This window comes from Eublepharis macularius, chromosome 4 (assembly GCF_028583425.1).
Source record: "Eublepharis macularius isolate TG4126 chromosome 4, MPM_Emac_v1.0, whole genome shotgun sequence".
Lineage (NCBI taxonomy): Eukaryota > Metazoa > Chordata > Lepidosauria > Squamata > Eublepharidae > Eublepharis > Eublepharis macularius.
This window is the reverse complement of record NC_072793.1, coordinates 135,274,047-135,346,135: the sequence shown is the minus strand read 5'-3', so window position 1 is coordinate 135,346,135 and position 72,089 is coordinate 135,274,047.

The following is a 72,089-nucleotide window of genomic DNA, read 5'->3' as shown; positions in this document are numbered from 1 at the left end:
CCAACATTTTTATATTTAATTTATCATTTTTTAAAAGCCTGGATTGGCCCTCTGTTTCCAAATGTATCCAGAATTTTATTGAGAAGGCATTATATATGTGCATTAAATAAATAATGTAACAAGCACACAATATTGAATGCTATCACTTCCCCAACCCCCAGTCCTATTGCCTAGGAAATCAAATCCAGCCAGTGAGCTGTCAGCATAGCTATCAGATCAAAAGGCTTCCAAAGGCCTGAAATAATTTAATTAGGATTTGAAGCATGTTCAGGTCAGAGCTTGATGAGAAATTTGCCAATTGCAAATCTGTAATAAAACAACAGATAGGGTTGACTGGATTTCCTCTGTGTTTTTTTGTTTCCACTCCTTGTTCTAGTTTAACCAGAAGAATTTCTAAAATTAATTCCAGTACTGGAACATGCACAGTTTTCTGCAGTTTTCAGTTCCATCGGTTCATCATTGCCATACTTTCCCTGTGTTACTGATATGCAAATTCGCAACCATAAAACACTGCAATAAGAATCTTGATACAGCAATCGTACAACCAGATTCTTTTTGTAGAGTTTAACAAAGATATATGTGCATGTGCATAGAAGTAAAATGCCACAAGATGGCTTTTTTCATGTGTGTGTGTGTGTGTGTGTGCGCGCGTGTGTGTATTAGCAGCATAGAGGAGGAAAAACTGATGCCGCAAACTACACAGCCACAGAACTTTGTATAAAATTTAGAAATAAAAAAAACAAGTATAAAGAATTGCTACTGTATTGTTTCCATTATGGAAACAAGACCGGATAGTTTTCCATTCCAAAACTTGGGGAGAAAGGCAGAGGAAAACGGGCAGGAAAATGGGTTATTGTTTTTAAGAATCAATTAATGCAAATTGGCTGCAAAGACAAACTTGATGCACCACTTGAGAGAGAACAGTTTCAAGTGAATGCCAGTGCACAATATGTTCGTAAAACTAGAAATATGGAGCCATCAAGTACATCACCCATCAGTACAACTTATAAGGATCCTGGATCCTTATCCAGTGCACTAAACGGGATCCATAATCACTGTTCTGAATCAGAAGGAATATTACCTTCCTGAATCAGACAACAGCAAGTGCAAATTTTACCAAATGGCCAGACATTTGATCTTGGGAAGAACCAATGATTAATGGTGCAGAGGCATCTAGGTGAATCCCTTCTTATTCATGGTCTCCAGACAGCCTTGAAAAGGCCCTTAATTAACAATCCCTTTGAAAGATGATAATGATGAATTTTAAAAAATCTCTAAAGTGATGTGTCCTTTATAATGATTTCCACAGAATGATTGATTTGAATATTAAGTACATATTTTACCATCTAGTTTTATTCAGTCATCTATAATCCAGCAGAACCATTTCTCAATTCTCCCAAAGCAGGAGTGGTTCACATCAATAAGAACATGGCAACCTTTGGGCTTATGATTGGAAATGTGCATTTACTTCCATTTGATAATAATTAAGCTCCAAATTGCTCCAAACAAAAGGTCAGGTTTTGATCCCCGCTCCCCCAGTCATCACTGCGTGCTTGTGTAACTCTATTTAGCTCAATTTTATTTATATTTAACTTTCTCTTCTTCCAAGGAGTTTCAGGCAGCATACACAAAAGTGTCTGTAGCCTGGTTTAACACCAGTTTTCTGCAGTCAGCTCTTTATGGCTGGTTAGCCTTTAAATCACAGTTCTGTTGCTATGGGCAGTATCCTCAGTCAAGGGAACCCACATGTCCCTCTAGTGATAGATGAAGATGGGTAGCCATGTTAGTCTGTCTGTAGCACTGGAAAAGACCAAGAATCCAGTAGCACCTATAAGATTTAAAAGATTGGGGTAGGGTATGAGCTCTCGTGGGCTGTGAGCTGTGACTCGTGACTCTTGCTCTTTTCTAATGTTCTTCTTGTGTGAGACTCCATGACCCACAAGATTTAAAGTATATGGCACAAATAATAGGAACATCAAATGTGAAGTATGAGTCAAGGAAAGCTTGAAGTTATAAAATAGGAAATAGACAATTTAACCATTTTAATGCTGGGTATGAGTGAACTAAAATTGACTGGATTAGGACATTTTCAGTCAGAAAATTAAAAAAACGTTTTACTCCGGAAATGACAAACTAAAATAAACACTGTTGCTCTTATAATGAGGCAACATGTAGCACTCAAATATTAAAGCCCCCAGAGGCTGTAATGCAAAGTCTGACTGAATAATATCAATTACACTTCATGGAAAGCCTAGCAACGTAATTATCATTCAAGTTTATGCCCCAACTACAGATGCTGAAAATGAAGAAAATAAAAGCTTTTATACCAGTGTCCAGGAAGAAATTGATCATATACCCAAACAAGATGTGCTAATAATCATAGATGACTGAAACACTGAAGTAGGAAACAAAACAAAATCATGTATTGTCAGAAAAATTTGACTAGGATTATGAAATGAAACAGGAGAGCAATTCATTGATTTCTGAGAAGCCAAAAATGTGTTCATTGAAAACACATGCTTCAGGTAACCAAACATACAACTGTATATGTGGACATCACTGAATAGCCAATGTAGAAATCGAATAGATTACATAATCAGAAGCAGAAAATAGAGAAGCTCTGTTCTCTCTCCTAAACAAGACCAGGAGCTGATTGTGGTACAGACCCACAAATTATTAATATCAAACATTACAATAAAACTGCAGAAAAACACTAAAACAATCATTGTGCCAAAATGTAATCTAAACAACATTCTGAAGAATTCAAAGACTGTTCAAAGAACAGATTTGAATCATTAACTTCAACTGAATATAAACCAGAAGAATTATGGACTGAAACTAGAGATGTTACCAAGGAAGTATATGCAAAGACCATTCCTGTAGCAAAAAGAAAGGAAAACTCTCAATGGATGACTGATGAAAGCAATGAAATTGCTAAAGGCAGATGAGAAGCAAAGTAAAAGGTAACAGAAATAGAATCAGAATACTAAATGTAGCTTTTCAACAACTTCCAGGCAGAGATTCTAATAACCAGTAGAAAGAAATAGAAGAAAACAACAAAAAGTAAAAAGAAGAGATCTCTTCTACAACCTCCAAGAGACCAAAAGGAAATTCAAACTACAGCTAGAGATGCTGAAATTTCAGCACAGAAATATAATCTCTGCTCAGGGCAAAATAGAGAAAAAAATGGAACCTGTACACTAAAGAACTATACAGAAGAGATGAAATGATGGCAGATTCCTTCAAGGAAGAATATTTGATGAAGAACTGGCAATTTTAGAAATTGAAGTGAAAGCTACACACAAAGCAATTGGGATCAACAAATCACTAGAAGTAAATGGGGTATCCATACAACTATTTCAAGCTACAGAAACTGAGTACATCAAAATTTTAACAAAAATATGCCAATAAATATAGAAAACAAAATAATGGCCAACAGACTGCAAATGTTCAATCTACACTCTAATTCTGAAAAAGGAGATGCCAAAGATTACAAGTAGCAGACCATCACATTAATTTCCCATATAAGCAAAGTGATGCTCAAAATTTTACAACAGACTCTTACCTTATATGGAAGAGAATGCAGCATGCCCAGCAGCAGCAATGCTGCTTAAGTCAGGTGCCGATCTTTGCTGCCCTGCCTGGAGGAAGAGACAGACTCCCTTCCCGGGAATACGGGCAATTGGCTGGTGGCATAGCCACGGCCTTAGAGGGTGGCTCCGCTTCCCAGCCAGGAGTTGCTTCGCTGACTTGTTGGAAGCAACAGAATTTCTGTCCTTCCCCAAGTCCTGGGGAAGCTTCGCTGCAGTGGTGTTTCTCCGAGGAGAGCAGAGCAGAGCGTTCATGGTGGAGAGCATCAGAGGGCGACTGGTTCGGCGGCATGGTGCAGAAGCAGAGCGGCTGCCTTAAGGGCCGGCACGCCAGCCATTACAGCAGCAGCAGCCAGGCTGCAGAAGTTGCAAAACTGTCTGAGAGGGCCTTTAAGAGCCTGCCAGCCATTTTGGGTGCCTTGGTCTCTCTGGCTGTTGTGGTGCTAGCATGATGAAGGGACCACCGGCCATTGTCAGGTCTGCGACCCCATGGGAGTGGCAAGGCCGTAGTGCTGGTGGGCGCCAGCTCCCGACGTTGGTGCAATCAGTATGGCTGTTGGCCATTTAATACAGCAGAGTGAAGAGGGGGTTGGGGGGGGTCCTTGGTGGGGCAGCTGGCCTTCAAGCCCTCTTACTTGCAAGTGGGGGCATAGCCCCTCCTTCTTCTTCGGGGGCTTGCCATGGCCAGTGAAATAGGCCAGCTGCAATTGCTGGCCTATTTCACTGGTTGGGGGCTGACAGCCATTTTAGTTACCTCATTAAGGGTTGGTGGCCATTTTGTGGTTCTGATAGCGGCCACCTTATTCACTGTTCCCAGTCAACATCAGGCACCTGCGCGTCTGTGAGGCAGCAGATTCAACCCCGGCTGCTGAGTTGGGACTTTATATCCAAGGGACTGTGCAACAAGAAGGCCTGTTAGTATAGGCACAGATGCCCTTCCTGTGCCGGCCCTTACCTCTATTCAATTTGTTCTAAGGCCAAGCAGAGGGTGGAGGTAAATGATCAGGTGGCAACAGCAGTCAACAGCTGCCCCAACAGCAGTCAACAGGGGGCTGGAAAAGGTCCCAACCCAGTAAGCTGAGCGTAATTGAGTGCTTGTTGTGGCTTTACCCTCTGCGTCAGGACACTGCATATTTGATTTCAGGATTTAAGTTCGGTTTCCAGATGGGAAGAGCTACCAGGTTTGCTGAATAGCTTTGTTTAGGATAGGGACTTTGATTAAGGTAGGGACTTTGCAAAGTCTTGCAAGGGACTTTGAGAGGAACAGATATTTTTGAGCTGCAAATCTAGTCCAGTAAAAAGGAGGTCACTCATGGAATGGAAAACAACCATGGAAATGAATGAAATAGCAAAAGATAAAGATAAATCTTTCACATATTATATTTTTCTTCTTTTTAAAATGTTGCTTAATCTCATAATGGATAATCTGTCTAATATAAATGATCTAGAATAGCAGATGTGTTGCTTTGGAACTAAAAACATCCCTCCCCCCTCCCCATCTAATCCTAGTCTCTGGGAACACAATTATCTTGGGTTGTACCTTGCTAAGGTCTTGTCTTAATACAGTTAAGTGTCTCCCCCCACCCCCTGGTTTGGTCACTAATAGAGCAATGGAGGGTTACAATCCAAATTAACAATCAAATGCTATCTTTTTGCATTTATTTATTTATTTATTTATTTATTTATTCAATTTATATACCGCCCATCCCCAGGGGCTCTGGGCGGTGAACAATTAAAATCGATAAAAACAAAAACTAAAATCAATATACAAATAATAAAACAAATTAACAAGGTGCAGTGGTGGGGAGAACCTTCCCCACCCCAAAGGTGGGAGGCCGACATGGCACCGCCCCCTTCAATCACCAAACGCCTGGTGGAACAGCTCTGTCTTACAGGCCCGGCAGAACGATAATATGTCCCGCTGGGCCCGGGTTTCCATTGACAGAGTGTTCCATTGACAGAGTGTTCCATTGACAGAGCGTTCCTGCATTAGACCTAATGCAGGTTTAGAATGGCATACAATCTGTCAAACTCATGCTGTGAAAGAGTTTATGTGAACTATATTGTTCATGCTAAACTTTTCCATATTAAAAATGAGACCAGATTTATTATCTTATTAACTCCTGCTAGTTTTGAACGCTAAGAATTTGTGGCGTGCTAGTCACAGAATCTGATTCCAACATGACCAGGAATATACAGTTTTAATAATCATTATGGAAATTTACTAGCATTTCATTAGTATTTCAGTGATATGGCTCTTTTCCTAAGTGGCTAAATGTGACTCTAAAAATAAGCAAATAAATAAATAAATAAATGTATTCTACCTAGTACAGAAGTGATAGATGGAGAGTAATACAGTTTAGAGGGGATTCTAGCAATACAGGCAGTATCATTTCTTACAGAAGGCAATTCAGTGTGTGTGTGTGTGTGTGTGTGTGTGTGTGTGTGTGTGAGAGAGAGAGAGAGAGAGAGAGAGAGAGAGAGAGAGAGAGAGAGAGAGAGAGAATATATTTGTGGAGATTTTCGCAGAATCTTACTATCCATTAGTGCCATATGTCATCCTTATCATTAATCATCATCTGTTATGTCATGTTTCTTTTCCATCTGGTTGGGTGTCAGGTGTGATCCTGAATAGCTTCAGTACATTAATTTCCAACTGGTGCCTACTAGTGGCTGGCAAATTAGGTTACTTTGTGACTAATTTATTAGCTGTGTTAATTGTTTGATGGATCATTATTGAGGACCACTCAGCGCATGGCAGATGGCCAATAAAACATTCAATGCCATTTGCTGTCCTTTTGCACACCTTGATGCATCTTAGATGCATCTTTTTTAAAAAAAACAACAACTTCAAACTACACAACCTTGTGCAAATAATTATATTTCAAGTGGCTAAGCTGCATAAAACATAGTCCTGAAATACCATATCAATAAAATTAAACAAGTGATTGAAATTCAGAACTAGTTCGTTGTGGTTTCCAGGCTTGCAGTTGATTTTCAGCAGCAAAATTATAATCAGATCTCAATTGTTTCTCATGGTAAAAGTATATAGTATACTGAAAATATGATGTTACAAACAAGGGAGCTGCCAAGAACTTGTATGTGGGGGTATCATTTCTTCTCCCCCACTATTACCTCTTTCCCTTTCCTGGAAGCACCCATAAACTCCCCCTTCTTCCTGCTTCCTTCCTACTCAAAAGCCAACCTATCTTTATCTATCCCCCCTCTCTTCGGCTTTCCATCCTTCCCTCCTCTAGGCAGCCTCTCCCCAGGAAAACTCTGGCCATGTTAGGCAGTGCCAATTGCCAGGCATGCTAGTGCCAGTTGCCTAGTGGGGAATCTCCAAGAAGCTGGAGGCAGAAATTCTGTTCTGCTGATAGAAAATTTAGTCTGGATCCAACGGTATAGCTTCACCAATTACAACTGCAATGTTAGAATCTCCAAAAAATTAAAAGCCAGATGCAAATTTTAAAAGTTTAAATCTGCAGGTGATTGACTTTTTTTAAAAGAAACCCTCCTTTTTCTCCCTTAACATCCATCCCAGCAAGAAGGACTCATTGAAGCTAGCCACCACCTATCATTATTTTGCCAAGAACAGAAGAAAAAAATGCTTTCTCAATGATGGTCTTTGCTCCCTCTTTACTAATTCAAATGTATTATTTAAGATTTGGCACATTTTTGAAGAAATATAATTAAACTGGAATAGGGCCACTAGATGAGAATATTCTTGATTAAATAGAAGGTGAGCTTATTTGATACTCCATTGCAGATGTAATGTTTGAGTTGTGCAACAGAACAGTCATATACCTCTAACGTGATTTAAATAACCACGTATAGCAATTTGGTAGTACCCCTCTCAGATTGAAGAACATGCCCAGATGGGCTTAATGTGGAGTAACTCTGATTAGGATTGCACTGTAAATTGGCCTACAAGCAATATTCTGCATACTTTAATTTGTCTGGGGGTACATTTGTCTTAAGAAAAATATGTTTGATTTATTTAATTTCAAGAGAAAAGACTGTATTAATTCCTTCAGCATCTTATCAAATTGGAGTGTTGCATCATTTTAAGACCTTGCCAATAAAATCAGATCCTAAACGTCCTAATTAGAGATGGGCACGATCTCCATTACGATAAAAAAAAAAACCCACGATAATGGCAATCTCCCAATCGTGACCTGGTGGATCATTGTCTTCCATGGCAAACGATCCAGCAGTCGGGAGGGGGCTGGACCGGGGCGATCGTGATAGGACTGGGAGGCTAGACATTCAGGCGCCAACAATCTATTCCCCTGGCAACGGAGGCAGAGGAATGCCTGAGCTCTGTTTGAAACTTGATAATATTTCCCCTAGCGAGGAAAAGCAAACAGTTGTGAGTGAAAAGGTGGCTTCCTGAGAAAAATATAAGCAAAGTGATTGGGAGAGGAATGGGTTAAGAGAGAGAGAAAGCTTTGAGTGCAGCTATCAGCAGAAGCTGTTTTGCGCTCCTCCTGAGTTCATTCAGTGAGTTGAAAGAGTTAAGAAGAGATCTCTTCTCAGTGTTAACTCTTTCAAAAAACCCTTGCTTTGAGAGCAGCTATCAAGCTGTTTTGCGCTCCTCTGCTGACTGAGTTCGTTCAGTGCGTTGAAAGAGTTAACTGAAAAGAGATATCTCTCTCCTCCTGGCTTCTCAGCCCAGTGCCTGCTTTTTGCAAGAAGTTGGTATGTGATTTGATGTTTCATTTGTGTTTTTCCTATTTAAAAAACCATAGGATCCACGAGGATCTGTGTGGATCCTGGTTTTACTTTCTTCCTATTTACAATATGCTTTTGGAAGACTGGCTGCTTGCTTTTAAAATTGGGTGGGATGGAGGATTCTATCCCTGCTTTTTTAAAAAAGCTGGCTGAAACTTGTTGATGGGGTGTCTCCCTCTCTCTCTGTTTGGAGAGGCAGGGTCGGGTTAAAAACTTTTCCCCCCTCTTCTCTAAGTGCGTGCGTGTGTGTGAGAAAACATCCCCTCCCTGAGGGGAGGCGGCTCGTCGCCACGTTAAAAACTTTTTTCCCCCTGTTCTAAGTGCGTGCGTGCATGCGTGTGTGAGAGAGAGAGAAAATGTCCCCTCCCTGAGGGGAGACGGTTCGTCGCCGGGTTAAAAACTTTTTTCCCCATCTGCTCTAAGTGTGTGTGTGGGGGGGAGCCCCTCCAATTCCAGATCCCATATCGGAAACGGGACTTGATCGGAGTGAATCGGTGATCTGGGGTCATCACCAGAGCAGATCCACGAACAGCTTGATCGGTATTTTTGGGGGGGGGGGATCGTGCCCATGTCTAGTCCTAATTTTGAAAGATGTGCATCATTACTGTGGCAATGTCTGCTCTACAACAAATCATCTTTAATATATATTCTAAAAGTTTCCTTTTGGATAGTATGAGGATTTGTACTTTAACCTGAAAATAAAACACCAAAACTTTGTAGTATGCATTTTCATCGGTGACAGGGTCATTTCACCAATACTTTTTACTATTGATGTTCTAAAAATTGTCATTTGTCAAAAAGATGATGTGTTACACAGGTGCTTGCAATAACTCAACATAGTTCTCCATCAGTTCCCCTTGTGATGATGAGGGAAAATCTGCCCCAGAGGGATTAATTGGAAGTCCTGTGATACAAAGATATGAATGATGTGAACTTATGAACTGTCTCTCATATTTTTTCTCCCTTCCCAAGAGATTTGTAGCCTTGAACGAAAATAAAAGGTTAACTGGGTATCCTTATTGGCTTAAGGAATACATAAGCCAATAATAGAAATTAAGTCCACATAACAGATTAATGAAGACTATTATCATTTTGTAGCATTTCTAAACAGATATGACATCAGGAACATCACACAAGCAATGAGCTCTTAATGTAAGCAAATTTCAGAGTGGAGAAGTGGAATACAAACTCCTCCACATCAGAAATCCATTATGAGCTGTGCCATTCAGATGACTTAAAATGAACTTTCTCCCTACCAAAATATATCCCTTTCTGCCAGTCTCCCCCTTCACATAATGCAAACTTGTTCTTACAAAGGAATAAAGAAGCAGTGCAGGAAGACATGAGAGAACATGGAAGGCCTTTTCTGGGTTGGATATATATAATTTTCTCCAAAAATTCAGGGCAACAATGCCCTACTCAGAGCAGTTCAGAAAGTGTCTTGTTATTATTATCCTCATAACAATCACCCTGTGAGGTGGGTGGGGCAGAGAGAGCTCCAAGATGCTCTGACTGACCCAAGGTCACCCAGCTGGCTTCAAGCAGAAGAATGGGAATCAAACCCGGTTCCCTGGATTAGAGTCCTTTGCTCTTAACCACTATATCAAACTGGCTCTTGTATGATCCCAGTTTGATGCTTGATGCCAACCCTTTCATAACAGTCCATTTGCTGGGGAAGGGCTGGCTAATGGGAAAATTTCAGAATTTTGCTTTGTAGATGCTCAGAGGCAAGCAATATCTTCCCCAGTCTTCCAGTCTTCCTGCTAGAGCACCATCCTGGGGTGTATGAAATATAACAACTGCAACTGCTAAATTTACAAAAGGGTGCCTTGATTTCTCTTTGAAAAGAAATGAGAGATAAATTCTGCTCTTAAAAGAGAAAAAAGAGAATAAGAGGAACCAATGGCTATATCTTTAAAAAGTGAATTTTGGAAAAAGAAATCCCCCACTTCATAACAACCCTAGAATTCACCTTGTTAATGTGACTTAAAACTAATTCAACTATCAAAACAGCAGTTCCTGTCCCCACACAATGTACAAGGGGGTGGGGAGAGTGAAACCAGTGGGATCTATTTGTTCCCAGCCTGGGCATTTTTCCTTGCACAAGAATAAAGGGACCCCCAAGCCATGTTTCCAGAGAGCTGAATTCCTCCATGGCTGCATGGTTCCAAAGTCTTGGGTCTGTGGACCCAGGGCTGCACCTAACCCTTGGGGAAAGGTGACCCATGTACTTGGTACCCTTAAACTCAATTTCCCTGTGGCAAAAAGCTTGCTCCAGGTGGTGACGTTTTTAATTCAATGCCTTAGCAGACTTCATTTTTAAAAAAACAGGGACACTGTCCCATCCAGGACCATACTAACCCATGGCTGGGTTCCTACGCTTTCAGGTATTTCAGCCCCCCTCCAGCACTTCAGTCTGTCACCCCATTACAGATAACAGCCTAACCTTGGTACAGTAGGTATTAGATCACAGTATATAGCCCTATATCCATTTTGAGGGTCACCTGAAGAATTCTATTTACAATTTTTAAAATATTTTTATTGCACGAGTAGAACTCTTCAGGAAAGCACATTTTGCAGGTATAATTGTACAATACTGTAATATTTTGAAGTGAATAAAATGTTTATTATTTATTTAAAATATATGCTTTATGGATAATTGTTTTAATATAAGAGACAATTTGTTTCACTTGAATAAGGAAGCAGTTAATTATCTTATTAATAGAGGTTATATAAGAGACTCAATTAATTGTAATTTATGTGGGGGTGTGCCTCAGCAAAAAAAATTGACAGGGCCCTAGTCCCTATGGGGCCCCTAGGCTTCAGCCTTGACAGCCTTATGACTAATATGGTCCTGGTCCCATCACACTAATTCCACCCTACCTGGGGTTTTTTTTGGCAAATTTCCCATTTTTATTTGCTTTTCTTTTTACATTTGCATTATTCACATTTAGACACAACAGATAAAATATAGGTGTCAAATGTAATAGCAATATTGCCATCAGGTTGAGGAAAACACATGTATGTCCCATGTATGAAAAAACAATAAAAGGAACATGAAAACTTAGGAAAAATGCCCTGATTTTTTGAAATCCTAATTTTAAATGTTATTTGTTAAGACATATTGTCAGATTTAGAGGTACGGGGTTAAACCTCAAAGTGCTGTTCTACTGCTGTCACAAATGCCAGTGGAATAGCATTTCTGTTGGTGGAGGAAGGATATTTTTGTTTCTGATTCCTCCCACTTCACTCTTATACTGTTTATGAGGGTACCTGGACCTCCAGAATCAAAATTTGGGGGTGCTTGGTGAAATTACTTATATAAATGATCTTTCTCCCTACCAAAATACATCCCCCAGGAGGGGGATGATAGAAAAGTCCCATTTAACAATGTTTTTAAAAAATCAGTAATTTAGATCTAACCCCCTGAATTCCCAGTCATCATCAAAACACAATTTTGCTAAGGCTTAACAAAAGGAAGTATATTGTGTGTCCATTTTAAAAATTCCCCTGAAGAAATAATGTAGATCACTTTCATCACCAAATTATGGCCGATTCCAGACGACTAACCTGAAGGCACTGCATGCCGCCATGTTCCGGATCGCGATGGGGAAAACATGAAATATCGCATTTTCTCGCGCAAGTTTAGCGCGACGTCGCACCAAACTCGCGCAAGAAAACACGATATTTCATGTTTTCCCCATCGCGATCCGGAACATGACGGCATGCAGTGCCTTCAGGTTAGTCGTCTGGAATCAGCCCTTGATGGCTTTGTCCTCCTTAGTACTTTTAGTTGTCAACGTATACTTCCTCCTTTTGGGTTATTAATGTGCTCTAAAAGATAGTAATTATTTAATGTATCACCATAACATTAGTAAATAGGATGTCCTTTAAAGTTGCCCAGGACTGAAACTAGTAGACTATTATGTCCTTAGGTTCAGATGAGTTAATGTAGCAAGATGTTTTCATGAACAAACTATTACAAAAAGAGAAAGAAATACCAAGGGTGTATTTTGCTATGACACTGTGAACTTGTATCCTTTGATCTATCTTTAATATCTGAAAGTGACTTTGCCATTAGAAAAAGCTTTGCTTCCAACTCAGAAGATGCCCCAAGAGTGCAACTAAACTGGACATATTTTAGCCAAGGATATTGATGTAGATTAGATGTAAGAAATTGCCCTTTTTATGCATAATTTAGAAGGGTGGTGGGATTTCATATCTGAAGTCCTATTCACACTAGACTCATGTTTTATTGGGATTTGTTTTATAAAGCGAATAGCTTGAAAGGACAATGCAAATATTCCTATTTTTCTCTACTATATTTAGGAGCTTAATCATAAGAAACAGAACCTAAAACATTTCTGTGATCATCATTCCTTTGGCGTTTCTTTAGCTATTATTCCTAGGCTATTTTAGGAAGGGTTGCAAAACTTTTCCTTTTTAATTTCAGTGTGTTTATGGCCTTCTGGTTAGCATTTCAGAGAGGATGGATTATTTTTTTCTTGCCCAGCCATGCCACACACTTATTGCTACTTCTACTTCCATTTAGTTTGTTTTGTTTGACATCAATGTTAATGAATAGGGGTGTGCAATTCGGGTTTCTGAAACCCGAAAGAAACCTGAAACAAACTTGTTTCGGGTTGTTTCGGGTTATCCGAAACGTTTTGGGAAACCTGAAACGTTTCGGGTTATCCGAAACAAAATAACCCGAAACGTTTCAGGTTGTTTCGGGTTGTTTCGGGTTTTTCAATGGGAAAATGCCTCCGTCTTCCTGGATGCCTGGGGGAGGCATTTTCCCACCGAATCAAGCCAAAATTGGTGGGGTCCTTCCTCTAACTCCTCTCTAACAATCCCCCCAAGTTTCAGACCGATTGGACTTTGGTCCCCCTATCCTCGCATAAACCAGGTCCCCCTATCCTCACATAAGAAAGGGAAGGGTGAGCATATTGTTAGCTTGCTGCTACTCATCTTCTTCTTCATTATTTCCTATGGGGAAAAAATGAAGAGGCAGGCTTCCTTTGCCAGGGGTGGCATTTTGCATGCAAAATGCCCCCTCACCCTCAGGGGCCCTTCTCCCACCCCTCCTCCCACCCCCCACCAAGGCTCAGCCTGCTCCCACTTGGGGGGGGGGGCATTTCATGGCCTCCCCAAGTAGATGCTATTTTCTCTACTACTGACAGCTGGGGGAGGCTTGTCTTGCCAGGGGTGGCATTTTGCATGCAAAATGCCCCCCAACCCTCAGGGGCCCTTCTCCCACCTCTACTCCCACCCCTCACCAAGGCTCAGCCTGCTCCCACTTGGGGGGGCATTTCATGGCCTCCCCAAGTAGGTGCTCTCAGCCCCCAAAGTCCACCCCCTACAGCCCCACACAAACCCAATTTCCCCCCAGCTGCCACACACAGACCCAAATCCCCACATTAGCCCCTCACAGACCCAAATCCACCCCCAGCAGCCCCACACCCATAACCCCAGGAACAGGCTGGCAAAGGCCAGCCCTCTCCCTTTGTTCCCTATGCTGGGAACTTCTAAACTCTCTTTCCCTGGGCAATTCTGCACAGCCCAGGGGTGCCACAATGGTGGGCACACTTCTGAGTGCCAGCTGGACCCTGTGAAAGAGCATCTGAACCACAGACACCCTCCCTCAAATTCCCCCACCACCTACAGAGATGGCTGGCCAGCCAGCCCCATTGTTCCCTATGATGGGAACCAACTGCACAACAAAGAATAAAACATGAACAACACAAAATAAAGTTTTTTAAAAATTATTTTCTCCCTTTCAAAGTACAAGTAGGCAAAGCATTATGACACATTACACCAGCAGTCCCCCACACAGAAAAATAACACAACTCACTTAACATCAGAGAATCACAAAAACACAATTCCTGTCAAAAACACTTTATTTCTTGAACAGATTTAGGTTACAGTTTTCAGAAAGCCAAGAGAGTGAAAGTGCTCCTGACCTCTTGAGACAGGCCACTCCACAAGGTGGGGGCCACAACAGAGAATGTGCATGTATGGGCAGCAGTTTATTTTACCCTTTTGCAGGGTGGTATCTGCAGAAGGCTCTGATCAGAGGAGAAAAGCTGCCATGGCAGCGCATAGCGAGAAAGGCCATCATATATAAGGGGCCAAGGCCATGATGGGCTTTGTAAGTGATAGCCAGAACCATGAATCGAGCATGGTAATTGATGGGTAGCCAATAGGTGACTGTGGAACTGTAATAATATGCATGCTCCACCTAGCTCCTGTTAACAGTCAAGCTTGGTGTTCTGTCCCATTACAGAGGAGTTAGCCGTGTTAGTCTGTAGTAGCAAAATCAAAAAGAGTCCAGTAGCACCTTTAAGACTAACCAATTTTATTTTATTGTAGCATAAGCTTTCGAGAATCAAGTTCTCTTCATCAGGCATCTGATGAAGAGAACTTGATTCTCGAAAGCTTATGCTACAATAAAATAAAATTGGTTAGTCTTAAAGGTGCTACTGGACTCTTTTTGATTTTGTCCCATTACAGAAACTCTGAGTTGACTTTGACAGGAAACCTATATAGAGTGCATTACAGTAGTCTTGTCTCAAAGTTACTATTATGTGAATCAAGGTGGACAGATTGGCCATATCAAGGTGGATTAAAGACTTTGTTAAAGACTCAGATTCCTTTTTAATGTTCAAATGTTATACAGAACATTGCATGATTTTCAGTTCCTTCAGGGAATTGTCCTTTTCCATCTCCTGAGGTGCCAGTGGGAGGAAATGGGAAGGAAAATTGATCTTGTGTTGGCTTTGTGCCAGTGGTCTGACATCACTTCTGGTAAAAACTGGAAGTGATGGCATGGACACTGGAGAATTTACCAAAAACTCTATGGTAAAAATACAGAATTTTTGTAAACTCTAAAGTGTCTCATGATATCACTTCTTGGTTTTACTGGAACAGATATCAGCCCGCTATGCAAAACTGAATTATTCACAAGGGCTTTTTCAATGAGGTAACAGGGCAGTGCTTTAAGAAATGGCTCAGAGAGATGCTTTGGGAAAGGGACAGGGACTGTAAACTATACAACTCGGTACTATCTGTTGATAAGCTCATATTGTGTACTTTACGCATCATTTAATATGTCAAATTACTTATGTTTTGTTTCAGCAGTCTTTCTGTATTTGGAATCATACTTGTTTTCAAATTCTGCAATCCGTATCTTACTATATTGTTATTAAATGTCGCAGCCATTGATCACATTGACTTATACTGGGTAATATGCCTTGACTCTCTGTTAGAAAGGCAAGTTACAGATAAATAACTAAATAAATTCTCCACAATTGTATTAAAATAAGAGGGAGACTGCTCATTGCTCTTCCACATCCCTCATTCATCTGTCCTTGTTGCTAAGTTACAGAGAGAGTTAGCGCTAGAGATGGGCATGAACCAGGGGGAAAATGAACCATGTGCTTCGTGGTTCATCACATTTCACGAACCACGAACCACGAACCACAAACTTTCACAAATCTGCCCTAGTTCATGAGCCAGTTCATTTGGTTTGTGAAAACATCACATTCAGGTCAGCAAACCATCACTTCCAGGTCAGCAGAAGGTCTGCAGGAAGTCCATCACCTGTTGCCTAGGAAACTGATTGATCAGCACCAGGTTGTCTGCAATGACGAATCAAAAAATGAACCAAATGAACCAGCCTATAGTTCATGGTGGTTTGTCAGAAATGGGCTCTGATGAACCGCCAGTTTACGAACCACGAACCTGGTTCGTCATGATCTTTGGTTCACATTTTGGTTTGTGCCCATTTCTAGTTAGTGCCACTCAAAGGACCCTGGTATATATAGGAATAGACTACAGTTTATATGTTAACTCTTTTGGTGTCATTCTGCACTCTGGATGTGCTCAGAGGGACGTCTCCTAGGGAAATATGGTGGATAGGCTAGAAGGTGTTCAGATTAGAGGAGGGACTGTGTTCTGTGCAGATTTGGTGCCATTATCTTTATAAGCAGCTTTCCCAGACCCTTGAATAGATTTTCTATTGAAAACAATGGTCCCAAAACTCCAGAACTGCTACCATCACCACCAAAAAACGTGAATTTGCCTCCTGAACCAGTAATATCATACCCAGTATAAGCAATCATAGTAACCCATTCTCCCCAAGTCCAGATTCAAAATTAGAACGATTTTTGTTGTTGTTGCACACCCTAGTAATGTCCCTTCCTGATAATTTGGAGAGCACTACATCACCACAGGTAGGTAAGTGTTCTGGGATACAAAAATAATTAGATATAAAAATGTTACAAATTATTGATTTTAGCTATTTTCCTTTAAAAATTATGAATTCATTAGTTTGTAATACTTTTTATTGTTTCAAATTGAAAATTATAACTTTTAAAAGGGAACAAAACTGGTGTGAGTTATTCTATAAGAAATACAGGAGGTGTGAATCTACTCAAAAGAAACATTCTGCCTGATATGAAAGTGTGTTTTCGGGCTCTGGGTGTTTAGGACCTGTGAAACACAATGACTATTCCACCACCACCTCAAAAATGTGGGACATTGAATACACTGAAATTTGGCTTGGAGTACAAATACACCCACAATACAAATTGTGTATGTTCTTTTCCAGTCACAGCAAGAGATCTCACGTAAAGAGCAATACAGACATCCGGGCCTTTTTTTTCAGCAGTAATTTCACAAATTCCACAGGTTGCAGAGTCAGGTGCCTAGAGTAGCTTAAAAATGTAAACCTGTCAGGCTCTGGGCCCAGGGCATCAGAACCTGGGTGGGCTCACCCTCCAGGTTGGCTTCTAACACGGATCACACCATTGGCCGGTCTCAGAATAGGGGAGGAGGGGGTTTACAACATCCATGCTCCCCCTCTCCCCTTGGCTGGGTGGCTGTCTTGCTCTCCTTCTCTCTGGCTGTCTCCTAGCTTACCTCCACCAACTTCCCCCCCCCAACCAACTGACTGAGCTTCCCTTTATAGGGGCTTCCCTGGGTCAATGACCACCCCTCCCCCAAGCTCCAACCCATGCCCTCCTCCCTCCCTGCCCCAGCAGCCCCTCTGCTCAGCTGGGCTCCATCTGAGGATCCTGGGATGCCTGCCCTCCTCCCTCCAATCCAATGAGGCTGGCTCTGCAAGACGGAGCTGGCTAGGTTGCAGTAGACACCAATGGAGCCCCACCTCCTGGGCCCCATGGCTCCCACTGGCCCTGCTGAGGTGGCCATGTTTGCTGGTGCTGGGATCGCTGGGCACCTACCCACAGGCAGCCCTGCAGTGGCCCGGCCTCTCAGGGGTTTCCCTGCATTGAACATTCTTTGGTGGGTTCAGCCGCCCATGACTGTCCCTGCCCTGGGGATGTCCCTGCTCCTTGGGGACTTCCCCCAGCCTGCATTTCTGTCGGTCATGGTGGCAGCTTCTGTGGGCCTTTCCCCACTGGCATCCTGGGCACTGATGTCAGTTTGGGCTTGGTGGGCTCCTCTGCTGCCTCTTCCACCATCCCTGCTGCCCCAGCTGGATACACAGGCCTCTCTGCCACCACCACTGCCATCCTCACCACTCCAGTTATTTCTCCTGTCTCAGCTGGGCTGGAATGCTTGCCCAACCTCCCTGGGACAGATCAGTCCAAGGGGAGGGGGCAGCCAACCCTCAGACAACGTCTCACCTTTTATCACTTTTTAAAGCAGTCTTCCTAACCTGTGAAAACATCATTTACTGAGGCAATTTGAATGGGAGTCTGTTAACCAGTTTCACTAACCAATTGTAGTAGAACTGGCTTTAGAGTATATATTACAAAATATTTCCAATCAGATTGTGATGACTGTCCCTTAAACCAAATATAGATGAATTCTATGGGATAAAATGGCTTTGAAAAAAGTCCTTAGCTTTCATCACTGATAGTAAGCAACTCATATGGATATCATCACAAACTGGTCTAATAAAGATTAAATTTGATTCTTAAAAACAAAACCTGAAATAAATTGCGGGTTTTTGTTTTTAATTTGCAACTCAAATGTGAGTTTTTCTTTCAATTAAAGAATACTTTAAATATTACCTAATCAGTTTTAAATATGCCTATGAATATGTGCTTCATTAAAGTTCAAATTTGAATGCCACTGATGTTTCAGGTTGATTAGTTTGACTAACTAAAATTTGAAATGTGAATTTGTTAAAAGTAATTCATTTATATCCAGCGGGAAATGGCCAACCAATCCCAAATTATATACTTATGAAAAAAATAAATTTCAAGTTGCCATAATCAAATGAATATATTTTTAAGAACTTGAATACATATTTCTTTTTTAAAAGGCTAATTGATATTCACATCAGTATGTAAATCCCAGAGGATATTTATGCCTGATTAAAGCACTGTCTTTGAGTGTGCTCTTCTGGGCATGGCATCATAAAGTGAAAGTGCTATCAGCCTTCCTCATATGGTTGCTTTAAGGGCAGGGCAATGAAGAGTTTGGTAGGATGGCACCCATAACCATTCCTGAAATTCTCCCAATACTAAGGACACATGACACTATGAAATATTCTTTTCAAACCAGGCTAAGGAGAATTAATTTTTGCTTCATAGAATGGATATATTACTTTGATATTATGAATGTGTAGGCAGAGTGTGACCAATCAAAATCTACTCCAATCAGGACATGTTCCTGGGAGGTATTCCATCCATGCACTAAACAAACCCAGGCCTACTTTGCTTCAGCAAGAAGGATATATCATACAATTTTCTGCCATATCATTCCAACTTGTTAAAAGCAGGGACCCAAATAATACCACATACAATTCATGCGGCATATAAGATGACAAATGCCTTAGCATTGTAGTAAAAAGAAAGGCTTTTGGTCTAGAATTCACATTACTTTTTGTCTCATGGATGCTGCCACAATATCTCTCTCTGGCAAAAAATATTCACATATGTGGCCTGAATGAAGCAGTCACTGGCTTGGTTCAGAAATAATACACATTTTATCTATGGCCATATATGGAACAAGAAATACCAAATGTGCAAGTTGGTTTCAGAAAAGGAAGAGTTTCTAGAGATCATTATATTCCAAACTTATGATGGTCACTGGACTATACCAGAGAATTTCAGAAGAAAGTCAGTTTGTATTTTATAGATTACAGCAAACCTTTGACTGTGTGGAACATGAAAACCTATGGATGATATTAAAAGAATGGCTGTGCCACTGCATCTGATTGTTTTGATGTGCAACCTGTACTCTGAAGAAGAGGCTACTGTTACGACAGAATGTGGGGAAACAGATTGGTTTCCATTTGGCAAAATGTCAGACAAGGATGAATACTGTCTACTTATCTGTTCAACCTGCATGCAGAACAAATACCATAAGGAAAACTGGATTAGATTTAGATTTAGATGAAGATGGAATGAAAATTGGTGGAAGGAATATTAACAATTTGAAATATGCAGATAACACCACATTACTGACAGAAAACAGTGAAGACTTGAAACATCTACTGATGAAGGTTAAAGAAGAAAGTGCCAAAGCAGGCTTACAACTGACCACTAAGAACACAAAAATAATGACTACTGAGGAATTACACAATCTTCAGATTGACAATGAAGAAATTGTTAAAGGTTTTCTATTCCTTGTCTCAATCATCAACCAAAAGGGAGACTGTAACTAAGATATTAGAAGGTGATTGAGTCTGAGAATGCAGCTGTGAAGGAACTAGAAAAGATCCTTAAGGATAAGGATGTGTTTCTGGGAAGCTGACAGGAAGAAAACGGATTCATTTGAAATGTGGTGTTTAAGAAGAGTTTTAAAGACACTGTGGATGACCAAAAAGACAAAAACATTAGATCTAGATTAAATCAAGCCTGAATTCTCCCTAAAAGCTAAAATGACAAATTGAGACTATCATACTTTGGTCACATCATGAGAATACAAGATTCACTGGAAAAGACAATAATGTAGGAAAAGGGGAAGACTCAAGCTGAGATGGATTGAAGAAAGGAAGCCATAGCCTTCAGTTTGCAATGTCAGGATCTGTTTGTATAATGCCTGAAAGGAAGCAACCTGAGTAACACCATGTTTAATTCTGTAGTTGTTTAGTCTTCTTTTCCCTCTAGGCCCCACCACCTGCGAGGAGCTGATTCCATGGGAGAGGATACTGTCTTATCTTTTCTTTGAGCCGATTCGACCTTGGCTAGTGTTCCCACAGAGAACTCTCCTGCTATGTGAACTCTGGGGGGAGGCTGTGCTCTGAGAGAGAGAAATGTAACAACTTTAGTTCTGTGCCTCATTCCTAACAATGCCTTGTTCAGCCAGGATCTCAAATCCTGGAATATGGACATCTGGGCCTGAATGCTGTCTTTCAAAATAAAACCTTTTGAAATCAAAAGACCTTGTCTTCTTGCAGAAAGGAGTAAGATAGATGCTCGTGTCTGGAATGCCATAGTCTGACATGCAAGACATGAACAAGGATGTCAATTATAAGAGGTTTTGGAGGGCATTCATTCATACAGTTGCCAAAAGTAGGAAGTAACTTGACAGCACAAAACACACACACACTTTATAAAAACAGGAATAGGCTTGCAGATGATCATGAAAACCTTGATTTCCCTTGACAAATGATAGTTGCCATTAATAAACCAACTTCAAACCATGGCATCAGTTCCTTGTTCAATTGATATTAAAGAACTCTAGTGGAATGACCAGTGTCTGGACCATTACACTTGTTGTGACAGAGAGATGCAGGATCCATTAGCTAAAACTAAGAAAGGCCCCAATCTTGAAGGGAGGGGTGATATTTCTCTAGGAATGAAAATATAAATGTCCCAGATTGCTGGTTGAGAGGAGATAAGTTTCCCTTATGGAGACAAATAGAATGGAGATAACCATTTGTTTCAGTCATGCAGGATAAGCATGTGTTCCCCTAAAAAATGATTTCCTGGAAAATAGAGGGCCAATCAGACTCTTGCAAGAGAGGAGCACAGAGCACTCCCAGTCAATTCCAAGCTGCAGACAGCTGCCATTCTCCTTCCACTGTTCTTTTTGGGGTGGAGAGTTTTTTCTCCTCGAACTAAAAAGCCTGGGCTTATTCAGGCGCCCAAATAATTCATATCCTTTGTCCAATTTGCTTGAAACTTGGAGGTTTCAAGCAAGTCAGAAGAAGTTCCCCTGCACTTTTGGTAACATCTGGTTGAAAAACAACAACTCCAGCCCTCCAATGTCCCATAGGGAATAATGGGCATGCAATTACAGTGGGTTGGGGGAAACCTTGTTCAGGGGCCCACTGAATTTAAATCCTTTGTCCAATTTCCTTGAAACTTAGAGGGTTCTTTGCTGGAAAGACCGAAGAAGCCACCTGGCAATTTTGGTGACATTTGGTTGAAAAACAATGACTCCAGCCCCCTCCCACAGAAAAGTCTCCCATAAGGGATAATGGAAATGCAATTACAATGGCTGGGGCGGGGGGTGGGGGCTTGAAACTTGGAGACAATTTGATGGACAGATTTTAAAAAGCTCTACTGCAATATTGATGACATTTGGTTAAAAAAATGCCTCCAGCTCACTTCAATAGTCCCCCATAAGGAATAATGGAAAGGGTAGCAAATGCAGTTTTCAGCAGAAAGATTAAAAAATATTGTCAGTCACTGTAAAAGTAAATGAAATAAATGCAAGAGTTTTTTTTTTAAAAAAATGACAGTGGCCAGCTGGAGCTCTCCTGGCTAGCTGCTGCTTGACAGTCATTTCTAGAACTAGTGTAGAGAACAATTTGCTTGAAACTTGGCGGTTGGGTGTCTTTGGTAGACACATAAAAGAAGTTCTGACAAAGAGAACTGCGATTCTTGAAAGTTTATGCTACAATAAAGTTGGTTAGTCCTTAAGGTGCTACTGAACTCTTTACTATTTTGCTACTACAGACTAACATGGCTAACTCCTATGAATAAAAGAAGCTCTGCTGCAATTTTGGTAACATTTGGTTGAAAAACAGTGACTCCAGTTTCCAACTCTCAAATTTCCCCATAGGAAATAACATCAGACTGACAAGATGGGGAGGGGATCTGCAGTGGAAGCCTTCACTTTCTGAAAGGGAACAAACTACAAGGAAGGATGGCAAATGCAGTGGAAAAGTGAAAAGAACTTGTCAATCACTGTAAGAGCAGGGAAGTTAAATGCAGACAAGCTCTGTTTTTTAAATGCTAGTGGCTGGCTGGAGCTCTCCTGAGGGTTGCTGCTTGACAGCCATTTTAGGAATTAGTAGAGAGAATGTAGCACAGCTGTGGAGAATGGTACCTACGCTAGGGGTTTGTAAAATCAACTCCCTTTGTTCAATCTGCTTGAAACTTGGAGGGGAGTAAATTTAGAAAGGAGACTGTGTTTAAAGCAAATTTGGTGCTTTATAAACAGCTGCCCAAGACCCTTGTACACATTTCCCATTGAAAATAATGGTCCCAGAACTCCAGATCCTGAAAAAAAGCACTCAAATTTGAATCCAAACTAGCAAAGTTCTGCCTGGAAATAAATTTCCTCCTTGAAGCCCACATCCAAAGATATAATTAAAGTTTTCTTGTTGCACACCCTTACAAATTACCTCATATAGCAAGAATGGAGAGGGCAAGTCCTGTTGCACGCACATAGACACCCCTCCACATCTTGGGCAATGACAGTGAGAAGAAAGGGGTGGAGGGAATGACTCTTTTACAATACTAACTATAGGTTAGTGGTTTAACTACACTGGGGTTTCATATATCATCTGAACTGAGCTTCAGTGTGGCTCAAGATCAACACATTGTGAGACTTTACAACAGTTGATGTTTATGAACAAGTATCAAACTTTGCTCATTGCAGTTCTATCCTCAGTAAGAATTTGTCCCCCTTACAGTGCAATCCTAAACAGATTTACTCCAGTCTAAGCTCATTTAAATTGATTGTCTTAGATCAGAGTAACTCTTTTTAGGATTGCACTGTTAATCTCCAACAATGTAATGACCCAACTATCACCAGATTTCCCTATATCTTCTGGAACATATCGAATTTGTGCCACACAACTCTACCACTTGGAGCAGCAAAGTGTCTTGAGCAAGCAAGTAAGTAATTCAGTTCCCTTGCTGAGGCACGGTTATGTAGTGACAATTATAGTGATTATAGGCAATAGAGGAGGACCAGCAGATAAAGAGAGACAACCATTTTTATAATCATTATTTTCATTCCTTGAAGGCAACCTTAAGACAACATTGATTTTTCTTTTTTAGTTAATACTCAAGCAGCATCTTCGTTTCCTGCACAGCAGTATCTGTCATTAATTCTGCTCACCCCTCCCCTCCCAACCAAAGAATGTGATAAATGATATGGAAACCTAATCATGAGTCAGAACAGCAAGCAAATTAATCCTGATATATCAGAACTTCTTTCTACTTTTCAGTTCTTTCAATAACAGCACAGAGAGATTCCTTGGATTTATAATACTCCAATTGTAGTTGCATAGCCTAAGATGAAATGGCCACATGGAAGAAAAGCAAACCCTACTCTGAGTAATCCACTGATAAAGCTGAGCAAGAGAGGGGGAAAGCTGATTTAAAGAAATGGGTCCCCCCTCCTTTTTATTTAATGCCTGCTGTTCTTTTCAGCAAAAGGTAGAAAGCAGTGTTATTTCATGCATTTTCAAAGGTCTGAAGGAGAGTAGCATTAACTCAAAGCTTGGTCTTCTATGAAAATCTTTGCAGACAGCAAGCCACTTAGTATCATAGCACCAGCTATGAGGTCAAAAGAGAATCATCTGATACCAAAATGCATAAATTACTTCTCTGTTGGGCTTAAAGGATTTCTTTCATATAGAAGTGTTATCCCCCCCCCATTTTAATAGGCTATCGTAATACAGCATACGAGAGGTACTAATAACTAATACTTTTCATTTCCTGGGTACTTTAAAGGCTAGTGAGAAGCTAGGATTTTCTGCTGCATAGAAGAGAAAGCCTCCAACTCTTCTGATCTGTTGTTTTACACTCAAATTAGGTATAAAGTATGGAGTAAGCTTCTGCATTTACAGAGAGGGAACGTTATATATTAGCATTTGTTATTATATTTGTAACAGTATACATGGTGTATCCAATGTTTCTTACTGTTCTGTAGTTGGAAGTGTTCTAGGACCATTGACTTCAACAGGTGTAGAAGAGTGTAACTGTTTTTAGGATTGCACTGTTAGTTGACAAAAACTGAGAAAAAGGTAGAAGACAGTAGATGACAACAGCATGAATAAATAAAGGCTGAAGTTAGACACAAAACATTTTTAAAAGTGTGTGTCTCCAAAAAAATGTCAGTGGAATTAATCTCCAACTAAGCAGTGTTCTGTTAATTTGAGGATTGCTGCATGATGATGAAGGTGAAACTGGGAGCTCGTTCCATTTCCTGCTTTGAAATACCATTATTTTAATGGCATTATAAAATCAAAAATTAAAACATTTAGTCCAGCCTTCTAGTGCTTTGATACAATGGGCCTTTCTTTGCACAACACCACACCAGTGCATGCTTCACTTAGCACTGCTTAGCACCCAATGGAGTTTCCAATTTGCTTTCAAGGCAGTCCCATGTATAGTGTGGTACAGTAATCTAGCCTTGAGGTACTAATAGCAGGGATCTAGGTGGCAAGAGCGCATCCTATGGGCTTAATGCATTAACTTCCTTTTCCAGCAATACTGGTGCTCTTAGCTCAGCTCTTAACTGAGTCCAGGAGCATCTGCAGGACCCTATTAAAAGTGGGGGACACAATGTCCTTCAAGATCTCAGCCTTCCCAGCAAGCATTACATTTGTCTTGTCAGCGTTCATGATCAGCTTGTTCACCAAAAGCCATTTAATCACAGCAGTAAGGGATCAGTTGAAGATCTCTACAGTATCACCAGATAATTTGGATAAAGAAATGTAGAGATGGCTGTCATCAACATATTGATGACATCCTAGTCCAAAATCATAAATGATTTCTCCTAAGAGCTTTATTTCAAGATTGAATAGTACAAGGAATAAAACAGGCCCAGAGGAACCCCACAAGATAGGACCCACACTGATGACAACTGGTCTCCAGCTGCAACCCTCTGAGACCTGTTCATTAGGAATTATTTAAACCAATCCAAGGCACAACCCTTAATACCCCTTCTACCATCAAATGTCTCAACAAGATGACATGGTCCACTGTATGAAAGGCTGCTAATAGATCTAGTGAGAGCAAATGTGGGCCCTTGCCCACATTTAAATCATCATTGAATAAAGCTACCAGTGCCCATAGCCAGGGCTGGTGCCAGAGTTTCTGGTGCCTGAGGCTGGGGGGAGGGCAGCTTCAGGACTGCTCCTGCCCCCTCGCACACGTGCGCGCAGAGCACACAGACGCACCTGGACTGCGGGGCGGTGGGCAGGTGGGCGGGAGGGCTGAGAGGCTGCCGGCCCAACCAGGCACAGCGGGTGGCTGGGGAAACACGCATGCATCCTCCCAGCCCTCCTGCTCCATTGCTCCACGCACCGCCCTGGACACCTGCCGCACCTGGCTTGTGGCTGCTGCTCCCAGCCAGGGGCGCGTGTTGGTGGCAGCAGCAGCACAGGAGAGCTGGGAGGCTGCAGTAGCTGCGGGCCAGAAGTGGCAGGTGGCCGGGGCAGCGCGCAGGCAGCTTCACATCCCTCCCGGTCAGCTGCCTGCACACTGCCACTGCCAGCTCTGCGGCACGCGCCCCCACTCCCGGCCCTGACACCCCCTCCAGCGCCTCAGCACTGGAGGTGATCGCCAGGTTTGCCTCAATGGAGGTGCCGGCCCTATCCATAGCACAGTCTGAAACAAGATTGAAAGGGGTCTAGAGCATATGAAACATCCAGGAAGACCTGGAGTTGTTAATTTGACCCTTAAACTAACCTTCATCATGTTCTGCTCCAACCCCCTTCTGCCAACAGTCACATTGCAGAGGTCATGATGCAGAACCTAGAACTTCTAACACTCCTCATTCTCGCTTACAATTGTAGCAAGAACCATTTGATGCAAGGATGAGAATCCATCTTTTCCTACATATTTCTCCACATCTCGGTTCACTTTCTTCATTTCCTTTACTGCATAATGTTGCTTAGCTGCCCTCTTCCAGACTCTTCTTTCTTAAACGTCTGTCTACAACACAACACCTTTGAGGGTGATCACAACTAGGAGGGGTAAGGCGGAAGGGATTTCTATTTTACTGACATTCTCCACTATCTTTTACATTATGAATGAAGAAATGAATGGTTTTGAAAAATTAAAACTCAGGAAATTACTGTACATAAATACATTTGACTGTTTGTGTAGTGCAAATAAATTATGTTGGTCTTTCTTTCCAAAGGGTTTACACCAGTTGCATTGCTATGTCATAGCTTCAGAGAGGGCTCTGATTCTAAATAAGATGTTAGCAAGTTGATCTCTGTGAATTTGCAGTCCAGCTTCCTGTCTTCATTCTGGCAAGTTAGAATATAATCAGTTATAACAACAACAACAACAACATCCAATTTATATACCACCCTTCAGAACAACTTAACATCTGGAGAGCCGGGTTTCCCTGCTTCTCCACTTGAAGCCAGCTGGGTGACCTTGGGCTAGTCTCTGGAGCTCTCTCAGCCCCACCCACCTCACAAGGTGTTTTGTTGTGGGGATAATAACAACATACTTTCTAAACCGCTTTGAGTGGGCATTAAGTTGTCCTGAAGAGCGGTATATAAATTGAATGTTGTTGTTGTTGTTGTTGTTGTTGTTGTTGTTGTTGTTGTTGTTACTCAGTGGTTTGCGAAGTATGTTATTATTGTATTCAGACCCACCCGAAAAATACAACAGATGCTACGATCAGCAAAAGACAGCAGAGATCCCCTCACCTCTGCAGGAGTATACCGTATACCCTGCAGCTGTGGACAAGTTTACATCGGGACCACAAAGCGTAGCATCCAGACAAGAATAAAAGAACATGAAAGACACTGCAGACTTGGACAGCCTGAAAAATCAGCAGTGGCTGAACATAGCCTAACTCAAACAGGGCACAGTATCTTATTCCAGGACACCAAAATACTGGACAACACTTCCAACTACTTTGTCAGACTGCACAGGGAAGCCATTGAAATTCACAAGCATAAGCAAAACTTCAACAGGAAAGAAGAAACCTTAAGAATGAACAGAGCATGGGCTCCAGTTCTGAAAAACACCAGGCCAACAAAACACTCCACACCCGACAATAGCCCTGCAGAGAAGATTAGCACATCAAGCACCAATCCATATGCAAAAGAACCGCCTCAGGATACAGTGAAGCCTCCCGCCATTAGCATTCCACACCCTGGGAAACTCTTACAGAATGACTCAGCTCAACCCCACCCCTCCTGAGTAGATACAAATGACCTACATCTTTTCCACACTGTGACACTGAGAGATCTCTGTCTTTTGGTGCTACACCTCTGAAGATGCCAGCCACAGCTGCTGGCGAAACGTCAGGAACTACAATGCCAAGACCACGGCAATACAGCCCGGAAAACCCCCAACAACCATCGTTCTCCGGCCGTGAAAGCCTTCGACAATACATATGTTATTATTATCCCCACAACAACTGTCCTGTAAGGTGGGTGGGGCTGAGAGAGCTCTGGAAGAGTTGTGAAGTCACTCAAGTGGTTTCAAATGGAGTTGTAGTTTCCTTAAATATAGCCCAGTTTCTTTGTGGGTGTAGTCAAAATTAAATGCATAATTATAAAGGATTCCATAGGCAAAGGATAATCCCAAACAATTCTACTCATTAAAGGGACCCATAGAAATCATCATGATTTCAGCGACTACTAAATTCAACCATTATAATGAGCAAGCCTTAGCTTGATTTATCCCAGTGCTTTTTAATATTCACTGGCTGAATATGTTTGACATAGTAAAGAATGCTATTTAGACATTATCTGCTTGAAAGAATACCTATGTTGCTATCAAGCTCCACTGATCTTGAAAAAATACTACACATCCTTTGTTCTCTCTCTTCAGAAACATGTTCAAGATATGAGATTATGGCAATCAACTGTATCAGCTGACTAACAGGTAACTTAGAACTGGGTGGGCTGGCAAGAACAGGGAAGGCAGGAAACTAGTGTTAGTCTCTGCTTCTACATGTGACCTCACCCATCTTGAAACCATGTCTCATCCACCTTTTACAGATTAGAAGCTGGCAACCCAAGGTTTCTGATGTGTATATCTCATCAAATAATCAACTGGAAAATAAATTTTCTTTAATATCACTATTTCAAAAACTATTTTTAAAAATAATATCATGCAGTAATCTCTGCTTTCAGATCTATCTTTTATTCTGCTATCTTATTACTACTTTTTATAAATGTTTATAAATGTCAGAAGGAGGGAGAAGAGGAGATGAAGAATGAGTCAATCAATAAAATAACTGACAAGGATATTTTCCAGTCAACTGAATTACATAGATCCTGCCACAAAACAGTTAGGTCATAGGTCTTTCTTTACACCAGTTGTATTGCTATGTTACCACTTTGGAGAGGGATCTGATTTCAAGTAATGGTTCCCATTTGATCAAGCTGTCTTGTACTCTAGTGCTGCCTGCACATAGTGACAAACTTTTTTATCACATCCTACAAGATGCCGGCAAACTTGGGGAGAGGGAGTTAATAGACAGAAGAAAATTCTGTACTTTCCCCTCCCTTCAAAGCCGGGCAGTATCTTTTCAGTAATGTATGCACCCTACTATCAGTAATTAGAGAGAGGCACCTCAGAAAGTTTTACCCAGCAATTCAGTGTGGAAAAAAACATGGGAGGAAATGCTTGAAGAGACTTTTTCTTTCTGAGTAGTCCTAGCAATTGCATTCAATATAGTGCTGGTTAAAATGTAAAAGGAAAGGCTATGGGCCATGGAACAACATGTAATGTATAGTACTGACTAGAGATGGGCATGAACTGAAATATGAACCAAAGTTCGTGATGAACCAAGCTTGTTCATGGTTCGCGAACTGGCGGTTTGTCAGAGCCCATTTCTGATGAACCGCCACAAACTTTAGGCTGGTTCGTTTGGTTCATTTGTTTGTTTGTCACTGCAGACAGCCTGGCACCAATCAATCAGTTTCCTCGGCTACAGGGGATGGACTTCCTGCAGACCTTCTGCTGACCCACAAGTGGCCTTCTGCTGCCCTGGAAGTGACATTCTGCTGATCTGGAAGTGACAATTTGCTGACCAAGATGTGACATTTTCACGAATCAAACGAGCTGGTTCACGAACCAGAGCAGGTTCACGAAAGTTCATGGTTCGTGAAATGTGACGAAACAAGAACCACATGGGTTTTTTTTCCGGTTTGTGCCCATCTCTAGTTCTGACCTTAATGTAACTCCACTGATGAAGATGAAAAACTCCCACATCCACTTCACAGAGTAGACAGAGAAACTGAATGGTGTCTCTACCTCCTGGAGTGACAATGGAACAATTCCTGACAATCTTACTTCAGTTGGATTGGGCAGGAGCAGGGAGAGAATAGGTGAAAAAGTGCTTCCTATTAAAACCAGTGGGAGCAAAATAAAAAGAAATAGAAAAAATTAACACCTACGTTAATTAATTTAAGGAAAAGGGAACAAACAAAAACCGTACCATATACTGTGGGGAATAGCTTATCATTCTCTCCAGAGCCTTGCATCCTGAATCAAGTGGCGGGGTGGGGCGGAAGTGCAAATGTGAAATCTTGAAAACAAATGCATGTGGTAAAGAACTATCAATACTTTTGTAAATAGAATAGTCCTTCACAATTTTTACCCCATTGTACTTGCTGTACAAACGTTGTTTATGCAAAAGAAAGGTATAATAGTTCTTGTCTAAAAATAATAAAGTCATCAGTTGATTTTTTCCCTCTCTCTCATCTGCTGCCTCCTTTGAAATCTTCTTTAAGACCATCTCCATATGCTCACTGCTTCAGCTCACCAGGCTGTTTTGCCATGGCAAGGAAGGAATGAGATATTCTGATGGTTATTGAACAATGATTTCCAGCAACTCGGAAGAGACACCTGCCCAGTTGGGCACTGTAGATAGATTTCCACCAGGGTGCCTCAGAGTGATCAGCACAAAGCTCCTTAGCACAGGTGTTTCTGTAATTTTGATTAATAGCAAAAGCACACAGTGCTCGGCAACCATCGGATTCTCTCTCTTGCTTCTAATCTGAGGTAACAATGGGGGGAGGTGGAGCTAGTAATACAGAATCTAGAGAAAGTGTGACTGGCTTATGACAAGGCACTAATATCTTTTAGATGCTGATTTTCTCCAATGCAGGGATATGTGCTTCCCTGTTCTTATTGACCCCTTTCCAAAAATGCTAAAAATACAAACTGACAGGCTTGTTTTATACACCTGTTAGGCTCCCTCCTGCACGACACACCTGGTGACTACCCACAGACTGGCAATATGTCACTGGCACCTAGCAAAGGAGATGATGACAAGCATATGAGTCGGATGATAAATGTGTTTTCCTTACCGAGTCATCCCAGATACCCTTTTGTTTATCCCTTACACCCAGGGGTATTTGGCAAACTATTAGAAAAACCTTTCTCACAGAAGGTAGAATTTAACTTTTGTAATGGGCAGGATTGTGAGAAGCAAACACAACACACTTCTGAATACAATGCTGTTGTTTTTCTGTAAGAAAAAAGAACAGTTACATTTTTAATGTATGTATTTATTTAGATATTTATAACTTGCTTTCTCCACAATGAAGATCCAAAGTGGCTTAAAAAATTCTCCCTTCTTCCAAGTTATGTTCAGAACAACAAGGCTGTGAGGTAGGTTAGGCCGAAAGAGAATAACTGGTCCAAAGTCACTCAGGGAGTTTCCATGGCACAGTTGGGATTTGAACATGGCTTTCCAAGATCCTAGTCTAAACCTCTAACCATTACACTACACTGGCTAATTAAAATTCCAACTGTATTTATGGATAACCACTTTGCCACTCTATAAGTGCACTGTCTTCTGTAATAGTATGCTGCACTTATATATAAAAACTGACATGTTATATTGTTGGGGGTTTGTTCATTTTCTTATAAAAAGCTGAGAATCCCACAGGGATCTTTTTGGAGGAGTGTTTTTGGGTATGTTTCTTGTAGTTTGAAGATTACTAAGTTTCATTTTCATCACTACTAGTGCTGTACAATCTAATATATATTCCCATGTTGTTAAGAACAGCGAGAACCAATCTCTACAACTAAAAGTACACCTGTCTGGGAAGCCACACCCTCTGATCCTAAAGTTCTTCTGCTTCTCTGACCCCCAGAAATATGGAAGGAGTTATGTTTTGTTGAGCTGTAACTCAAATTAAGCTGATAAAAAAGGATTTGTCCAAAATCACTTAGTAAGTTTGATGGCAAACAAGGATTTGAACCAGTTCACTGATCTTATTCCAAATACTCACTACACTACACTCTTTAGATGAGAGTGGGAGTGCAGAATCATATCTGAAGACTTGGATCTGCCATTGTCCTGTATAGTTTGGGCCTAATAGAGGAAAAAATGGAACATATTGCAATGATGTATGTCTCTAGCAGAACCCTGTGAAAGTGTATAGAAGGTAAGTGAAATTCACATAGTTATGTCTGTTCTGTCCCCACTATAAATGATATAATCTGCTCCAGTGCAAAAACAGCAATACTCTTGGAGTATATTAGCTTCTTTACTGGGTTTGGGCCTTGGCAAATGTTGTGTAATAGCCCATTCTGTGTGCTTCCTAGGGGAACTGCACAGTTTCAAAAGGAGTGGAAATTAGATTGCAAAAGAGCTGTGTGTTGAAGTGCAGTCTATCGAGAGTTAACATCCTTACTATTTTACCTCAGAAATCTTAGATTATATAACATTCCAATGCAGTAACTGCTATACATTTTTGTTATATCAGTCCCTGTGAATAGCATTTCAGCCAAAATAACTTTTCTAGAATCCCTGGGATGAAAGTGAAACCAAGAGAAAGATAGTCCATGATGTCCCACGGCTGGAAGCCAGAAAATTGTGTTTTACAGAATGTACGCATGTGTTTCTGAGAAGCAGGATAGTGGTTGGAAAGAAAACCATTCACCCAGGAGCCTGATTAGTCTCCTACCCTTGAATAAAATTGTTATTCTCAGGAACTCATACTTTAGTGGAGAGCCTTTGTTCTGGTTTTAAAGCCACAGATTAATCTCTCTGATTTGGGCCGTAAATAAGCCATTAGCCTGACTGGCTCTGAGAAAAGTCGGTGTTACGAGGATCTTAAAACAAGCTCTAATTTTCCAGTGTTTCCTTTTTGCAGCAATTGATGTGGTACAGTTGGACATATCCTGCATAAAACAATATTAAAAGCAAGCCAATATGAAGTATGTATACTTATATCTCTGTCCTCTTCTATTTTATTTTATTTTATTAAGGCATTTATATCCTGTCTTACCATATGGTTTAAGATGGCTTATAATAGTCTGAAAACATTTCCAGTTAAAATCAAAATAAAATAACAAACCTCAAGTTTCTCCCTCTGTCCCCTCTTAATAGATGCCTGCCATTCACATCCCCTCAAAAGCAAGCCTTACAGCACCTACTGAAGATCTCCAAGGTGAGGGCTCCCCTCACCTCCTCAGGGAACCCATTCTACATAGAAGGAGCTATGATGGAAAAGTCTTGAGCTCTTATTGATGCTAGATGGGCCACCCTAAGTGGTGGGATAGCCCACAAATGGCTGCCTGAGGACCGTAGTTGGTGCACAGGGATACACAGAAGGAGACAGTTCTTCAAATAGGTGGGTAGCCATTTCAGCTCTTTCAAAATGGGTAACATTTCCCAGTAGCTAGCCCCTAACAATAGTCAGGTTGCCATATTCTGGACCAGTTGTAGTTCCTGGGTTGTGTTCAGGGGCAGCCCCACATAGAGTGTATTGTAATAATCCAATCATGAGGCTACAGAAGTTTGGCTCAGAGTGGCCAGATGGGCTGTGCCTCGGTAATGAATAGAGTTGGCCCATCAGATGCAGCTGATAGAAGGTGCTCCTGGCCACCCTGCCAACCTAATTTTCAAAGAGCAAAGCAGGGTCCATGAGCACTCCCAAGCTCTTGAACTGCTCTGAGAAAGCCAACTTTACTCCCTCTAGGACAAGTGGATTCAGATCCTCTAGAACATGAGTCTTTCCAACCAGCATTACCTCTGTCTTGTCTCAATTCAGCTTCAGCTTGTTCTGCCTTAGCCACTTGACCACAGCCTCAAAGCACTAGTTCAGAACCAAGATAGATGCATCTGAAGGCCCGGACAATAAAATACGGAGCTGGGAGTTATCTGCATATTGATCTGGTATTGATCTGGTATTAGAAAGAGACTGATCTATGCAAGTACATGAGGAGGGAAGCAATAAGTGGCTGCCCCCATGGAGAGGGATCAGTGTAGGAATCAGCTTGAGGTTAGGGGCTAGCTCACACAGCATTTTGTAGATCTGGTGTGGCCATTCTCAACAGCATTCCTACAATGTACTGTATGAGGTGCCTCTCCTTGGTCTCAGCTGCCTGTTGGAAATAGTGTAGAATACTCTTCTTCCTGCTTCAATGACAGTACCAATTATTGTCAGATATGGAATACAGATTTTATATCTAATACTGATTGCTAATAAATTATGCTCTATGACATACTTCATTAAATGTGTATACATGGGGCGGGGCCAGCCTCCCCCTAATGAGCACTGGTGGTGGGCCTGAAAAGGAGCCTTGCCTCTCAGGTCCTTCACCCATTTCCTACCCCCTTCAGCCCGGGCCAGCCTGCCCTGATTGGCTGGCCCAGGGATTTGAATTGCAGCAGCATGGGCTGCCCCCCAAAGGCCATAGGGAGCCTTACCACCTCTGAAAACATAGCGGCCACGATGTGCTTTGCCCTCCATTTCCCCGCGACTTGCAACCAGTTTCCCCAGGTAAGTTTGGGGGGCACTGTATGTGGGGAGAGGTTCCCCCCTCCCTTGTCCAGCACCATGGCATCACTCTCCCACAACCACACACCAACAGCAGCTTTTAACAAGAACTATGCTATTAATGTCTGGTTTTGGACCTCCACCCATCTCATGTCATTTTATCCTCTGTTAATTAGTTGAGTACAAACCTACCTCCATGGGACACAATGTTAAGTCCCCACTTCAGATGTTAATTGAAAGTACAACTATAGGAAGCTTAATTCACTTGTGAATCTCGCATTCATGCATTTTATGTGTCTAAGCTTGGGGGTGGGAAATGGGTATATTGAGAATCCACATGAAATGTTTGTTTTCTCTTTTCTCTGTTGCCATCACATTGTAGCTTGTTGCTTTCCCCTGCTTTTTATGAATTGTGGGGTTTGATTTCCCTTGCACTTCATCCAGTGAAGGATAGTATTTTAGTTCCTTCAGTGCTTTCACCACTAAGGCAGTGATGCAGCAACCACCTTTTTCTTCTGTTTCTCTTGAACATTATAGTGACACAGTGGGTCAATGTATGGTGATGCTCACTATATAACAGAGTTCTGCCTTTTCTAGATCTGGCCCCATTTAGCCCCCCCCCCCAGTGAATCAAGAACCCTCTGTCTGTCTGTCTGCCTGTCTGTGTAAATAAAAGAGAGACACAAGTGTGCTGCTGGATCCTACTTCTGTTTGGTAGCTAACTAATCCTTCTTTGATTGGATTGGAGCTGTCTTTTAGCATTTATCATATTAAAGAAAAAAGAACTGTAATATTTTTATTTTTTAATTTTTATTTTACTTCATTTATATCCCACCTTTCTCCCCAATGAGGAACCAAGGCAGTTTACATCATTCTTTTTGCCTCCATTCCGCCCCCCCCCCCCCCCACCTTTGCAACAAACCCTGTGAGCTAGGTTAGGCTGAGAGTTTGTGACTGGCCCAAGGTCACCCAGTAAGACAAGACTCCCACCCACTCAAAAAAATGCTACAGTGGTCTTGACTATTGCAAGTTTTGTTTTGTTTTTTTAAGGCAGGTGCTGCTAGGGAAAACATCATCGACTCACAAAAAGGGAAGTGGCTAGGAAGTGGGACATGGAAGTAGTTGGATGTGGGCAGGTCATTTTAAAGTGCAGCAAACTACACAAAAAATCCACTGTAAGTATGTTCCTTCCAGAAATATTGGTGCAAGGTGGTCTGAAAAAACAGACAGAAAAGCTGGGAGGAAATCAGCAGAACAACAACTGACAAATGATAATGTGTAAGGGTTGAGAAAAACTGATGTAGTTATTAAGCCAAGATTGAGCAAAAATTCCATGTGGAAATGACCTGTGCTATGGTTTATGTATGTCATTTCACAATTTAAAAAAAAAACTTTCTTTCATGACTCATAAGATTGTACTGTGCAATGGGATCATCTACAGCACTTAGAGAAATGATATCTTGGTCCTTTTCCTAAGGCCCAAAGCTGTCCAGACTGTAAGAGGGATGCAATAAAAGGTGAACATGAATTGTGATTTGTCTCTTCTCCTGTGAAGTAAACACACACACTATATAAGGATGGGAGCAATATTACAGATCAGCTAAGTCACAAGAGTTGGCCAGACACTATTCAAACATACCTTCTGTTTCTCAACTATATTTCATTCCCAGCTTTCTGTGAACTGTGTGGGCTGAGGCATTATAGCTTTTCAATATCTCACTAAATATATTTGCAATGCTTAATTGAAGGTTAACCTTTATTTTGTTCAATAAATTCATTCCTCATTTAATAGTTCTGAAAAGGAAAATCATTTGGTCAAGGTCTTATATTTAGCTGGTCTTGTTTGCCTTTAAAGACAGAAAGAACAGGAGGGAACCCTCAGCAAGGCATTGATGTAGAAGCAACTCAACAGGATAAAAAATAATTCTGATGATTTCTCCATGGCACTGCAATTATATCCAGTACACTTGACAATGAAATAAACAAATAGTACAAATGAAGCCATTAATTTCCTCCCTATCTACACAATTCTAATTGGAAGCATTTAATTAGACTTGGCTACAGTTTCTCGGAAAGATTGCAGAACACATATTGAAGCTAACATCCAAGCAGAAGATGTATTTATCATAGTTTTATTAAGTACAACAAATAGATACAATGCTGCTAGGTAGCTAGTGATAAACACTGCCGTCAGGTATAATCTTTTATCTCCAAATTTATTGGAAAACAAAGTTCATTTGTTACCAGCCTGCTGCTGTTTTAATTGTTATAATAAATATTCCAACTTCTTTAATATATTCACCAACTTTTTAATATGTCATTTTTTATAACTAGAAATAAATGTCCCTAAAGCTCCCAGTAGTTTTCCATTTGTTAAAACCAGCATTTTCCAGTACATTAACATCCCTAAGCTTTGCAAATAAAGATAGGGGAGATTAATAGGATTTCGTGAAAAACATATTGTAATTCTGTCATGTTTCAGTCTTATGAACCTTGGAGAACTGGAAGGTTGGGTCCTAGTTCCAGCAGAAGGATATGACTGTTTTTAGCTGAGGGCCCTGGGGCCAAATGCCAGGCCTATCACTTGTGCAGAAGCTGCCATCAGTGGTCCTGCACCAATATTTCCCTGGCATTGTTTTGTTTCAAGTAAAACAGGATCGTAGTTCTTCCGAATCACTGCTTATACACTGTCATTACCCTTTCACCTCTGCACTCTTCACTAGGGGCCAGTTCACAGGACCTCAGAAGAATACTGGAAATTGATTGTTAACACATGGTCAATGACTGGACACATAATAAAATTATTATCTATCTGCTTCACTGCACTAAATTGTTTTTCATTCAACATGAATAATTCACAATGAAGTGCAAAGATATAGTGACGCTGCAAGCCATGTCTCTGTCTGTCTGTCTATCTGTCTGTCTGTCTGTCTATCTGTCTAAAATATTTATTAGCCCCTTTCTACCTTGCAGAAACTCAAGGATGCTTACAATATAAATAAATAACAATAATAACATGAATAAAACAAAGTTTAAAAACATAGTTCATATTCAAGAGATCTTTTCTTTGCTTATATTTTTAAGGTTTAACATTTTCATTTTCATCCTGTGCTCTTTGTTGTCATCCGTCACTTGGTTCCTTCATATGTTCCCTGATCTCTTCTGTGGTCCTTCTAGTTTTTCTGTGATGCTGTGAGAAATGGAATCCTCAGATCTGTATGCACATACACAAATCAAAGTTTCCCCATAATACAAGTGCCCTTTGCAAGAAGTCCTAGGAGCAGAAAGAGAGCAATTCCCCTCCCTGCAGAAGGTTTGCAAAGGTGCACTGCCCTCCTCAGAAGGAAGTCTTCCAGGTAGGCGGAATGTTGCGAGCAGAGCACTTCCTTTCTAAGGCAGCTTGGTGAAATTCACAAGGTCCTTCCCTTCCTGATGCTTTCCCCCCTCCCACTAACAAGTTTGTGTTTTTCAGTTCAGGAAAACAAGCTACTGTTCAGTGCCTGCTTGCTGCTACTGCTGGAGTTGGAACGATGGCCCCAAGTAGTGGCGTAGCATGGGGGGGCAAAGGGCCAGCTGCCGTGGGTGCATAATTTTTAGGGGGCACCGCACTGAGAACCTGCGCTGCATCCGTGGGAGGCTGCCTTGGCTGCCTGTCATGCCAACAGGGTGACCGGCTCACTGGGTACTGAGCTGGCTTGGCTGTCCTGCAGCCAAGGAGCATGTCAAGCTGGGAGCGGAGGCGGAGGCAGCTGTCGTGGAGGGCTGCCAGGTAAGTGGCGGGGAAGCAAGGGGCCTGAATCGTGGGAGCACTCCCAGGGGAGGCCACCTGCAGTGCCCTGGCCACCTGCTGCACCAATGGGGCAGCCAGCTTGCTGAACACTGAGCTGGCCTGGCTATCCTGCAGCCAAGGAGCGCACCAACCTGGCAGCAGCAGCATGAGTGGCTGCCACAGAGGGCTGCCTGGTTAGGGGTAGGGAGGTGAGCAGCTTGAATTGTGGGACAGTTCCCGGGGGTGGCCGCACTCTGCACAATGAAGTGACATCATCGAGCAGTCCCGGGAGCATGCACGTGCAAAACACATGCACATGTGGTGCCAGGAGCACCACCTGCTGGAAGTTGCCCCAGGTCCTGCCAACACACGCTACACTACTGGCTCCAAGAGTAGAATGATGGCTGCTGGAAGTAGATAAACTGCTCTGGAATAATAGCCATCGCAGTGGAATGACGGGCCCATGCATCATCATTCCAGCCCCAGAGCAGTTTAGCTGATCGCAGAGACCATCATTCTACTCTAGGGGCTGTCATTCCAGCCAAAGAGCACAATTCTTTAACTCCATTCCACATTTTCATTGCTACTTGTTGGTACTGTAATATATGTCACTGGAGCCAATGCAAGTCAGGTGGCATTCTTAGTTCCAATTACATCCAATGCCCCTTCAAACCTCTTGCATTGTTGTCAATGTGCATTCTTGTCATTTGTTTTAGCACCTCCCAGATTTAGACTTGCCCCTCATTGTGGGAAGCTGGGAATAAAACCACAAAGAACATGGAAACATGAAACCAACAGGGAGCAGCAGAATGCAAAGGTAAGTTGTGGGGTTATAGAAAAAGTTATAGAAAAAGAAAAAAGTGAACATGAAGCAGGATTGATTTTTGCACTTGTTGCAGTGCTATCCTACTTGGGAACACCCTGTTGTTCCACCCATTGACAGTCACCTTCTACGGGTCCATTGTTGTGTGTGTGTTATTATACTTGAGAAAAAACTCAGTGGATCAATCATTTGGACTAGGAGGGGGAACTAATAGTTGGTGCTGCTTTGGCTAAGCATGAAAACAGCTGCCCTAGAGCCTCATTTACCCACTTCCCTGAAAAGAACAGTGTGAATTCGTGCATGTGCAGTCAAAGCTCATGCAACAGGGGGAAACAAACAGATAACAACAACAACATTTGATTTATATACCGCCCTTCAGGACAACTTAATGCCCACTCACAATGGTTTAAAAATGTGTTATTATTATCCCCACAACAATCACCCAGTGAGGTGATTGGGCCTGAGAGAGCTCTGAGAAAACTTTGACTGACCCAAGGTCAACCAGCTGGCTTCAAGTAAAGGAGTGGGAAATCAAACCAGGCTCTCCAAATTAGAGTCCTGCCACTCTTAATGCCTGTGTGCCAACGGCAAACTGGAGGCCACCCCACCATGCTAACTTTCATAACGGCAGCTGCTCCTGGGTGGCAGCTGCTCCTGTGTGTCCTCCTGGGAGCTGCATGTTGGCCAATTTCTCCTCCCTCCTTTCCTCTCCAGCCTGTTTCGATCCAATCTCCAGACAAAAGCAGACAAGTCTACTGCCTCAACTTCTGCAGCCTGAATCAGGGGATGAGGTTGTGGGCTCACTAGCTTTCCCATGTGACTCATTTAGAATCCTCACTTGCTCTCACAAGCCCCCTGCCCAGGTCCATTTTTGCACTACATGGAAGGGGAAAGCTTGCCTTGGGAGGAAATAAAGCAGCAGGGGGGGAAGGGCCTTGTGAATTTCACCAAGCTGCCATGGAAAAGAAGTGCTCTCCTCGCAACATTCTGCCTACCTGAAAGGTTTCCTTCTGGGGAGGGGCAGAGAACCTTTGTAAACCTTCTTCAGGGAGGGAAATTGCTCTCCTTCTGCTCCTGGGACTTCTTGCAAAGGGCGCTTTTTGCACGGACCTAGGACATTTTGTGCCCCTAAGAATTTTGCGCCTGGAGCAACTGTTCCTGTCACCCTACCCATGCTATGCCACTGTCCATCTGAAAACAACTAGGAAGGTGCCCAGCATTGCTGCTGACTGCAACCAGTTGAATTCAGCCTGTGCTTTGATTTTTTTTCCTCTTTGTTTTGTGTTTCAATTCTCTTTCTGGACTGCTTCTTGGTTACGCTCAGGTATTTGGTTACACCAATTACCAAGTGTCTATTAAGGACTTCAAGGCCTAAGATCGCATCAGAATAATGACAACAGAACCTTAAGCACCCCGTTATGCCTGAACTTCTGAGTACACAGGAGAGAGGCTCCCCCAGTATAGAAACACAATGCTGTGGTCATCCACTGTTTGCACTGGACTTTTGAGTAAGCTGCTTGCAATGCTTGCACCCCCCCCCCCCAATCTTCTTTCTTTCTAAACTGAGCTTCATTCATTCATCTTAAGAGAGTTTTTTGTATAAGAAACAAAATGTGTGAAGTGATGGTGGTTCAGAAATGCCCCTGTGAGCCATGTGATCTAATTTCCCATCCTGTTCCTAACCAAAGTAACATTGGAGACTTCTTCGCTGCTGTTTATACCCACTATCACAACCATGAAGGGAGCTTATCACTCCCTCCTAGCAGTTAGTCCCCTCATTTCCCTGCCACCACCAAACAGTGTTTGATGTTATTGATACAATTTTCATCGAAAAATGCCTTCCACAGGTCTGGGAGGCACTCATATGGAGAGGGTAGGCGCGGCGCACCTTGTGTCAGGCAGAGCCTGCTTAAATAGTCGAAATGTTTCCTGAGGCGGGGGCCCTTTGGGGCTGCTTCAGAAATGGTTCTCAGGGTATTTTAACAAAAGATACGATGGGTTAATGTTAGGAATTTGATGGGTCACTTTAGAGTCCAATTGTGTGATTGTGACACCCTTGGGGACGGGACAAAAGGAAGGGAAGGAGTGCTGGGCGGGTTGATTGGATTTGCCAGGAAGCCATGTTTTTCTTGATGGGATTGGCTCAGAACGTCGATGCTTGATGGGCGTATTGATAAGCGTCCATTATTCTCCCTGTACAGTCAGCACGTTGCTCTTGTCTTTTGCAAGCGATCTGCATATCAAGGCAAGGCATGACCTCGGAATATGAAAGGAGCCTTGTGGCGAGATGGTGGACTTCGGGAAAACCATCGGTAGTAACTTCCTGCTGCCTGGGAGCATGGCTCTCCCCTAGTTCTGCATTTGTGGGCTCGCTAGCATATTGCTCTGGGTAGGATGGTGGACCCAGGTTCATCCTGCGGTGGCTTCTCTGTGGGAACTGACCAGGGGGTGCCTGGCCTGTCTCACAGAGAGTTCTGCTGGCTTGTGTTTTGTTGGTAGCTGCCAGGTCCATGGCCCAAGGAAAGTCCATGCACAGCATGAGGCATGCAACAGGTTTTAGGGCAAGAGAGAGAGAGTCCATAATCCAGGGAGGCAGAGGACAGGTGCTGGTTACAGAGTCCATAACTCAGAAAGGCAGGAGACAGGCACAAATGGCAGAACCCCCATTCAGGAGACAGGCACTGGTAACAGAGTCCATAGTTCAGAAGGGGGTGGCTGGCAACAATAAGGTCCTAATTACAATCTTGGTGAATAGATTAAAATATATCTTCTAGAAGTATTCGATCTGACCAAACTGGCTTCATCCCTGAATGTTGTTTCATATTAAATATTAGGAATATAATCAGTTTTATTGATTTGGCAAAAAGAAAACAAGTTTGATTTTATGTTTGGACACTGAAGGCTGCAATCCTAAGGACACTTTTTGGGGAGAAAGCCCTATCAACTAACATGGGAGTAGACCTCAATAGAATTACTTGGGATTGCTCCAGAAAAAGCATTTGATAGGGTAGAGCACAAGTTTTTGTTAAAATCTTTGGTAGCTTTTGGCCTTGGAAATTACTTATTTGAATGGGCTAGTATAATTTACTCATGATCAACCTGGGTCCACCATCCTACCCAGAGCAATATTTAGTGAAGCTAAATTTGCACTCTTGCTTATCTTTCTCAATTTTTGTTAATAGAGGTATTAAGGCACGATGTCCTCTCTGCTTTGCTTTTTTAATTTTTCCGTTGAACTCTTAGCTGTTGAGATTAGAAAAGCAAAGACAATTAAGGGGTTTGAGATCAGTTTATGTCACTTGAAAATATATTGTTTGGTTTCTAACTGATGTGGTACAGTCCAGTGAAGTATGAAAAGCAATAATTAATCTATCTTCAACTGTGGCAGACTATATGATACATGTTGGGAAAACTGAAACTTTTAAAAATAAATATAAATCAAGCAAAGGTCTCTATTAAAGCTGGATAGTCAGAATGAACTCAAATAAAAGTATATTGCTTACTAAGTATATTAATTGGGCAAGGCAATTCTAAGATGATTGATAATAATTTTAAGATAGCAATGAGAAACTTTACAAGCAAGTTAATTCTATGGAACATATTCCAATTTTCTCTGTTAGGAATAACAACAACAACAACATTCGATTTATATACTGCCCTACAGGACAACTTATCACCAACTCAGAGTGGTTCACAAAGTATGTTATCATTATCCCCACAATAATAACCCTGTGAAGTGGGTGGGACTAAGAGAGCTGTGGGAGAGCTGTGACTGACCCAAAGTCACTCAGCTGGCTTCAAGCAGAGGAGTGGGGAATCAAACCCAGCTCTCCAGATTAGATTCCTGCCGCTCTTAAGCACTACACCAAACTGGCTTTCTTACACCAAACTGGCTTTCAGTATGTTAAATCAGTGTGGTAAAAATGATTATTCTAGAACTGATATACTTCTTAATCTTCTGGTTGTAGTTCCAGAAGCTACCTTGATATCATGGCAAAATATGTTAAATCGCTTTACTTGGCAAAGAAAAAAGCCAAGAGTTAGATAGGCAATTGCTGGAAATATGTCAAAAAAAGAGGTTTTGGAGTCCACAATGCTTGTTTTTACCACAACACAGCAGACATAGGATAACTTGGTGGTTTTTTGTCTATTTCTCTCAAACTGCTATTGAACAGGACTTTGAAATCATTTTTATGGCTAAAAATAAACAGAAAAGAGGAAGGTCTATTATTTTGATAGCTTTCTAATGAACTTTTAAGTTGTTCATATATGTATATGAGAAATTATCATCTAGAATGTGTATATTAGCACCTGTTCTTAGAGATCTAGATAGACTATAAGGTTGTCAATTTAGAACTCTTTCTAAATGGGAGAAAGTAGGATTGGATATTTTCAGTTCTTTACTAGTAATTAATACCATGATATCATTTGAGAGAGTAAGAGAAAATAGTAATGATCAGGTAAGCATTTGAGTACCTTCACCTTAAGAATTTCTTAAATAATACACTGAGAGGATCAGATTTAAGAAAGTACAGAGTGTTTGAACAGTTTCTGCTGAAAGAGGGTAAACATTTACTTATCCAAATATATTATATAATTCTTTTTTTTTTTTTTGAAAAATTTTTATTGGGTTAGAATCCATTATTTCCACATTTACATTCAATTTTCCCCAATTTTTTCATCTCTAACCCCCTCCCTTTCCCCCCCCTTTTTGTTGACTTCCAACAGCTTTCCAACCCTTTGTCCCCTTTCCCTTACTTTTATTAGCTTCCTCTATCTAAAACAAATATATATTCTCCATTATTCTAAGCAGTACATCCTTAACTATTTTTAACATTATATGCCCAAACTGTAAGTCTTTGTTTCCATCTTAGATAAACAATTTATCCCAATTTTTCAATTTCAGATATTTCTATATATCATAAACCATATAGATCATACATTCGTTTATATCAAACAATTTGACTTATTCTCTATATATATTACTCATTCTATCTTTTTATAATAGTTCTATATATCTCTCCTCACGTAGTCAATCAATTTGACCCATCTATATCTTCAGACATTCAGTTTGGTACAAAACTTATCAGAAAAAAAGAAAATATTGTTAGTTAATCGCTCCTTATATTTAGTCCTTATAATTAATTATTTTCTCTATGTTCTGTTTGTTAACCTATATATATCTATATATATGTCAATCTATTAATCTGACTGCTTATTAATTCACATTTATCTCTTCTCCCCCCGGTAAAGTCTCCCCCCTCTACTTCAATACTTCAGTAGTTCTCAAACTGCCACAGTTTTCCTCCCACCTCCCATTTCTTCTCCAGGTATTGTTTCAGCTTCTCCCAGTCTGTGTTGAACTGCCCTGAGTCCAGATCTCTCAGTTTTCTTGTCATCTTGTCCATTTCAGCCATATACAGCAATTTGTAAGTCCAATCTTCAATAGTTGGCACTTCTTGTACTTTCCATTTTTGCGCATACAAAAGTCTAGCTGCTGCTGTCATATAAAATATCAACGTCCTGTGTTGGGCTGGAATTCCCTCCATTCCCAAGTTCAGTAGCAGGAGTTCTGGGTTCTTATTAATTTGAAATTGTAAAATTTCACTCATTTCTCTTATTATTTCCCCCCAGTACTGCCTGGCTACCTCACACGACCACCACATATGATAGAGGGAGCCCTCATGCTTCTTACATTTCCAGCATTTATTAGAAGTATTCAAATTCCCTAGCACAATCTTCTTTGGTGTCATGTACCAACGATAGATCATTTTGTAAATGTTCTCTTTGATATTAATACATGTCGTTGTCTTCATTGTAGTTTTCCACAAGTATTCCCATGCCTCCATTGTTATTTCTTTATTAAAGTTTATAGCCCATTTCACCATTTGTGTTTTAACTATCTCATCCTCGGTATACCACTTCAACAGTACTTGGTATACCTTGGATATTCTTTTCTTATCTTCTTTAAGAAGGGTCTGCTCTAGTTCCGAATTCTCTATTCGTATACCTCCCTTTACAGAGTCCGAATTATATAAGTCTCTGATCTGTCTATACTGGAACCAATCGTAGTTAGGTGATAGTTCCTCTTGTGTCTTTATTCTAAGTTTGGATGCTTCAGTTTTAGTTATTTCTTTATACGTTAAACATTGTTGTTCATTATCAACAGCTCTCGGGTCTATCACCTCATATGGAACCACCCACAAAGGGGTTCCTTCTTGTAGATAAATTCTGTACTTCTTCCAGATTATGTATAGACTTCTCCGAACAAAGTGATGCAGGAACATCGAGTTGACCTTTACTTTGTCATGCCATAAATATGCGTGCCATCCAAATATTTTTTTATATCCCTCTAGGGCTAATAGTTTCTTGTTCTTTAATGTCATCCATTCTTTCAACCAAACTAGGCAGATTGCATCATGATAAAGTCTCAGATTGGGCAGTTGCATTCCGCCTCTTTCCTTTGCATCTTGTAAAACTTTCACTTTCACTCGAGGCTTCTTGCCTGCCCAAACAAAATCTGATATTTTCCTCTGCCATTTTTCAAATTGTTTGGAGTCTCTGATGATTGGTATTGTCTGTAGCAAAAACATTACTCTTGGTAACACATTCATCTTAACTGCTGCAATCCTGCCCAACCATGACAAATTCAATCTATTCCATTTAATCAAGTCTCTCTCTATCTGAGTCCATAGTTTTTCATAATTGTTTTTGAATAGATCTATGTTCTTTGCAGTTAATTCGACTCCCAAATATTTCACTTTACTTGTTACTTCACAATCCGTTGTTTCTATTAACAATTGTTGTTTCTGCTTAGTCATATTTTTGCATAATATCTTTGACTTCTTTTTGTTAATGAAGAAACCTGCCAAGTCTCCAAACTCCTTGATCTTATCTATCACTCTTGGCATGTTCTCCAATGGGTCCTCTACAATTAACATTATGTCATCCGCAAATGCTCTGACCTTGTATGAATAGTCCTTTATTTTTATTCCACGAATTTCATCATCTTGACGTATTTGTATCATCAGAATCTCCAATACTAAAATGAACAACAATGGAGATAACGGGCAACCTTGTCTTGTTCCTTTACTTATCGTCAATTTCTTGGTCAATTCATCATTCACCACGATTGCTGCAGTCTGGTCTCTATAAATTTCCTTAATTGCTCTGATGAATCTTTCTCCCAATTGTAGCTTTTCCATAGTGGCAAACATAAAGTCCCAGTTTAAATTGTCAAACGCTTTTTCAGCGTCTACAAAGAAGAAACCAACCTCTTTGTCACAACGCTTGTCATAATATTCAATAGCATTGATCACTGTCCTTAAGTTGTCTCTTATTTGTCTGTCTGGCAAAAAGCCTGCTTGTTCCTCCTCTATGACTTCCGAGAGCCACCCCTTCAATCTCTCCGCCAATATCTTCGCAAAAATTTTATAGTCATTGTTGAGTAGCGATATAGGTCTATAATTTTTCACATTAGTCAGGTCTTGGCCCTCTTTTGGGATCAATGATATATTCGCTTCACTCCAAGTTTCTGGAATCCTTTGATCCCTTAAAACCCCATTCATCACCTCTTTTAGGAATGGTGCCAGTTCATTAGCCATTGTCTTATAGAATTTAGCCGTAAGTCCATCTGGCCCTGGCGCCTTTCCTAGATTTGCAGATTGTATTGCCTTACTTATTTCCTCGTCAGTTACTTCACTATTCAACTTATTTCTCCAAGCTTCCGAGATTTCTGGAAGTTTGGTTTTCTCCAAATATGACGCTATTGATTCTTTGTTTACTTCTTTTTTATTATACAGCTTAGCGTAAAATTTATAAAAGGCTCTACTAATGGTAGCCTGCTCCAAATACGTTTTGTTATCTTCGCAAATTTTATTTATTATCTTCTTTTCCCTTTTCTTCTTCAATTGCCATGCCAGGTACTTCCCAGGTTTATTAGCACCCTCAAACGCTTTTTGATTCAGTCTTTTGAGATTCCACTCCAATTCTTTATTGCTCATTGCTGTTAGCTGTTCTTGAAGTATTTTAATTTCCTGGTATACCTTCTTTTTCCTTGGTCTCTTTTTTAGCTGTATTTCTTTGGCTTTTATTTTCTCCTCAATCTCTTGTCTTTTCTCCTCTTTCTTCTTTCTTGCTCTACCATTTAAGTCCATTAGTATGCCCCTTACAACCGCCTTGTAAGCATCCCAAACTTTATTGGTTGGTACTTCTTTATTCACGTTGTATTGTATAAAAAACTTTGTCTCTCTTCTCAATATTTCCATATTCTCTCTTTCCTGTAACAAGTCCTCATTTATTCTCCATGCTTTCCTTTTTCTCTTTTTTCCAAATTTCCACATAATTGGGTTGTGATCTGAGCCTACCATAGGCATTATTTCTACCTCCTTAGTCCATAATGCTAAGTCTTTTGAGGCCCAGATCATATCAATTCTTGATAATGTAGAATGCCTTGCAGAATAAAAAGTAAACTGTCTGCTTTTAGGATATTCTCTCCTCCATACATCTTCAAGAGTCTCTTGTTGAATCAACTCAAAAAAAAGCTTTGGTAATAGTCCTCTTTTCTTTTGTGCCGTTGTAGTCTTTTTGTCTAGTTCCAAGTCTGTCACTCCATTGAAGTCTCCAGCAAGAATTATCTGGTCATATGCAAGATCGTCTAAATGCTTCCTTAAATCCTCAAAGAAGCTTTCTTTTGCACCGTTAGGTGCATAAAGTCCGACTACCAACACTCTCTTTAAATTCCAAATACATTCCACTGCTACAAATCTAGCTTCCACATCTCTCATAACAAATTTTGGCTGTAGCTCCTCTTTTATGTACAACACCACTCCTCTTTTTTTCTTGTTGAAGGCCGCTACAAATTCTTTGCCCAGTTTTCCAGATTTTAAATATTTTACATCCTGCTTTCTGATATGGGTCTCTTGCAAACAAACAATGTCACATTTTTGTTTTAGTAGCCAGTGAAAAGTATTTTTCCTCTTATTCGGTGAGTTTAGTCCATTTACATTCCAAGATAATACTTTACACTCCATACTCATGATCTTGTTGGTAAGTCTTTTTCATTGTCCTTAATAAATCGCTCCATCTCTCGCTCAGATCTGATGCGTTTTTTGGCCCCTCCAAACTCAAAGGACACTCCTTCCGGTAACTCCCATCTGTACCTGATTTTCATGTCCTTCAAAATCTGAATTAGCACTTTATATTTTTTCCGGTCCAGTAACACTGATCTGGGCAGTTCCTTCATTATAATAATCGTCTTGCCATCAATCTCCAATGGATCTTGAAACTGTTTTGTCACAATCCTCTCTTTCATATTTCGTGTTGTAAACTGCACAATCACATCTCTTGGTAGTTTCCTCTGGGTTGCTATTCTCGAATTCACACGGTATGCCACATCTAGGATAGCCACAACTTCCTCCTCCTCCTTTCCCAGGTACTCAGCCAACACCTCAGTCATCTGTTCTTGTGCTGACTTTCCTTCCACTTCTGGCAAGCCACGAAAACGTAGCTGCTTCTCCATATGTTTAGTTTCTGCAACTGACATTCTCCCCTTCACCAATCTCATCTCTGTTTGTTGCGTGTCTGCTAAATTCTCCATCGCGTCTTCTACTGTTTTAACTCTCTGCTGCGTTCCTTGTAATTCACTTCGTATTGTTTCCATACCTTTTTTCACTTCTGACAGCTCCGATTTTACTGTCTGTGTAACCTCTTTAACCTCTTTTATCAGCTCCAATTTCGTGTCCTTAAGTTCTTTAATCATATCTAAAAGTTTTTTGTCCAGGTTTTTATCCAGGTTTTCTATTGCCGATTGCCACTCTTTTTTTGACATCGTGGGGCTTGCTTTAGCTCGCTCCCACGAATCCGCTCTCTTCCTTAACTCCGTGGCGTAAAATTTAACGTTTTTCTATTTTAAATGTCCCGGTCTTCTTATAGAAATTAAATTTTAAAGAGTCCAAAATGTCGGGCGTCTTTTCTCTATGGTTTCTCTATGATTTTGTAATCCAAGATGGCCTACTTCCTCTTCCGCTGAAGCCGCGACCCTTCCCCTTTCAAAAATGGCGATTCCCTACTTCCTGCCCTCCAGCAAGGGCCGCTTCTCTCCAGCCACTCTATTGTTATTACGCACTTCCTGTCTCCCGTCTTCCCACAGCAGATCTCGCGATGGTGTCTTTTTCTCACAGCTCCAAAGCCACAGGTATTCAAAACAATAGTCCCATTTCTTTAATAACTTCTTTATGTCAGGTCCAGTGTATATCTAAACTGTACTGACTCCATTTTCTAATGCTTCTAGTGTTTGAGTATTCTCTTCCCAGGTGCACCAGTTCCCAGGCAGCATTCCCACCGGAGGAAACTGTTTTGTCTAACACCGTTCCACCAAGCATTGGCCTTGAAGGAGAGCAGCTTCCCAGGACTGAGAGATGTTGTTTTGAGAACTGTGGGGGGAGGCTGATCCAGATGGGTATTGTTACTCTGTATCTTATGCTTGCTCTTCATTGGTAACAATGATCATGTACCATCCTGATTCTCCTATTCAGGACAGTGGACTATAATGGACCTTTTCTGCAGTAAAGTTTCCTTTTCCAAACAATGGACTTGTGTTTGCTTCTAAAGGGAACCCTGTAGTGAGTGCCTTATTTAGCCACAGTCTGACATTTTGTTACCAATCATGTCTGAGTCGGGCCCAGCGGAATCCAAGGTTGTCCCGGACAGGGATCCTTTGTTTGATCCGTATGCGTCTCCCGACAATCAACCTGTGCAACCCATGCAAGCCCAAGACTCCCAGGAGCTGGGAGCAGCCGGGAACGGAACCGGAGCCTCCACTTCCACCCCGCCTCTCATCGACCTCAGTACTCGGGACGAGACCGAAGCCAACCTCGGGGCAAGGCCGAAAGCGACCGCTCTCCCTTTGATTTCGGTACCCACCCCGTCGGAGTGGGGAGCCAGACCCCGAGAAACCAGAGAGCGTCGGGCAGGTGGACTCCATCCACTAGTTTCGATGGAAGGGCGCCGAAGCCTAGGAACCGTCCCGGAGCTAGACAGCAGCCAACCATGGCGATATTGGAACAGGACGTCCGAGCAGGCGGAGGGGGACACGTCTCGCCGCGGCGCCCTGAGTTGGGATTACTCCGAACTTGTTCCATGGAAAGAGCCAACGGAGGTCCCTGAACAAAGTTGGGAGCAGATACAAGGTCGCACCTATGCGGTGGATACCAGCATCTCGGCCGTGACGGGTATGGCCAAGGGAATCCTAGCTGCGAGATCGAGAGTCGTCCAAGGGGACCCTCCTCCTTGGGGCCCCTTGTCCCCGGTGAGTGCAACGAATGAAGCTTCCATAAGCGAGCAACCGGGGGCAAGTCGAATGCAACAGTTAGAAGCTAAACTGATGGATATGGAAGAAAGTTTGGCTCATGCCATCCATTTAATTTCGGCAATGGGAGCAGGGGAAAGACTGTCCCCTGAAGAGATGGCGATACAGATAGCTACCCTTCAAAGTGTTATCTCCTATCCGATGGAGGATGTCCAGCAGCGGCCGTCACCTACCGGCGAAGGGGACACCCATCCGGGCGAAACGGGAGAGCAACCCAAGGAACTTCCAGCACAGCAGGAAATTCCACCGAGCAAGGGAGACCCGGTTGAGCCACCCGGAGAGACCCCCACCGAACTTCCTAACCAGGCAGGGGATGCGCCGCCAGACGAGACTCCCGTTAAGAGGTCCTTTGTCATCAGCTCGACTGCCAAGTACCCGTTAATTTTAGGCAGCAAATGGCTATGTGATCACAATCCCTACATAGACTGGGCACAAGGATGTATTACCTTCAGTCATACCAACTGCAAAAATCACCGTTGGAATCAAAACTGGGGCGAAGATCCGACTCATAAAGAAAAGGCCCTTCTCACCCAAGAAGAAGTCAACCAAATACCCGAACCGTACTGGCCTTTTCTAAATGCTTTCTCTGAAGAGGAAGCAGATACTCTACCCCCGCACCGACGAACGGACTGTGCGGTAGAAATTTTACCCGGAGCCTCACTGCCCAAAGGACGACTTTATCCCATGAGTCTCCATGAACGCGAAGAGCTCCGGAAATTCATCGACACCAACCTCCAACGAGGGTTCATCCGCCCAGCCGCTAGCCCCCACGCCGCTCCAGTCCTCTTCGTGAAAAAGAAGGATGGGGGACTTCGACTGTGCACAGATTTCCGAGGCTTGAATGCAGTGTCCACCAACAACGCCTATCCTATACCGCTCATCCGAGACCTTCTCAACGTCGTGGCCCAAGGTAAGATCTTTACGAAATTAGATCTAAAAGATGCTTACTTCCACGTTCGTATCAAGGCAGGGGATGAGTGGAAAACCGCTTTCAATACGCCCCTCGGACAATATGAATACTTAGTTATGCCTTTTGGTTTGACGGGAGCCCCGTCCGTATTCATGTCCATGATAAACGAAGTTCTACACGAATTTCTGTACAAAGGGGTGGTAGTGTACCTTGATGATGTGTTAATTTACTCGGACACCGAGGAAGAACATATTCAAACGGTACGAAAAGTTTTAGCTACCCTGATGAAGAATAAGCTGCCCATCAAACTGTCCAAATGTGAATTCCATAAAACCGAACTCACTTACCTCGGGTATTGTATCTCCCAAGAAGGTCTGAAAATGGATCCAGCCAAAATACAGGCGATCCAGGACTGGCAGAAACCCACCACCCGTAAAGAACTGCAATCCTTCCTGGGTTTTGCCAACTTCTATAGAGACTTCATAGCAAATTTCGCCCAAATCACGCTCCCTTTAACAGACTTGCTGAAAACCAAAGATAAAGGGGACCAAGCTAAAAAACCCTCTGCCAAACTGCAATGGACCCCCGATTGCCAAACGGCCTTCGATTGTCTAAAAAAGCAATTTGTAACAGAACCCATCCTCTCCCACCCCAACGAACAATCCCCGTTCATAGTACAGGTTGACGCCAGCGATACGGCGATAGGGGGGGTTTTACTGCAGAAGGGGGAGGATGGTAGGCTGCGGCCGTGTGCTTTCTTGTCTAGAAAATTTTCGGAGGCGGAAAGGAATTGGAATGTGTGGGAGAAGGAGGCCTTTGCAGTAAAAGCGGCCCTTACTAACTGGAGACATTGGCTGGAGGGGGCGCGATACCCTTTCGAGGTCTGGACGGATCATAAAAATCTGGAGGCCCTCCGAAGCCCACGCAGACTGAATGCCAAGCAATTGCGATGGGCGGAATTCTTTTCCAAATTCAACTTCACTCTAAATTATCTCCCGGGCAAAACTAACTTTTTGGCAGACGCCCTATCGCGCATGCCCCAACATAAGAGCAAACGGGAGGAGACTGTCGACACTGTCTTCTCGCCTACGCAACTTGGGGGCGTGGTGACTACTCGCAGCCGTGCCAAGCAGCCCCTCCCGGCCAACCAAGAGTGGAAATCGAAACTTAAAACTGAGGTGGAGAAGGAGGGGGATAAGGCTCCGCGAAGCAAACTGACCCAATCCCCACAAGGGGATTGGTTAGCCGGGAGCAAGTTTTATGTCCCAGACAGCCTCAGACTGGAAGTTTTGCAGCGCTGTCATGACGCTCCCACTGCTGGACATTATGGGTATCTGAAAACTTTGCACCTAATCCAAAGACAATTCTGGTGGCCGGGCAGGCGCAAAGACATTTCCCAATACGTTAGTTCCTGTCCTATTTGCCTCAGCGCCAAAACCAGAAAAGGGAAGCCTCCGGGTCTCCTGCAACCATTGGAAACGCCAAACAGACCCTGGGAAATAATATCTATGGACTTTATCACTGATCTACCTATCTCAAAAGGACATAATTGCATTTTAGTGGTGGTAGATCTGTTCTCCAAACAAGCTCATTTTATCCCCTGTACTGCTATACCCTCCGCTCGAAAACTAGCAGATTTGTTTCTAAAACACATCGTAAAATTACATTCTTTTCCGTCCAAGGTGATTTCGGATCGCGGCGGACAGTTCGTTGCCAACTTCTGGCGGGAGCTTTTGAAAATGTTGAATATTGAACAAGGCATCAGTTCAAGCCACCACCCACAAACCGACGGGCAATCCGAAAAAACAAACCAAATATTAGAACAGTTTCTTCGTTGCTACATTAATTTTCAACAAGATAATTGGGTGGACCTTCTCCCTCTGGCCGAGTTCTCATATAACAACAGTGTACACGCTTCAACGGGGGAGGCCCCCTTCAAAATTGTCTACGGGACTCACTTCAATCCCTTCCCGTTGGATGCCCCCCCTCTCCATTCCTCTAAATTGCCAGATGTATCTTCGTGGTGGGGGGAGGCGGCGCAGCAATGGACTCTTATTAAAAAGCACCTTGACAAAGCCAAACTGGATTACAAAAAATACGCAGACCGCCATCGTGCGGCCGAATGGGAATTACAACCCGGAGATCATGTGTATATTTTCACAAAAAATCTAAAACTTGCTCAGACCAGCCGCAAACTCGCTCTGAAATTCCTAGGACCTTTTCCTGTGCGCAAGATAATAAATAAAGTGACTGTTGCTGTAACTCTGCCCAAGAACCTGCGCCATGTGCATGATACGTTCCATGTCAGTCTTCTAAAGAGAGCTCCCACCGACAACAAATGGCACGTCAAAGCTCCACCCATTCCAACTTTGATTGACGACCAAACACACTATGAGGTACAACAAATCTTGGACTCTAAACTCAAACGAAATCAGCTTTTTTACCTCATTAGATGGAAGGACTTTGATTCTGGTTACGATGAATGGGTGAACTCTGCACATGTTCATGCTCCTAGATTAACCAAGGCTTTTCATACTCGCTACCCATATAAGCCAGGGGGGGATCTGTTTTAAGGGGGGCAGAATGTCAGGTCCAGTGTATATCTAAACTGTACTGACTCCATTTTCTAATGCTTCTAGTGTTTGAGTATTCTCTTCCCAGGTGCACCAGTTCCCAGGCAGCATTCCCACCGGAGGAAACTGTTTTGTCTAACACCGTTCCACCAAGCATTGGCCTTGAAGGAGAGCAGCTTCCCAGGACTGAGAGATGTTGTTTTGAGAACTGTGGGGGGAGGCTGATCCAGATGGGTATTGTTACTCTGTATCTTATGCTTGCTCTTCATTGGTAACAATGATCATGTACCATCCTGATTCTCCTATTCAGGACAGTGGACTATAATGGACCTTTTCTGCAGTAAAGTTTCCTTTTCCAAACAATGGACTTGTGTTTGCTTCTAAAGGGAACCCTGTAGTGAGTGCCTTATTTAGCCACAGTCTGACACTTTAAACTTAGTCTCTTTTTAAATTCAATTCCTGCCGAGTCTTCCCCTCCTTTTCACTAGTCTGTTGCAGTTTAAAAATCTACTTTTTTTCCTCTCTGTTTTTATCAATCTGTCCCGTCTCAGAAGATAATGATCTTTACCTTCTCTTCACTTTTCTCGGGTTGTAATCGCTGTTTCGATTTTAAGTTCTCCTCTCAGCTTCTTCCCCCAATCGAAGCTTGGGTATGTAGGTCTTATGCCAGCCGAATTGGCCCCAAAACTGCCGCAGAGATTATAGCCGACCCGTCGCAAGGTGGGACCTCAAGGATCGGGAGGGGACCCGTTGTGTAGAGCCCCCCCTCGTCCGAGATCTAGCTCACCCTAGGGTCTTGAGCGTTCTTTGCCTGCTCCCCGCCTGAGAGCAGTCGGCCGCGGGCTATTTTCACCCCGCCGGCCGGTTAAAACGGCAGTCCGGTCAGCTCCGCAAGTGGAGCTGCGTTAGACCTCCATGGATCCCAAACAGGAAGTCTATATTATATAATTCTTGAGTTGAATAGCATAAATACGGCCTTTCAAAATACACAGAAAAACAATTTAGGCTTCATGATTTCAGAACAGGCCTGGTATATTTTTCATATTCTTTCATATTCTCATTTTGTTTTTAATATAAAGAAAATTTGCTTAAAATGATCCGTCATTGGTACCTTACTCCTAAAAACTGCTTAAAATATACAGTTTATGTTCAAACTGTTGTTGGTACTATAAACTATTAGATGCCAATTTTTTACATATGTGGTAGTGTTTCCTAGATGGGTCTCCTTGCAAGTAGGAGAATTAACAAATAAAGAGAAATTGCAAGAGGCGATAACAAGCAAGATCCTCCACCAGTTTTTACCATTTTTCCCTCTCCAAGGAAACAGACTAGACGTGTATTTTCCAGAGCAAAGAGTTCTTTTATTTAAGCAATGTAAAAAACAAGCATACAAGAGTCCTAAGAAAAGGAGACTGGGGATAGTTTGTAGGTTCCGAGTGATAGTTATCTTCAGAGTAGTAGAGAGGTCTGCGGAGAAAGGAGGGTTCGAACGACCAGAGCTCTTGGCCAGGAGGGTACGACACTTGGATTCAAGGAAGCATGCACACTTTGGCTGGGGCAGAGCCCAACCAATTATAGGACAAAATGGGCCCTGGGGCTAGAAGGTGACTTCAGCCCAAAAGACAATGACTTTAATGGTTGCCTACTGGGATAATTAACCAAAAGACGCTCCCCTGGTAAAAGTCACAGAAGCACGAATGGTTAAACCACGACCAGAGGAGTAAACGTGCAAACACTGTCAAGTATGAATCCAATATCAAATTTATATCCTAATCAATATTATAAAGTGACTGAGAGCAAGAATAAATCATCTGAAGTGCTAAATGGCAGTGGGACGCGGGGCTGGAAGGGAAGGCCACGGAGACGTGATAGGGCTCGGTGTCCTTCCAACCTGCATCTCATCCCAAGGCATGCTGGTAGTGAGACTAGGAGATATAGCCTCCCTCTGGCACTGGTGTTGTGCAATGCCAGGTCCATCAATAATAAGACCAAAACCTTGCAAGATTTTATTGCAGCGGAGGGAGTGGACCTGGCATGTGTGACTGAGACCTGGATGAGGAAAGGCGAAACAGTCACCTTGAAAGAACTGGCCCTCTCAGGATTCTCGGACCTTCACCAGGCCCGGACAGATGGTCGGGGGGGGGAGTGACAATACTTATTTGAGAGTCTTTCTCCTTTAGGACACTCCCCACTCCTAAGATAACTGGCATTGATTGTTTTGGTCTGGCGTGGGATGCTCAGGAGAGTTTGGCTATCTACTTGCTGTACCAGCCGCCTAGCGCACCAGTAGCTACCCTGTTGAGCTTGTTAGAGGTGGTATCAGGGCTGGTGTTGGAGCACCCAAGGCTGTTGGTCTTGGGTGATTTCAATGTCCATGTCGATGATTCCAACTATTCCCAGGCTGCGGACCTGGTGTCTTCCATGGCAGCACTGGGAATCTCCCAATTTGTTTCAGCACCTACGCATCAAGGGGGCCACATGCTGGATCTGATCTTTGGGGTGGGGATTCAGGTGGACTTGGGTGCTATTAAAGCGGTACCATGGTCGAACCACCATGTCTTGAGGGCTCATCTGGGTATGCAAGCCCCTTCCTGCATAGGCAGCAAGCTAATTTATGCTCACCCACGGAGACTTATGGATCCAATTGGTTTGCAGAATGCTCTGCGAGAGCCAATGCCCCTTGGCAGTTCCTTAGATGAGCTGGTGGGGGATTGGCATGGCCATCTCTCAAAAGCCATCAATGAAATCGCTCCCTGTCACCCTCTCCGTCCCCGTGTCAGACTGGCTGCCTGGTACATGGAGGAGCTACATCAGATGAATCGGGAACTGAGACGGCTAGAGCAAGTGTGGCGGTGGAATTGGGGTGAAGAGGCGAGATCATCTTATAGAGTGTTTATGGCCTATGAGATGGCTGTGAAGATGACGAAGAAGGAGTACTTTGCCACCTCCATAGCATCTGCAAGCTCACACCCGGCAAAATTGTTTCATGTAGTCCACTCCTTGGTCTCCCTTTCGCAGGGGGACTGCCAAATTAGAAATTTGGCTATCAACTGTGAGGCTTTTGGGAGCTTTTTTGCAGACAAAATCTTGTCTCTCCGCTGCGACCTGCCTGCCACGATTGATACAGTAAGGGAATTAGAGACCCCTTGGCCATCTTCCAGTCTGACTTTGGATCATTTCAGCTTGGTCATCCAGGAGGAAGTGGACAGGATCCTGTGGCTGGTCAGGCCCACTACGTGCTCCCTGGACCCCTGCCCATCGTGGCTGGTGAAAGCCAGTGGTGACAAGTTGGGGGCCCAGTTGGAGGATATTATGAATTCATTATTGAGCTCCGGGGTTTTCCCCAGTGTGTTGAAGGAAGCCGTAGTTAGGCCTCTTCTGAAAAAACCATCCTTGGAACCCACTGACCCGTCCAGTTACCACCCAGTATTGAAACTCCTGTTTCTGGGAAAGGTGATTGAGCAGACAGTGGTGGAAAAGGTGCAGGTTTTCCCTGAAGAGACCTCTGTCCTGGACCCGTACCAGTCCGGTTTCTGTCCTGACCATGGGACAGAGACCGTGTTGGTTGCCCTCACAGACGACCTCCATAGGCACCTGGATCATGGTGGGTCAGCACTGCTGATTTTGTTAGACCTTTCAGCAGCGTTTGACACAGTTGACCATGAGTTGTTGGCCCACTGCCTCGCTGACATAGGGATCCAAGGGACAGCCTTGCAGTGGCTTGTTTCTTTTCTCCATGGTCGGGGACAGAGGGTGGTGCTGGGGGAGAGGTTGCCCACACACCAGCCTTTGGTGTGTGGTGTCCCTCAGGGGGCGATACTCTCTCCCCTGTTGTTCAGTCTTTATATGTGCTCCCTCACCCAGCTGGTGTGGAGGTTTGGACTGGGTTGTCATCAATATGCGGATGATACCCAGCTATTTCTGCAGATGGACGATTGACCTGACTCTGCCCCTGATGCCCTATTGAGAGCTTTGGAGGTCATGTCTGGATGGGTGGCACAGAGCAGGCTGAAGTTGAATCCTGTGAAGACGGAGGTCCTGTACTTGGGCCGTGGGCTGTCGGAGGAGGGGATCCATCTCCAGCCTTTGGGGGGGCACCACTTGTGCTTGTACCATCGGTCAGGAGTTGGGGCGTGATCCTGGATTCCTCCTTATCTATTGAGGCCCATATTCCCCGGGCTGCTCTTTTCCATCTTTGGCAGGCCAGGCAGCTAGCCCCCTATCTCTCAGCCCAGGACCTAATGACAGTGATTCATGCAATGGTTATCTCCAGGTTGGATTACTGTAACTCGCTCTATGCAGGGCTGCCCTTGGGTATGATCCGGAGACTACAGCGGGTCCAAAATGCTGCTGCACATGTTTTGACGGGTGTTCCTTATAGGACACATATTACACCAATTCTGCAGCAGTTCCACTGGTTCCCCATGAAATTCTGGATCCAGTTCAAGGTGCTGGTTTTGACCTATAAAGCCCTAAATGTACTGGGACCAGCATACCTAAGAGTCTGCCTCTCCCCATATGTGCCCCAGAGAATGCTCTGATCAGCTGGAAAACATCTGCTGGTGGTCCCTGGCCCCGGGGAGGCTTGGTTGGCCTCAACCAGGGCCAGGGCCTTTTCGGTCCTGGCCCCAACCTGGTGGAACTCTCTGTCTGAGGACACCTGGGCCCGTCAGGATCTTCTATCATTTCAGCGGGCCTGTAAGATGGAGATGTTCCATCAGACATATGGTTGAGGCCAGCATGAGATCCTCACTGAGCCTCCCACCAGCCTCCCAGTAAGTGTGGGGTTCTACAGTGTCCACCAGCTGGCTGCCCAACATATGGGTACAGCACAGGGCTGTGTAGTGCCCATTCGTTAGCTGACCCATGTATGGGTTGCAGTACATTATCTGTCCACTTCCCTCCCCACTGTATGCTGATGGGCAGGAAAATGGAATTGATCCCATCTTGGGACAGTTATTATCTGTTTGTTGATTTTATGATGAACTGTTGTTTTATGAATTGTTTTTAATATTTGTATTATATGTTTATAACTGCTGTACCTTAGAAATGTAAATAATAATAATAATACTAATAATAATCCAAAGACATACCATAGTTCAATCGATAAAAACAATAAATACTACTCTCAAATAAATATAGTACACAGTGGTAACAGCCGCAATAATTTAATCAAAAACCAGTGTAAAAATCACATTAAAGTAATACAGTCCTTTTCTTTTCTGTTGTTTTAGCTACGCTGGGAAGAAGAGCTCCAGGGAAGATATCTGGTTTATAGGAAAGTGCATGTGCATCAAAATTATTTAATTCTGTTTTGCTTTTCTTTTTCAGGTGCAGCTGTAGATATCAGGTGCGCTGTAGATCCGTGCCCGCCTAGCCCTACAAGGGGCCAGCTATTGGAACACACGTTTTGTCGTCAGACTTCCTCAGGGGCAGAACAACAGTTCACCTCAATTAATCACCACAGATCTTGATTTGTCTTGCATCCCATGAAGAGGCGCACCACAATCCGGCCATGTGCCAAAAGTTACTTTCTAGCTCCAGGGCTCACTTTGCCCTATAATTGTTCGGGCTCTGCCCAAAAGATGTAATGATTGCCTCCTGGGATAGAAAAAAGGGGTTGTGAGACCTTGATTGGCATACTGGGGTATGACAATAGGAGCTGGGGAGGCTTGATTAATCATTCCCAGTGCCAGAAAAAGAAGCTACAGTTTTAATTAATTATCTCTGGGGTTAGACAATGAACTTAGAGCCAAGCTACAAGTGATGCCTGACACAGGTAGGACACTTGTCAGTTTCCCTCAAGTTTTGATGGGAAATGTAGGCATCCTGGTCTTGCAGCTGTAATGGAGAGCCAAGCTGTAAAACCAGGACGCCTACATTTCCCATCAAAACTTGAGGGAAGCTGACAAGTGTCCAACCTGTGTAAGGCGCCACTTGTAGCTTGGCTCTTAGAGTTTAGATTAGGTTTTCCCAGGAAGAGTTTAAACTTATCAGAGATGATTGATGGCCCTTGATTGCTGGATAGGATTTGATCATTCGGAGTTCTGATCAATTCTGAATGGGGAGAAAAAGAAGGAATGTCTGAGGGAAAATCCCTTTCTTGTCAGGAATCTTGCACATCCGCAGCAGGGAGGGCAGGAACCAAATACACCGAATCACTCTGTATTCCATTCACATTTTGTTCACATTCAAGTCTCCCGGGCAGGAGCTGGTAATGTCTTGCCCTGTCAGATGGCTTGCTAGTGTGGCTTGCAGCACATTAGTGAGAGGGCTTATGATTCTTGTAATCATAAGTGTGTGCTATATCTCAGAGAGCTAGGTGGACTGCTCACAGTGATGGTACCCTTGGGCATTTGAATATTTATCAAGAATCACAGAAACTTAATGTTGATGTCCCAACTTACACCTGATGTTATGTTACTTAATACTTAATCACAGAGGGATAGAGTTTAATCCAAATTTAAATTAAGCTTACTTAATGACAAAGGAGAAGGAGTTTAACCCAACCTGAAATATTATGCTCAGCCAATATCAATCGCATTAGAAATAATAAGATTATATATGAAATGTGCTCTTTTTCTTCTTTTTTGCTAGTATAACCCCTTTTCTATATGGGTTCTATAGGGCTAATTTAGGAACCAAACTTGCAACACAAAAGAAAGTTAAGCAATTTCTTTAAACCAAATCTTTCAACAGTCAGAACAATACAACTGTTTTTTAACCAAATACTTAGGTGTGACAAAACACAGAAACTTCCAGCCAATAACGTCTTTAAGTTCAGCCAAGTAACTGGTTGTCTTTTGAAACCCCTTCAGGTAAAGCAATGCCCCACTTTTCAGATCCCTCCAAATACCAAAGTCCTTTGCTACAGTACTCTTGATTATGGAAGCAACTGGAACTCAGGCTTCTGTCTTCATCTTGGGAATTATAGGCCTGCAATAATAATATGATGTCAGGAATAATACTACACTAAATATGACATACATACACAACTTTTACTCATTATTTTTTGCAAACAATGTATTCCAATTGCCTTATTCAAGCTGATAGGAACACTTAAAAACTTTATTTAGCTCCCCAGCAACCAGCCTTTTCCTTGGCTGCCTAGCTCTAGATACTGATTCTGCCCTACTGGGTGAAACCAACTAGCTCATGGGGTTTACACTAGTGTATACTGTATTTATGAAATAAACAATAATAAAAAGGAATCTTCTACATGCAAAGCAGATGCTCTACAGCTGAGCAATACAATGGAGTATTCATCATCTGAGAAACACTGACCTGGAATATGTGGGCATTGTGGTCATCATGAGATGCTCTATTGGCTCCTGTTTTAAGGGTTGTAGGAGCCATCAAAACACAGCTTTGATCAGAAGTACCAGTGCCTTGACTCATCTTTAAACTGCTTGCACTCCTATTATGAAAGTTCTGTGCCTTGTAAAACAAAGTGCAACAAGCCCTTTTGAGGACTGTTAAAAAATCTGTAGTAATATCAGTCTATTGCAAGTGGGTGAAGCGCTGTGAAATTTAGAAACAGACTGCCACTAAAACTGTAATTAGAGAAGTTTGCTGTTAATGCAGAACAACCATTCCTTCAATAGTGGGCATGAGGAGGGAAATGCAAAGAAAGTGCACTGAAATATTGTAAATGCATATCAGGATTTACTCTTACCTAACAATTTTTTTACAAGCACAGTGGCTCGTCCTCTGTTGCTGATTATCTGAGAATCACAGAAGGTAATAAACTCAGTGTAGCCTTGACTGGAAAATCAGCCCCATTGTGGTATTCTAACTTGTTCTACAGATTTCTAAACTGCTTGTCACTGCTGGTTCAAATATCCCAGCATGATGTTTTCAAATAATTTGCTGACTGTTATCACCATGGGGTTAATACACGAACAAGAGCAACATCCTATGGCTAAAAGAAAATGCTTCACTAACCTGATCAGCAGTGCAGCCAAGATGCTTCTTGCAAAGCTTAACCTCTTTCTGTGAAGCCTGGCTTCTCAGTTTGGGCTACCATCCTCAAAGGGCTATTTTCAGTGATGAAAATACTGTTGACTTCAACAGGGATTTGATGGCACTTGTGCTTTGAGGATCACAGTCTGTTAATCTCATCCCCCCCCCTTCCAATATAAAAATGAATTTTGAATGAGGTTTTAATAGAGTTCAGAGTTCTAAACTAAGATGAGCTGCTGAGACCTTCTGGGCTAAATATTCAATCACTGTATAGTATTAATAGGAATCTTGTGGCATAAAAGTGACACCTTTAGGCAGTGACTATGCTATATCAGAAATGAAAATACTTAGTGATATGATGTAGGTTAGTCAGTCATATTCTATCCAGTGCGGTATTATTGGGGCTGGGGAGACCACTGAGGCTGAATTGGGGCTGGGAAGACCCAGGTTCAAATCACCAGTTATCCATAAAACTATGGTCAGTCTCCCCCCCCACTTCCATCCACTTCTCTCTCTCTCTCTCTCTCTCTCTCTCTCGCCCTCTCTCTCATCCTAACCTACTTTACACAATTGTTATGAGTATAACATTCAAAAAGAGAGAACCATGTATACCACTATGAACTGCTTTAAAAAAGGATAGGATAAAAATGTGACAGATATCCATCTGTTTCTTAGATTGGTATATAGGGTATTCAGGACAAATCTGTTTTTTTATTATTATTATGTTAATAATGGACTTAAGGAGTCGTGATTTAGAGTTTCCAAAAGGATGAACCACAACACAACTTGGATTGCTGGAAAAAGGACCAGACCCATAAATCCCTGTTTGTTGTAGACGAAATTGGTTCAGGGAGCTAAAAGGAAGATGTCAGGAGGCTAGAGAATGAAACAGAGGAAAAATAGGAGCCAGGGTTTGTCGGGAACATAGAGGCTGTAAACAAAAACATTTCAGCATGCACTGAACTGAGCAATTACATTTTGTCTTTATATAGCAGTGATTTAGGTTAGGTTGACAAATAGAAACTTTCAGTATTATCAATTAGCTTATTATTTCAGAAGTTATGTAAACTGACAATGTAAATTTTTTTTCTTTTCTTTTTTTTTAAAATTTTTTAATTAATGCATCACATATTATTACATTTCAATACAGTCACAGTTCTCCTATGATACATCTTTTACCCCTTTTGTAACCCTCCCCCCCACATGGTGGCCATCCTATAACTACAAATTAAATTTTTAGCCATGAGCACATTTTTTCCAATTTTCCAAATATAGTTGTATTGGCTTCTCCATTATATACCCATTGAAAATATGCAGTCCATTTCTCTTTTATCTCCTCCATTTTTCCATCCCATGCCTTATCTTTTTTTAAACATTCCAACATATCTGATTGAATATATTCATACAAGTAATCATTCCATCTTTCTAAGGTCCATTTTAACTTCTCCTTCCAACCGTATGCAATCACTGCATGTGCAGCTAGTAACATTGCTTTGAAAATATCCTGGTTTTGTTTCTCAATTCTAATGTTTCCCAATATACCCATAAATAATAGATCTACATCTATATTAAGGTTGACCTTACATACCAATGCTATTTTCCCCCGTACCTTTTCCCAAAAATCTATAACCTTTGGACACTCCCACCATAAGTGGGAGTACCACCCTTCTTTTGCATTGCAATGCCAGCAGTTAGGTTTCATCCCTTTAAACATGTATGCCAATTGGGCAGGAGTTCAATACCACTTCATGATTATCTTTCTTTCAAGTTCTCTATACTTTTCTAGCTTAATTGCCTTCAAATTCACCATTAACTTATTAACCTCCTCAGAAGTTGTTTTTCTTTATTCCATTTATTTTTTAAAGTTCTAAACATAAACTCCTTATCCCTCACCAATTCAAGGTAGATTTTCCCTGCCAGCCCTTTCTTAATTTCATCCACATATAATGCGTGTTCTATATTGTTGTCTTCCCTTTTAATAGCTTCTTTATATTTATCTTGTTTAATTAAATGGTATAACCCCCTTAAATTTAGCCAATATCTTTCCTCCAATTTTTGATTCAATTCCTGAAGTGGTAACAAATCCCCTTGACCATTATACATATCCTTCACTCTAGTTATACCTTCCGCCTTAAGATCTTCCCAAAATTTCGGGTTCATCTCCTTCTCCCAGATATACTTAAGTGGAGTCCATTTTGAGTTCTGTGGCATCATAGCCGTTTTCCACCTCTTCCAAGCAATCAAGGCTATTTTTCTTGGGCCCTTTGCTTGCCTTATCTCCTTTTGCAGATCTCTAGTATAAATACCATAGCTACCTGCTCCCTTATTGATTGCAGATTCAAATCTTGCCCACTTGTCCCCTTTCCTCCATTCTAGCTCCATCAATGCTTTCAACTGGAATGCATCGTAATAGGCTTGCAGATGTGGGAGTCCCCATCCTAAATCATCTTGGGGCGCATATACCAATTTTTTTGAGATTCTTGCTTTTTTCTGGCCGAACACCCAATTTTTAATATTTTCATCCCATTTCCCTATATCTTTCTGGTCAAGTTCTATTGGGAGTACCTGAAGTAGGTATAACATCTTTGGTAATATAAACATTTTAACTGCTCTAATTTTCCCTAAAATACTCAAATGTTTATTCTTCCAATCCTTCAATTTCTTTGTTATCTTTGTCCAAACCTTATTATAATTGATTTTTTGTAGCTTCTCTATGTTTCTAGCCAGGTATACTCCTAAATATTTAATTTTACTTACTCCTGAATTCATCCCCGTTAAAACTAATATCTCTCTTTTAGTTTCCCTATCTACGTTAAGAAACATTATTTCAGATTTCTTAATATTGACACCAAGCCCCGAGCTTGACTTGAAATCTTCTAAAATAACTAGCAATTCTCTTATTGCCTGTAGCGGATTACTTATTGTCAGCAAAATATCATCTGCAAAGAGATTTAACTTAAGTTCTTCCTTACCTATTTGAAATCCCTGAATTCTACCACTATTTCGAATCCTATCTGCTAGGGGTTCCATTGCTAATGCAAATAGCATCGGGGATAATGGGCAACCTTGCTTTACTCCTCTCTGGATTGAAATTTCTCTAGTATGTCTATTGTTTATTCTAATAACTGCTTTACCGCCCCTATAAATTTCCCTTATAGTATTTAGGAACGGTCCAGTAAAACCAAATTTCTCCAATACCTGCATTAAATAATTATGATTTAAGGTGTCAAACGCCTTATAAACGTCTAATTTTAGTAGAGCTAGGGTTTTCTTTTCTTTATCAGACAAAACATTTAGTATATTTCTCAATGGATGGGCTATAAATCTATTCTTGACAAAACCATACTGATCTTTCTTAACTAATTTTGGTAAGTGTTTTTCCAATCTATTAGCTAGAACTTTCACGAATATTTCGTAATCTTGATTCAATAAACTAATTGGCCTATAAGAATTTGTATCTAAAGGGTCTCTCTGGGGTTTTAGAATTGGAAGGATCTCAGCTTTCTTCCATGAATCTGGCATTTTACCTTCTTTTAATATATAGTTAAATAAACTTTGCATTTCTGGTAACAGTAACTCTGCCATTTCTTTATAATATTCTGCAGTGAATCCGTCCAAACCAGGGGATTTTCTATTTTTTAGACCCTTTAATACTTCTGCTATTTCCTGTTGTGTGATATCTTTATTCAGGCTCTCCCTCTGCTCTGTCATTAAATTGTTGTCTAATTGTTCATCAGATTTTTGATTTTCTCCAGATTTAAATAACTGTTGATAAAATTTAGCAAATTCCTCTCTTATCTGAGCATTTTTAAAAAGCTGTTTATCCCCATCCCCCTTGATGCATCCAATTTTTTGCTTTTCCTTCCTTGTCTTTAAATAATTGGCCATTCTTTTCATTGTATTTATATTGATTCTGTGATATTCATTTTTCACTAATATTTCTTTCTTCCACATAGATAAAGAGTCTAAATTCTCTAGCTCTTTTTAAAGTTTTTTTAGGAGTTCTTGAGTCTGTCTACTGTAGTTTTCCTGCAATTCCTTTTGTTTTTGTATAATTTCACTTACTTTCCTGCTTCTTTCCTTATTGTTTTCCCTTCTAATTTTAATTTCTTTAGCAATATAAACTCCCCTTATGACGGCTTTAGCAGCGTCCCAGAGCACTTCTTCCATAACTGAGTTCCTATTTTCTCTAAAATAGAGCTCTATATCTCTTCTTAAGTCCATCCGATCCTTTTCTGTTAACGGCATATTAGCCTTATATTTCCAGATATTCTCTTTCTGATCTTCGCTTAATTTAAGTTGCACTATCAAAGGAGCATGATCCGAAATCCATATAGGTTCAGTTATTGTTTTCACCACCTCTGTCTCATTTGTTTCCTTTATCAAAATATAGTCAATATATGAAAAAGTCTTAAATCTATTAGAAAAATATGTAGGTTGTGGTGTTATCCCTCCATAAGTAAATACATCCTTCAATTTCCATTTCTGAAGTTTCAAAGTTTTACTTTTCTTAAAGTCGTAATTAACATCCCCTGCTACAACCAATTCCCCTTCATAGAAATTCTGTAACTGACAATGTAAAATGACATAATGTACATCATTCTTGAAGGTATATCTTATGACTTACCAGTCAAGAGTCTTATCAACACTTTATTGATAATGCTGAACAGCTTTAAACAAAATTGGCTAGTAGCAGGGCTTTTTTCAGCTGGAACACAGTGGAACGGAGTTCCGGAACCTCTTGAAAATGGTCACATGGCTGGTGTCTCCGCCCCCTGATCTCCAGACAGAGGGGAGTTTAGATTGCCCTCCGTGCCACTCCAGCCCTTTAGAGGGCAATCTAAACTCCCCTCTGTCTGGAGATCAGGGAGCGGGGCCACCAGCCATGTGACCATTTTCTCTGAGGGCAACCCACCAAGTTCCACCACCTCTTTTCCCAGAAAAAAAAGCCCTGGTTAGTAGTATACGGATATGACCTAATAATGAAACTCTGAGGAAAATGCATAGAGCTCTTTGTTGGGGTGAGGAGTGGAGTTGTATCTTCCACTGTGTTTTTATGCAGCTTTTGCCATGTCGATTCTATAATCTCTAGATCCATTTGTACCCTACATCTATCAACAAAGCTTTTTTGTGAACATAAAGTTGAAACTATGGTTGAAGTCTATGGTGAGAAGTTGAATCATTTATCACACAAACTTATGTGCCAGAAGAGCATATTTCACCTAGAATTTTTTTGATTGAAAATTTCCCCCCAGTTTCATCCAAAATGTTCAAATCAGCACAAAGGTGCACTTCTTTTAGTTTTCCTTCATAGCTCCTGTAGCATCAGATGAGTTCTGCTATATTTCTTGATTTACCATAAAAGTTAAGTGTTATATTTTAGGCAAATAGAAATGATTAAAATATGACAGCTGGCAAATTATGCTAACATCTGGTAACAAATCATTCTTGACAGTTCAGTACTAAAGTTCTTATAGCCTCACTATTAATGTTATAAACAGCGAACTGCAAAAACATAGCAATAGACTAATATATTCCCTGAAGTGATTTTAAAAACTGCACTGTTTACCTTAATATGGAAGAAATGTCACCCATTCATTTCATGTGTTTGAAACAGATTGGAGATGAATACTTCTAAATACATGCTTTTAACTATCAACAGTATATACAAACTGATTAGGAGAGGGAATTTTAACTTTAGAGAGTTACGTTATTATTCTCTTACAACGATAATGTGAATGTTTTATATGATGATAAATGCAGAGTATGAGCACAAATGCATCTCATGAATGCAGCTGGATACTTTTATCACCTGTGGCTAGGGTCAAGATTGTGGTCAGCATCATGGAAGAGTTACAAGGATAATATATGCTAGCTGAGACTACTACCAACACTTGACCTGTTACTTCACAGTAATAATAAGAGTTATCTACTTTTTTTTCTTCAATTGGTTTTCAGTGTGGCTGGATTGAGACCCTGAAGGAATTTGGCCTGTATTGATGGGATTCAGAATAAATTTTCCAGTGGCGGAATGGAAGTTTTCCACCTTTGTCCTCCCATTGGAGCTCACTGGCTTTCATGAAATACTGGTCCTGAAGGAAAGCAGATCTGGAGGAATAACATGAAGAGGTTTTCAAAGGGAAGTAATGTTGCCAATGTGTGACTGGTAACTGTCAGATTTACTGGGGGAACTTGCAGCCAATATCACAGGCAACAAGCTGGTATTATTTCTGGCATGACCTGGAAGTGACATCAATATGTCAGAACAACCCTCTTGTATTTATCCAAAACTCTACAGTTAACTCATAGAGTTTCAACCGAATACAAGTGTGTCACCCTAACATAATGATGTTGCTTCCAGTTCACACTGGAAGTGATGTCAGCATGTCATCAGTGCCACCAATTCCCCTTTTCCTCAGCAATGCAGCAAATGGTGTCAAGGGATGTAGGTTGCTAGCAGGAGGTATCCCAGCAAACCTGGAGACTGAGGAGCCATGGCAGGAAGAAAGAACTGGTAGAACTCCTCAGTTATTCTGGATCCAACCCAATGTCTGTGAAATTTTAGGACGTTTCTCTGCATTGTTTATTGTACATATTACACTGTTTTAAAAAGTACTTTTCTCTAATGTTGTCATATAGTTTTATTGCATTGTTTGTGTATTAATTATACTGTTCTTTCTTAATTGTTCTTAATTGTGTACTTCACTTTGGTCTGCAAGAAATGTGGACTATAAATGAAGTAATTATTTTCACATACTGCCACATGCACAGCGGTGCAGGGCTCCTCCTTTTCCTCCCTGTGCAAGACAGTAGAGGACAAACAGCTACTCATCAATATAACTGAAGTAATGAGACTAAACAAAAACATTCTTTTAAAATTTCTTTCTCCCTGCACCCCATTTGCTTCTTTTTCATATATGCGATTTATTCTGCATTTTATGCAATTTAATAACAACAACAACAACAACATTAAATTTATATACTTCCCTTTAAGACAACTTAGTGCCCACTCAGAGCGGTTTACAAAGCGTGTTGTTGTTATTATTATTCGACAACCACCCCGTGAGGTGGGTGGGGCTGAGAGAGCTCTGAGAGAGCTGTGACTGACCCAAGGTCACCCAGCTGGCTTCAAGTGGAGGAGTGGGAAATCAAACCCAGTTGTCCAGATTAGAGTCCTGCCGCTCTTAACCACTACACCAAACTGACTCCTGTACAATTGTCTCCTGTAGCCCTTCCAAGGATGCATAGTTGCCAGAAATAACAGCCCTTTTTGAAAAGGCTTGGTTGTTTGGATTAGTCCTGCTTAAATCTTGCTGCAGAAAAGGGGAAACTATTTCTGATCATTCAGACATTTTAAAAAAATCAAAAATATTTATTTACAAAAATGTAGTTTCATGTATGAACAAAACACAGCAGCCAAAGCTCTCTCTCTCTCTCTCTTACCTCGTTAAAGTATTTATATTCTATCTTTCCCTTTCCCTGCCATGACTTAAGACTGTTTACACAGAGACACATACAAACCAAAACCTGACCTTCAGGTAACTGATTTTTTTTTAAAAGCAAAGCAAGAAAACATAGCTATATAACTTACCCTCGAATTAGTACTCTCCTTATGATGCTAACTGAAAAAGGATGGGAGGTGTGGCTAGTGCACTCTTTACATATATTTATTTCAATACTTGCAGTGCCATAAGTATGGCACTTGGTACATTCTTTTTCTGCTGAACATCACATGCAAGGGAAGCCCCTTTTTTCACCATGCCTGGAATTTTCCACATTATAGGCTTCCCATGCTGGACAAAGGAAGAGTATTTAAGATGTCACTGAGGAATGGTACACGAAACAGTTCCTTTTTCATCTGAGTTAGGAATATGCCACCATGTTCTGAGATGCAGGGAAATTCAAACACTGCCAAATTTGAAGAGGACAAGAATACTCTTGCTACTGGATACCTCCCATCTAATAAAACTATGGCAGGCATCCTAATTGGGCTTGGGCCATATAATATAGCACGCTTAATGATTATTCAGGCCCTGCTTGTTGATTCTTTTCCCCACCCCTGAAGATTCAGGCTTCAAGCATGATTTAAACATGTTTTAAACCATCATTTTATTTTACATTATTGTCAGTATTCTGATGCTCAAGAATTGTTCCTCTGTTGTACGTTGGAGGGTCTAAAAATAAACGAGAGCAAAAGAGTCATACATTTTACCACTTTCATAGATAATTTATGGAATAATTTTACACTTCTCTAACACCCGGCTCACAAATCATGTTCAAATACATGAGGTGTCACTTGGAGTTTGCAATGGATTCTTAATGAAACTCTCCAGGTCTTGCCTTTTAAATGTTTCACAGATTCACATTTTATGCTTGGCCAGAATATTGAAACTGAATTCACAGATGCTCCTACTGTGCTGGTGGAAAGTAAGTTACTATATATGTGTTGCAACGACATCAGCTACATGCTGCTATTCTGTGGTTATGGTATTAAAGTGGGTTAAGCTACAATAAATGCACTGTGTAAAAAGATTGTCTGTGCATTTATATTACATGCACAGATAACTCCTGAAAGATATATGTATGCTCCAGATGAACTCTATAGCAATCTGTAAAATGAAGGATGGCATAGCAGCAATTAATGTGATGCTAAAAAGGATGAATTTGGATTAAGGCAGAAAGGCCTGTTACAGGCTAAATTTTTATGTGCCCTTTCTGTATTCTGAGCTGCTGAGTCACTGTCTTTGGTTGAGCTTTGATGGATTGTGGTTTTATGAAATCTTATATGTTACATTGATGAGGGATGGATTATATTTGTACACTGCTGAGATGTGGACATCCATCACAGACACATGGTATGAATCTGATAAACATAATCCCAAATTTCAACAATACAAAGATATAACTCAGTATTGCCCACTTCATACACAAATGAACAGCAAGGAGAGAAAATGTAGGCAAATCTGAACAGATACTCAATGAATGAAAGAATTCTGTATATAAGCAGTCATGAATCATGATACAACAAACTGAGAGGAGGGATTCGTTTCAGGAATAAGAAAAAAAATATTTGTGTAGACTCAGGAGATTTCTTTTTCTTTTGAGTGTGAGAGAAATTGTACGTATGTTTATGGTCATACTTTTGTAACAGTCTATTTTGAGACTTTGAAATGTGCTTTTATGTTACATACTTTTTAAAGTAGTGAAAGCCATACATTATAAATAAATACAAGTATGCTAGTAAAAATCTAGAAGTGATTTTAACATAGCTGTATATTTCTCATGAGAAACTTTACCATTTTTTCAGATTTAGTGACAAGTGACTCGTGGAAAACAATCATGTGTTCTAATATTTTACCATGGAAGGATGCTCTGAAAGTCATGTCTTGAAATTAACATGGATCCAGCATTCACCCGCACCCATTCCGCTCTTAATTAATCTATTTCTTTCCTCTGATAAAATGTTTACCTAAACTCTACTGGTTTATCAAAGTATTGTTAAATCCAAATTCCAAAGAAGATCATCCACTGGCCAATGATCAAGTCATTAAAAAAAACCACAGTGAAAACAATGCAACCAACTACTAACCAAGACATTCCTGATGTTAAACATATAGGACATAGGTACGGTCACTATTCAAAATCAGAATGGTACCTAACTACAGCCAGTAACTTAGGGCCAAGCTACACATGACGAATGACACTTGAACGGCAAGTGGATTGAGTGGAGGGCAAGTGAACAGGGAGAAATACACTTGCCATTCAAGTGTCATTCGTCATGTGTAGCTTGGCCCTTAGATTCTTCATAGAGTTTAGTGTTTACAGTTAAATTAGAGCAATTACCATCTTTGCATATAACGTGTTTGAAAACAGAACTTACACTGTTTATGCTTCCTCTTGAATAAAGTACCCCTATCAATTTGCATTGATAATTTGTTCATGATTTACAATGAGAAGTATTTTGAGTATATTTGCGCCTGTGCACTTGGTAGAATTCATCATTTCATATGCACCTGTCTGGTAGTTGCTATTTGCACAGGATCAGAAATTACTGGATTAGTGGGGTTGATAGAAATTCAGCCTTCTAATTGAATTTGGGAGGCTGCAAAACTACAGTTCCCATTAACCCCCACTGGAAGTTATGCTGGAGAAGATTTGGAAGTATATACAAACCTTGCTAAGCAAAGTTTTGTGACTTGAAGAATGGAGGAAGTAGTGGGGGGGACACAGGTGGGTGGGTGTGTTCACATCCTGTGTGACGCTTGCAAACACCCAAATATTTTTGATTGTTTAATAAGAATGTTCATAAAATGTAACTAATTATGAATCAAGAAGGTAATGTTCCCCCACCTCTAGGAGGAGGTCACAAGTCCTCTCTGTCACTTTCAACTGAATTGCCTTCCCTCCATCTTCTAACTTGTATAAGAATATTGTCTACTAGTGCAGCCCCTTATATCAGAGGTCCAACCCCTTAGCTC